This window comes from Hirundo rustica, chromosome 7 (assembly GCF_015227805.2).
Source record: "Hirundo rustica isolate bHirRus1 chromosome 7, bHirRus1.pri.v3, whole genome shotgun sequence".
Taxonomy (NCBI): domain Eukaryota; kingdom Metazoa; phylum Chordata; class Aves; order Passeriformes; family Hirundinidae; genus Hirundo; species Hirundo rustica.
In genome coordinates, this window is record NC_053456.1 from 8,284,016 (window position 1) to 8,355,523 (window position 71,508).

A 71,508-nucleotide genomic window follows, 5' to 3' on the forward strand; every position below is an offset into this window, starting at 1 on the left:
TTGATCTCTGTTTTAGTTGTTGTTTTGTGTCCAAATTGGGTTGCAAATGATTATTAACATTTTTACAGAAAACACTATGTTGTGATAGTGGTTAGGATTTTAGGGGTGGGGATTGAAATAAACATGGTTTATTTATATATAAAATAGAAATAAACATGGTTTAAAAATTAAATCCCATAATACAGCTACACCTCTTTGTCAGTAGCAATATATTTGAATTAGAATTTAATTGGAAGATTTACCCAGCAAAGTTTGCAGTTAGAGATTTTACGGACTCGCTGTTTGCAATATTTTCCAGAGCGCCGACAGACGATGCTTTTCTCTGCCACACAAACCAGAAAGGTCGAAGATCTGGCAAAGATCTCTCTGAAGAAAGAGCCACTGTATGTTGGGGTTGATGATAACAAGGAGACAGCAACAGTAGATGGTCTGGAACAGGTAAGACATATTAGTGCGGGGGCTGAGATCTCTGAACACACCAAGCCCTGTGCTTTTTTTTTTTACTTGGGATGCTTCAGGTGTATTTCACTGTTTAACTATTTGGTGAGGTTTTTTTCACAAAGTAACCCTTCCCTGATGTAATTGTGTTACTAAAACACAAGTATGTTCCCTACTGCTTTTATTTAACAATGTTTAAAATTTTTGCAGGGTTATGTGGTGTGTCCATCTGAAAAAAGATTTCTTTTGCTCTTCACGTTCCTCAAGAAGAACCGGAAGAAGAAACTGATGGTATTTTTTTCTTCATGTATGTCAGTGAAGTACCACTATGAATTACTCAACTACATTGATCTGCCTGTTTTGGCCATTCATGTAAGTATTTTATTCCTTGATTTATTTTGAATTATTCTGATAACACTTGTAAGCTGTTACTGGTTTTACATTTGTCTGGTTTGTTTCAGTCCAGTTTCTAATAAACAGACAGCCTGCTCACAGAACTGATGATGGTCTTGATTGGTCTGTAGAGGAGGGAGATAAAGCAGAGATTATATAATAACACTTCAGTAATCAGACTTGCTGTTTTGTAAACCAACGCTGAACACTGATATTAATTTATGCTTTCTGTGTAGCAACCTTTCTGTTTTCTTCCAAAAAGTTACCTTTCACCAGCACTAAAATTTAATATGTGGAGCAAATTTCTTGTCACAGAAATCCAGAATCTGATGTCTTAAGTGTTGGATGATTTCCTAAGGCCAGGGTGATGTTTGGATTTATTGTGCCAATTCTTACCATCTGGATGAGTATTGCAAATTTTTTGTCAAAACCACAAAATACACAGTTTAGAACAAAGAATTGACTGAAACAGTTACAACAAACCACAAATGTCCTTTTTTATTTTATTTTGGGGGAAATTACTTGCTATTCTTCAATAGAACTGTGACAAGTATCGATTTAGTTTGGTTGGTTGTTTTTTAACCTGTAATCTGTCTAACATATTGCTAGACTTACACATGTCCTTTTTTCTGAACTTGAAACATGCATGTTGTGCTCCTGAGAAGAATGTTTGTGCAATTTTTAATGTTTTAGGAGATACATTGTAACTCTGAGAGATGCCGCTTTCTTGTAACCCTGTGCCATTTCTTTTTTTCTTTGTTTCTTTACTGCAAAATGGTCCTGCTTGGTCTGTACAAGAGCACAATTTGAAAAAATGTCTCAAATTATTTTTTTAGTTCATATTTCATTCCCAGTGTGTCTGTTTCCTTTCAGGGCAAACAGAAACAGACCAAACGTACCACAACATTTTTCCAGTTCTGTAATGCAGAGTCTGGAATACTGTTGTGCACTGATGTGGCTGCCAGAGGATTGGACATTCCTGAGGTTGACTGGATTGTCCAGTATGACCCTCCAGATGATCCAAAGGTAAGTTAAGGAAGTAGACAAGTGTCACAGCAAGAAATCAAATTCTGACTACAAACTTAGTCACAGAGAAGAGCTGAAACTGCTGCTTGACAGAGGGCATGATTCAGCCGTGGTCATATCCAGCTGCTGGTTTCTTTCACTGCCCTTCACCAGCTCCCAGGAAGTGCTGCTCCTAGCCGAGACCTTTGTTACCTTCTCAAGAATTGCATTTTAAAATATGGTTTATGCTGTGGAATTAAAATCTAGTAAGCTAAACTACCAAATACTTCCCAAGAGGAATGTGAGTTTACATAGGCATCCCTGAGCTTTTCCAGTTGAAATTTGCTTTTTTGTTTAAAGATAACATTCTTACTTGAATAAAAGTCTGTAAACAAGGGAAATTCAAAAACCTCCAAAATCAAGATTTAATTTTCAGTTACTGCAGACTAAGATTTTTTTTTTCAGTAAAAGATAGAATGCTTTAGTTAAGGGCTCTGTCTCAGCCTGATGTTGCTTTGCACCTTCAGCACGTTTTCCCTTATCCATGTGCTAATGCCAAGAAAAAGTCTTACTAAATAGTGAATGATGCATCACATTATATTGAGGTTAACTTTGGTGTATTTTTTTGTTGATTTTTAAGACTGCCTGACCTTGTTGCTTGTTATTTTTTTCCAAAAGGAATATATCCATCGTGTTGGTAGGACTGCCAGAGGAATAAATGGTAGAGGACATGCTCTGCTCATTTTACGACCAGAAGAACTGGGCTTCCTTCGTTATCTGAAACAAGCCAGGGTAAACTTCTGTCTACATTTATTTTATTTTTTACTGTACATCCAGTTTTTAAAGGCAAAACCTGTTGGTTTGTTTTGTTTTTGATTTTTCAAAGATCAGTTTCATTTTGTTTAATTCCTAAGGAAGCACAGTCTTCTTCTAAAGGTAATCATTTTAATAGAACTGCACAGAGTTTCTCGGTTGCTCTCCTTATGAACTTGTTTTATGACTTTTAACTAAAGTGACTCAACTTCTAAAGCAAAACTGGTAAAAAATGGTGTCATAGTGAGTGTCTCTATTACTCTGGCTTAAAGGAAGTGATAATACTGTCATGCTGATCTAAAGGCACTTTACAGACACAGCTGTGGTATTAAAAAAATCTGTTATCTAGCAGGTCATTTTCTATTTGTCCTTGGTCTTAAACACATTCACTATATTTACACAGTGTAAATAATTTTGATACTTCATTTCTTCTTTTGATTTTAAGGTACCTCTAAGTGAATTTGAATTTTCTTGGTCAAAAATCTCTGACATCCAGTCTCAGGTATGACATGTTTTTATACTTCAGCTACTTTGAATATCTTTAGTATAATTTGCATGGAGAATGTTGCAGTCTATAATGACTGCAACTCAAAAATGTGTGTGCTTGTTTAGGGATGTTAGTATTTAAGCCCATCTGTATTTTTAATTAGCTAGTGTTAATAAAACTCAGCATCAGCTAAAATTCTTCTGTGCTCCTGTGCTACAAAATTAACCGAGGAACACTGAGTGGAATAGCATAGATATTCTGAAGATGTGAATTTCTATTGTTGATTACTTCTGTGAATTGTTGTTTTTATAAGAGTTCTGTAAAGTTTCTTTGCAGTAACTTGGATTTAAAATAGCAAGTACAGGAAGCAGTGAAGACAGTCCTTACAGAGAAAGGTTCCTAATTAAGCATAATCAGGAAGAAATTACGCCTAATGTAGCTTATTTATAGAATGCTGAATTAATGTACATTAAACATCAAATGAGACACTGGGATCTAATGAGTATTGGGAACTTGGCCCACATGAAATAAAATGTCTTAGTCTGCCCTGGTGTATCTGCATTTTTTGTTTAGAATTAATACTGCTGATTTCACAATGCATTGGCACCATAATGGATCAGACTGCACGGGATTGCATGGAACCACACAGTTCAGATGTCAGGCTGGCAGTTCTCAAACACATGGTTTGGTTTCATGGCTGCAGGTGTATTGTCTTTGGTTAACTTGTTTGGGACAACCCAGCTTAATATTTCTGTAAATGTTCATATTGCTGAGGCTTTGTACTTTAACTCAGCTTCAGGTTTTTTGTCCCTCTGCTTGTTTATAAAAGCATTTTTACACCTCTGTGTGCACTTTGATGTCACAGGGCGGTTTTGCTGAAGTGAGGAGTGAATGTCATTGCCACTCACACAGTAAAAAATGTCTGAATACAATGTATAAACTTTGAACAACTATAAATGTTTATGTCTCTTTTGGTTTTCTTTTCCTCTCACCAGCTGGAAAAACTGATAGAGAAGAACTACTTCCTTCACAAGTCAGCCCAGGAGGCTTACAAAGCTTACATCAGAGCTTACGACTCCCATTCTCTGAAGCAGATCTATGATGTCAATAATCTGGATCTTCCCAAAGTCAGCCTTTCATTTGGTTTTAAAGTTCCTCCATTTGTTGACCTCAGTATCCTTTTACTGCAGTGTTTCAGAGCTGAATTTCTGCATTATAAATGTTCAGTGCAACTTGCTGAATTCCTCTGGTACCTCAAGGTCTGTTTTGCCTTTGGGGTTGGAGTTTTTCTGCTAATAATCATAAAAATGGATCATTATCCAACAGTGCTTTATCAAAGAAATGTAAATATTGCAAATAATACGACTGCAAAAATGCCTACAAACATCTCTTTTAGCACATGGTCATTCTGTACAGGTTTTCAGTTGCTGTCAGGCAGATTCTGGAATGCACCCATGTTCCAAAGTATTGTTCCCCTCCACGTAAAATTATTTTCATTGAAATGTACTTGCTTATGTTTCATAGTCATGGAATGTTGACATAGAGGGGCAAGAGCAGGAACTAGTGCAGAAACTAGTATCTAGATTACTGTCAAACCTGACAGTGGATGGAATTGGACAGCTGGAGGAGTATTTAGAACCACAGGCACAAAGTTCTGCCTTTCTCAGTAATTAGGCAGCTCAGCCTTTTATGTAATTATTTTTTTTCTCACATCAATATCCCTTAGTAAACCCAAAATACAGTATTTCAAATTATTCCTTTTAAGTTCTTTAACCAATGAAATTTCAGATGTGAACAGCAACCATGGCAGAAGACTACAGAAAAGAGGTGGAGGTGGGGGATTTGGCTACCAGAAATCAAAGAACGTCCACAAGGCAAAAATCTTCAAGCACATCAGCAAGAAATCTGACAATCGGCAGTTTTCTCGTTAATTACGGTCATTAAAATGCCTTGGGGCCTTGGAGTAACCCACCTTGATCATCTGGCAGTTACTTCCAATTTAAACAGCTCCTTTCTCATTTTTAGGTCCCTTTAAGGATTTTTTTCTTTTCTGGGAACATCTTTTTATTTTTCACTTCAGGAAGACTCTTCAGAACTGAGGCTAAAGGAGAATTATGGCCAGTGAATTTTGCCATATTGGTTGTAAGGAAGAAGATAATTTAAATTACCTTAAGTCAATACTACAGAGATTTTTATTAAAGAAAGGAAGAATACTTTTAGGTTTTATAGAAGAATTTACATTTACCCTTCTTTCTGTGCATATCTCTAAAAATTATGAGATTGAACAATGTATGGACATTGAGATAAAAAGGTTTTGCTCACGTGAATAATTGCAAGGGATTTTAATGCTACAGAACTCTGCTTTGGCCATCAAATATGCTGAAGAATATAGGAAGATTCCTTTAGAACTGAACCATGGATGAATAGTTAAGGCTGTATGAGCTTGTGAAAAATTTCAGACATGGTATCTGTATAACAAGTACAGTGTCCAAAATAAAACAAATCTCTTACATCCGTTCTGGGACATGATTAATACTGGTTTAATGTGATATAATGGTAACACTATAGTGAAAGATTTGGTTTTCCTTCATGTTCAGTTTAAATCTGAATTTATTAATACGGTGATATCTAGTGTACTCTGCAAAGAATTAAGGAAAGCAGATGACATAAATTAAAGCACTCAGTCCAGGTAGTGTTTTTTAAGATGCCTCATAACCTTGATGCAGTGAGAAGTTCTGCAGTTGTAAATTACAAAAGTGAATTGCTTTCAAGTCTTTGTACGTCAGAGCAGCGATGAGCAAAGTCACAGATAGCCACAGGACTGGGGGATGGAGAGACTCAATAAGTGAAAAAATGAAACGGGGTATAAATATACTAGAAGGGTACTTTGAAGGAAGAATATAAACTGAAATAGAAGAGGGTGGAGTACACATTGCAGACAGGAAAAAATGTGGAGACTTCAGTACAAGAAGAATACACAAGCTGGGTAAAAGTAATTGTATTACATATATTATTTCATATAATATATAATTGTACACATATTTTACTCCCTTTCTCTGTTGTTGTAGCAGTAGGTAAGTGCTCTTATGAGGCTGCAGTGGTGATGGGAAGTGTTTAAAAAGTGTTCATGGGTCAAGGAAAGACTAAAATGTCACAAAATCCAGAAATGTGGGCTATGCATGATTACAGTAAAATAGCTTTTAATTTACATTTAAAATGTAACCCAGGAGTAGTTACAAAAGCATAAGCAGTTACTCCAACATAAATTGAACTGCTATTTCTTAGGTTTTCTGAGGTAGCATGTCAGAGTTAAAACTGATTCATGCATTAAAGTATTTTTTAAAAAATCAGTGGACTTTCTTTTCATCCTTGGGGAAAGCAGATGGGGAGAAAGAGTAGGACCATTCTGTTTCTAGTGCTTCCACCATTCAGAACTTAGCATTGTCTGGTTTTCCCTCTTGTGAAATGGCTGACTTTAGACCCTAATTTAGTATTTTTAATATCAAAATAATTTTGTTACTAGAGTTTGAATGTCTTGTGCTTCTAAGCCTGCAATGAAATAGCAAAATCTGAAACATAAGCAGTGCTAAATATGATGCCTGTCTCATTGAGTTCTAATCTTTGATTCTGAGTTTTCTTATGAATTTATAAATAATAAAAAAGTAGTTTTCATGTCTTTATTAATAGCACATCTAAGGAGTTCTCTCTGATATCTACATCATCATACAGTTTATTCTGTTTATACCTGCCAGCTGTGCAGTTACTGTATGGGAATTAACTTTGATTAAAGCAAAAGAAATGCTGAGGGACTCATTAGATGAACTGCAAAATTAATTACTGGGAAAGAGATGTAAGCAAAGCTGCAGTAAAGCACTGTGAAGATCAGATTGTGGTTATGGGGGACAAGCAGTGGCTGCAGTAGTGTGAAGTATTTGTTTGGAACAGGAAAAGCATTGGGATATGGAGTCAGTGACCTCCTGTCTGACCCCGTGCTCATGGCCTGAACTGGTTGGGCTTAAACATGCACCAAAAATCCTGCCACTTCTAAAGTCTGGTACATGGAAAACCGACAAAGAGCCTGCACAACTCCTCCCTGTGATACCTGGGTTGTATTTTCCTGATTGTCTAATACAAAGAAAGCTTTGAAACAAACTTCTGTAGGAGATGGAAGGACTGGATGGTATTGCTCTAGAGTCATAGTAGGTTACACTGCAGAAAAAAGAAGTTAAAGCACGGTTACATAAACGTAGATGTGTAATGGCTCCACCTGCCAGTAGCAGCTACAAAGTCAGCTCTAATTTCCTGATTAAGAAGAGAAATTCATGAGCTGAGAGAGTGGGAATTAAAAGTTTGCTGTCTTGTGCAGATGCAATTACCTTTTACATTGTTCATGAAATCGTAAATGACAAATAGTTTCTGATGAAATATCTGTCTATTGGGCAGCATCTATTCCACCATGGTCTTGCAAGAAATGCAAAAGATTGTCAAACTGGAAATCTGAGGTTTCGTTTGCAGCTTCCCGTGTTATCAATCTTGTGAGCAGTTAATAGAACTCAGCCATCAGGCTCTCAAGGCTTGTCTCATAACAGTGACCAATCGCTTGGGCACTAATATCTTGTGCCTTGAGAAATTGCTTTCTTCCTCTGAGAACCTTGACAAAGAAATTGGACTCTTTAAACCACTTAAGGGGGTGATCAAAACTGTCCTGCTGAAACTGGAAGATGTTTTTGACAGTTCTTGGAACAGGCCCATAAAGGAGCACTCTGCCACCGAGTTACTGCTCATAATCGTGAAAAATCTTGTCATGATCTGAGTTTCCTGTGCCATAAAGCTGCCGAGTTATAGACAAGCACAGAGGTGGTCAGAAAGTGTTGCCATCAAATTTTTCAGGGTGAATGTCACAAGTAGAAGGCACCTTTTGACACTGTAGAGCAAGAATAGTTGAGAACCGGGCAAGATATTATCTACTGAGGCCTGCTGTAAATAAGAAGTATGTTTATATTTTGGCAGTAATCAGCCTTTCTGTTTGATGTATGACTCGACGACTCAATTTAAGCTACAAAAGCCCTGATGATTTGATTTCAAGCCAGTGACTTGAGGCTCTGGGAAAGCAACTCACAAGAAGGGTGAAAAGGGCTATGTGATTTTAAAAAATGGTATTTTAGTAGAGGTCCCACTGCGAAGGAAGACATGGTGCTGACAGGATACTGCACAGGTCTGTGACTATTGGTTTTATTTCTACCACTGCCCTGTGCTCAGGAGATCATTGTTCAGTCATTTCAAGTGCCCAAAACTTGGAAGGGGTTTTACAGAGCCCTGAAAACAGCCAGAAAAGAGCCAGTTATTAACCCTTGAAAGGCGGGTTGGTTGTTGGGTTTGGTTTTTTTTTCAAATTAATGCTGAAAGAAGCCTATAATCGAGGCGCTAAGCATACAGAATAAAGTCTATCACTGCTCCTGGCTTTTGCTCTATTAGCTTGATTTTCTTGGGATTTTGGCTGACAGGAGAATTCATGCAGCACTTACTGAGGCTTTTGTTTGTCCAATACTTTTAGATTTATAGAAGATGTTGAGCCCTGACAATAAGAATCCAGCCTCTTGAACTGGAATGCTCTCAGCTGCTAAAAAATCTGCTGGCTTGCATCAAAGTCATAAATACCGTGATGTTGCTTCTGTCAAATCTGTTTATTGCACAGCCACGTGGGGAAGAGATTACATTCCTTTTCTCCTCTTAGCCACCACAATAAACTTTCGATATGGCGTTGTGAGGAGAGGTAGAGGAAAGATGCCATTAGAAGAAGACAAATGGAAAATCGGGGTTCTGTCTAGAAACATTCACTTTGCTATATTGGTGTCATCCAGCTTAAGAACTGCATTCACTTTTCAAAAAAAGAAACAAAACCCAAAACCTTAGCATACTCTTCAACAGCAATCCATCTTCCCAGGTACTTTTGAAAGCTGCAACTGAAAAACATAACCATCTACTGCTTTCTCCAAGTTGGTCAAAATTTAAAGGAAAAAAAAAAATTGTAGGCTCTGCAAAATCTTGTATAACAAATCTTGTATAACAAATCTTGTATAACAGTTACAAAACTTCTGAACTCCTCTCTATTCTGACTGTCGACTTAAGATGTTGAGACACCCAGGGCCTTCTGAGCAGTTGAGTGGCTGCAATTGCCTATGAATATTTTTATTATTAATTAAATCAGTACTAGCTGGCATCTATGTGACATCTAGAGTCTCCATCATATTTTCAATCGTAAAAGTATGGCACCAGCTGTCAAAGGGCTTTGGAAGGTTTGGTTTTTTGTCTTGAGCTGAAATTTTCTATATATTTCTCAAATTAATTGCAGGTTTATATAACTGACTTTTCTAAAAAGTGCTTTAGGAAGGAAAACTATTTTCTATTAAAGTAGATGGAATAAAACTGCATCTGCTAGAACCTTTTGTAGCACTTCTGAATCTAAAACAAAAAATGGAAAATAAGTAATGAGTCAAGTTCAGTTATAATGGTCTAAAAATAATCTGCCTCTAACGGATAAAAACAAACTTCTGGAAAATGTAACATTAAATTTTATATATATGCTATAAAAATACAGCATCACTTCACAAAATGGGTTGGAATGTTGTTATATCTGGATGAATCATCACCCTCCAGAGCTGTTTCTAAGCTGTGTGCTCTCCTTGGAAGTGCTTGCAAGTGGCGCTGTAACGAATCTGGCCTGGGCAGCTGCTCCCTGGGGAGGACAGGCACCTCCTCAGCACAGCTGAGCAAAGGGGAGCTTGGACATGGATTACAAGGATGCAGGGAGGGTTAAGGCAAGTTAAGAACTTTGAGACTGACAGAAATATTATGACAAGACTGAGTCTGGAAAGATTCAGTTAAAGAGAGTCCTGAAGTGATGTTTGGTAAAGTGATGAGGACTAGGAAATATGTTTTGCAATTCCTCACCTCTGTCACAAGTCCTTTCCTCATCAATTCTCAGGTCAGCAGGGAAAAGTGAGAACAGAGGCAAAGTAAAGTATTTAGACTTACAAGAGATTGCTATTTTCCATCCTTTGTGTTTGGCATCCCTCAGATTTCTCAAAGCAACACAAAGCACCAAACATCCGGATGGAAGGATGACATTCTCTTGTATTCGCTGTTAATTCTATTGTCTGTCTCCAAGCCCTTGGTCACCTATTTGATTGTTTATTTTAAGAGCAATGAAATGGTTGGTGGGAGCACTGAGGGAACATGGCAGGACGGGGCTGTGGATGAAGAGGGTGCCCCTGTAGACTCACGGGGTCCATGGGGAGAACGGGGTGTCTCGTCACCACCTGGGTCTGTGGGGACACAGACTATTGCTGACTACTTGGTCCTGGTGAGGCCACGTTGAGCACTGTGTCCAAATCTGGGCTCCTCTGTACAAGAAAGGCTACTGGAGAGGGTCCAGCAGAGGCCACAGAGGTGATGAGGTGTCTGGAGCATCTCTCTTGTGAGGACAGACTGCGGGAGCTGGGCCTGTTCAATCTGGGAAAGACAAGACTGAGAGGGAATCTCATTAATGCACATTAAGATCTCAAAGTCAGATGCCAAGAGAATGGTGCCAGACTCTTTTCAATGGTGCCCAGCGACAGGACAAGGAGTAATAGCCACAAACTAAAACACAAGAAGTTTAACTTCAACGTGAGGAAGAACTACTTTACACCGAGGGTGGTGGCTCACTAAAAGCTGCCCATGGCGAGCGTGGAGTCTCCCTCTCCGGAGACATTCCGAACCCACCTGGACGTGTTCACACCTACCGGGGTGGCCGTCTCTGGACGGGGCGATAGGACGGGTCCCTTCCAGCCCCGGCAGTTCAGAATTCCGTGAGCAGCGGGCGCCGCTCCCCTCCGGGGGCCGCGGGCAGCAGCCGGGGAGGCGGCGCCTCCCGCCGCCCCACACGGACCGGCCGCGCCGCCGCCCCCGAGGCGGCCGCTGGGGCGGAGCGGCAGCGGCGGTGCCGCCCTCCCGCCCTCGCTGCCCGTGCCGGAGCCTCGCCGCGGTCCAGCGGCGCCTGCCTCCCTTCTCCAGCCGCCCGGGATGGGCGTGCGGAGCGGCGGGCGGGAGCCGCGGGCAGCGCCGGGGCGGCGGCACATGGCGGGCGGCCGCTGAGCGGAGGCGCGTCCCGGTGTGGGGCTGCCGCTCGCCGGCAGCGGGGCTGGGGACGGTGCCGGCGGCCTGGGAAGACGCGGCTGTGAGGGGTCGAGCCCTGGCCCCGGCCATGGCGGAGACCCTGAGCCCCTGCTCCCCACGGGGCCAGTGCCAGCCCAGCATGGGCGCCAACGCCTCGTCCGCCAACATGGACACCAACGCCTCCGCCTCGATGGTGGGCGGCAGCGCGTGGAGGGGCCGGGAGCCCTTCTCCGTCTTCACCGTCCTCATCCTGACCCTGCTGGTGCTTCTGACCGTGGCCACCTTCCTGTGGAACCTGCTGGTGCTGGCCACCATCCTGCGGGTGAAGGCCTTCCACCGGGTGCCCCACAACCTGGTGGCCTCCACGGCGGTGTCGGACGTGCTGGTGGCGGCCCTGGTGATGCCGCTGAGCCTGGTGAAGGAGCTGTCGGCCGGGCGGCGGTGGCGGCTGGGCCGGGAGCTGTGCCTCGTGTGGGTGTGCTTCGACGTGCTGTGCTGCACGGCCAGCATCTGGAACGTGACGGCCATCGCCCTGGACCGCTACTGGTCCCTCACCCGGCAGCTGCAGTACACGCTGCTCGCCCGCCGCCGCATCTCCAACGTCATGATCGCTCTCACCTGGCTGCTCTCCGCCGCCATCTCCCTCGCCCCGCTCCTGGGCTGGGGGGAGACCTACAGCCCCGAGCAGGAGCGCTGCCAGCTCAGCCAGGACCCGTCCTACACCATCGTCTCCACGGGCGGGGCGTTCTACCTGCCCCTCTGCGTGGTGCTCTTCGTCTACTGGAAGATCTACAAGGCGTCCAAGTTCCACATGTGGGGCCGCAGGAGGAACGCCGTGGTGCCCCTGCCCGAGGCTGCCCAGGTAAGGCTGGGCGAGGGCAGGGAGCCGCTGCTGCTCCCCCGGCACTGCCGGCCTGCTGCTCGTCGGGTCCTCACCCCTGCCGTGGTGGGTTCGGCTCAGCGGGAGGGCTGAGAGGTGCCCTGGGGCTCCTGTGTGAGTTTAACTTTGGACTTGGGCAGTAATTAGGCAGTCAAAAGACGCAGCTCCTGGAGAAGAGCTGTATTCTCGTTTTTCCCTTGTGTGTTGTAAGAGTAGGAGGCAGGTGCATTCACTGCCGGTCGTGAGAGACTTGAAAATTGTCTTTATGTTCTGAATTTGGCGTTCCTTGGGGTGTTTTTCCCTCTTTATGTTTTTTATAGCGTTGATGGGGTAAAAAAAGACAGATCCCGAGGTTCTGTACCAAGATAAATGCACATTTATGTACCAGCACAGACTTTGTGTGTCTGAATAGATTCTGATAAGTAAATTATGCACTATATACAATATATATATAGAGAGAGAGAGAGAGAGATAGATAGATGTGCTTGGCGTATGTTACCTTGAATACTGCTCACTGCATAGTGTTGAAGCAATGAGCAATCCTTTCTGGTTTAAAATTACCTGCTGGCTTCAAAACCATGTTCTCCTTATCCCAAAGATTGTAATCCTGCAGTGCCCTAGCCGTGTGGGAGGTCTCATTCATTTTGGGGATGACAGGAAAGCGGTGTCCCTTCAGAAGGGTTGGGGTTGTGCTCCATAAATCAGGCTCTCTGCATCTCACCCATGCTGCTGTCACCCGTCCCATGCCTCCACCGTGCTTGGCTGTGCTCTCTGTAAACTTTCCCTGCTTTCTGTCACATATCCTTACTCTCACTCCTACAAGTCTCTATGTTTTTGTGATTGTGTGTTGCACTTCCTAAGCCCAGTCCCTTGCCAGTAGCCAAAGATGAGCTGTGTGGGTGTTAGAGATGCCTACAGAGAACATTTCTGTTCCATTGGGGCTAATCTGGCAGAGCCTCATTCCCCTGCAAAATCCTATCTTTGATTTGAAGTCAAGGAAGCTCATTTTTATGGTCACAAGTAAAAGTCTTGTCGGTTTGTCCCCAGATCTGCAAGAGATAACAGCACTGGCAATTACGTGTGGTGAGACTCAGAGATTTGGGTCATAATGTCTTGAAGAGGCTTTTAATATATATTCATTTATGAAAGTGTCTTCTATGAAAAAGAAAAAAAAAATGGTAAGAAAAGTTGAGAATTGTCTCCTCTAGTGGCATTTTTTCCCCTGTGATCTTCAGCCCCTAGTCTGCACCAAATTTCTTTGAAATTGTTTTAAGTATGATGTAAGTATTGCTTGGAGTTCGTGTCTGATCTCTTCAAGCACAAAAGCCAGCTGATTCTTTGTGGTGGTTTTGCACTCTTACCTTTTACATGCACACATACCCATACAGGACTAGTTGTTTGGAATCTGAAATTCCTGGAAGCAGAATGAGCTGAGGCATTGCTGCTCATGCCAGTGGAGACACACATCACATGACAGTCTTAGCAAGACAGAGTCTGGCTGCAGATTGTCACAGTTCTGTCTGCAGGAGGCCCTGCGTGGGCCAGCATAGCTGCCAGGTTAAGTGCTGTTTGCTGATGCAGCCTCCGGGGGCTGCTTTAGGCTGCTCTGACAAAAGGGCTCAGCCAGAGTGAGCTGAACACCTGTTCTGGAGGGGTTATTGCAATAGCAGCAAATGCTCAAGCCTTTGCTTGATTAGGTCTTCTTTCTTATATTGGTGTGCTTGACATATTAACTGCTCCTAACAGGGATTCTTGAATCTGCATTTGGTGTGTAGTAGCAGCTTCCTCCATTGTCCCAACAGCTCCTTTTGCTGACTTAAATTAAAAGACTTCTGTGATTCAGATGCAAACTTTACTCCTCAGCTGAAGGAAGAGCTGATGCTGCACACTTGTGCATTAAATGAACTCATGGATGAAGCGAGCTGGCATTCAGGATGCATTTCTTGTTTTCTTTCTAAATTAAGATACTGAGATTTACTCACCAAGTGTTATCGTGATCCTTTTTAAGCTTGTGATAGTAGGATCCATCACATCCACAGGAAGAGTAGTAGTTCCCCAGTGAATGCTGGAGGGGAATCTTCACACACATCACTACTGTTCTTTGGCAAAACCCTGTTGTTTTCTTTAACATGCAAACATGAAGGTAACATTGCCAAGCTTTGCTTCTCCACACGCTGGGCTGATCAGGCTGTCAGCATCAGCTCTGTCCTCTCTGATGGGGCAAATTCTGTTCTGCTTCTCGTGGTTTGCACATCAGCTCATTCTAATTTTCCCTTTCTCTCTCCCTTAATGTCTCTCCTCCCTCTACTTTCTTCCATCTCTTCCTTCTCAGAAATGCTCGCCTCTCATGCTCACCCTGGCAACATTTTCCTTCTGTCACTGTGACTCTGGATGTGAATTCCCCTCTGCCTCTGTGTCAGTTCTCACTCCAGGTGACCTGCACCAGCGGATCTGAGAAATCTTAGCGAGGCTTTCTTGGCAAACGATGCCAAAGGCTAGCAGTGCTCCCCAGTCTGGAGGTGAGCAATAACAGCAGTGATCCCTGCTGGGAGAAATGTCTGTGTTGCACTCAGGAATGAGCTGTCAGGTAGGGCTGGATTAGAGCAGCACGGCAGGGCTGCAGCTCACAGCCTGAGGTACAACCAGCTGGTTAATTCTGGCAAGTGTAAAGACAGGAAAAGTTCATAGCACTCAGATGCCAGTAGGGGTGCCTTGGAAAAACCAACGCACAAAGTAGAGCAGTGAGGGTGGTACCTTGATGTTTGTCAGCCAACAGAGTCAGGAGCCAAAGTGCAGGTTGCCCCTGTGTGTATATATATATATATATATATATATATTAAAAAAAAAAATATGCTCTGGGTTTCTTTTTTCACAGAGAACAGACATTTCTTTGAAACTGGGCATACATACCTTATGTTCCTACACTCTAAGAGAGAGCTGCAGAACAGAATAGTTTCAGAATAACTATTTTGAGTCATTCTTTGGTTAAAATTTTGTGGGTTTGAAAAATACTTTTCAAAGCCTTTGAAAAAATTTGGGTGAGGGAGATGGACATGAAACAGCTGAGATGCTTCAGGTTTTAATGAGAGCTTGGGGTTTTTTTGCTTTCCTTTGAAATAATTGCCGAATTTGGATGCTAAATTAAGCTGGTACTTTTATAATTGTTTGTTTGCCAGTATGAAACTCCCTAAAAAGTGAATGCTGCAGGCAACACTGACGTGGGTGACCCTCATTAAAAATCTAGTGACATACCATCACTGACAGAGAGCTATGCTCTGTCACACCTTCTTGACAGCAGGCAATAATTCTCTCTCTAAAGAGTCCAATTGAAATAAATGAGACTGCTTGAAAAACAGCAGATACTGTTGGATAGTGCCCTTTTAAATCAATGAAATCCCTTGTAGCATAGGGATCGCCCAGCAAAACCAAGGGTGTCATGATCTGAACATTTGCGTTACTTACATGGAGAAATTGCAAAATCGGGTTTAAATTTCCATATGAGGAGCTAAAAATCAATTTCTGTTGATGATTGGTGGAGGATTTGTTGATTTTTGTTTGTTTTTTTTTTCTTTCCTCCTTCTTAAAGTACTTACATAGTATATAAAAACATTAGGCATGATCCAAAACTTAGAGATTTGTGAGAGTCCTTCCCACTTCGGATAACATCAGGCCCCAGAGCTCCAGAGGTGCTCTGTTGTTCTGCAGCTTGGCCTATTCAGCTTCTCCAACTCACTTAACCAGTCAGGACAATGTGGGAGAAAAAACAGATTCTTCTTTTCTGATGGGGTCATGGGCCTTTTATTTCCTATTTCTGCCTCTGTACAAGTAGAAGAGATGGGTCAGGGAACAAAGTTCAACCAGAGTTGCCAGAAATGTCCGGAAAGGAGTGAGGCAGGAAGCAAAATGGAGTGGGTAGTGATTTCTTGGGAGAAATACAGAGTTAGTCCTGTTTACAGCAGAAGAAAATCCTGTGAGAGAAGGTGGGTGTTCTTGTCAAATGAACCGTTTGTCATACCGGTGGAGTATCCAAGGGAGTGTAGACATTTCTGTGTTTTGATCCTCTGTTGTGCATTTAGTTTCTTGTGTTCTAGTTCAAAGAACAAAAAGTGTGCCAGGGCTGCACTGAGACAGCAATGACCTCTGCCGAACCACACTGTGATAGGCAAAGCTCTGAATTTGTGGTACCAAGCCAGATTTGATTGATGTTCATCATCTTTACTGTTGTTTTGTGATTGCAGACCCTGCAGGTGCAGGACAAACACACACACAGCACCTGCCACGAAGGAGCAGTAATAACAATTGTTAAAGCTGTAAGGAACATTTTAAATCAAGGGATTTTGTCAGAAGCTCCTTGGTGGCACGTTTTCTATGATGTTCTAGGAACACAGGAAGTGGGAACATACAGCTCTGGGAACATGTAGCCGTTTAGGAGCAGTAATTTACTGGGGATAGACGAACAAGAGAAGGGGCATTGAACTGTAATTGCTGATCAAAGTACAGAAGAATAAATTCTGGAACTAAAACCAAACTCCTTTGTGACTGTAGAAGGATTTGTACTTGAGCTCATTTCCTTCATTTACTCTATTATTCTCACAGAAGGGCACTCATCTCTGAACTTCTCACTGCCCGTTGTCCTGGAAATAGCAGTTTTCATGAGTTCAGAACCAAATTCTGGCCTCAGAGTAGCAGTCCTTTCATACCAGCTATTTCCCCAGTGCTCCTGATTTGCAGCTCCTGGAGCAATACGTGGGCAGATGGAAGGAAATCTGTGCCCGAGGCAGAGTGTGCTGCTGGACACTGAGTGAGAACAGTGTGCAACGCTGCAGAGATGGCTCCAGCATAACCCAAGGCATCTCCATGGACTGCTCTAATTTACAGTCTGTGACCATCTTCTGTCACAGCCTGCTCGCTAGTGCTCATCAGTAAGCCCAGAATGGGGGCAAAGGTTCCATACTTGTCCTTTTTTCTGTGTGGTACATGGATAAAAGTCAGCTGTTGTGACTTATATTGGAAACTGGAGTCATGCAAAACCTCTGGGACTGGCACTGGGAACTGCAGATTTGGTATAGTTAGAGCTGCATCTAGTTCTAGCAAGTAATTTACAAAATGTACCATGATCTATTTTCACTTGCTGTTTTGTATTCAGAGGCCTGACCTAACAACCAGTGGAATTTGTAAAAACTCCTCTGACTTCAGCAAGAGCTTGACCAGGCTGTAAATGCAGGCTTCACTGTGGAAAACACCTGAAGGAAGATACCTGAGGACTGAGCTATCTTCTAGCAAAGGAAATGAAATAACTTTTTCTTACAATATGTAATTAAGTGATAAAAGGGTCACTGCTAATAAATCCTGCAGTCAGAAGTAGTGAGAAGGCTGTGATTTGATGGTGGCACACAGCAAGCTCCATCTTTTGAGCAAGAGCTGAAGGTTGAATGCAGTACCAAACTGTGCCTGATGCTTATGACAATGTCCTTTGTATGGCTGTTCCCAAGAGGCACTTACGTAACTGTTCCTCTGGGCTAAGACATCATCTTTCATGGCTGCTTGTCACAGATTTGTCCTTGTGTCATGCATTCATCCCTTTTTGCAGAGTATGATTAAGGATGCGCAGAGCGAGTCCTTCTGCTGACAAATGGTGTGATCCTTGCTACCTGAGGGGTGTCCCATTTTAATTGTCAGAACAGATGTGATTTCCGTTTTCCTCCATTATCTGCCTGCACCCATAATCTGCTGCTCTTGTGTTCTGCAGCCCTGTCTCGTGTCTGAGGGTGCAGACAGGGATATCCATCCTGAAGAGTGATTGTTCAGCCACTGCCAGTGCTTCATTGTCTGAATTGCTGTGCTCATCCTGAGTAGAGGCCCTCCATCTATTACAGAGGTAGCACATGCATGTGGAATATGTAGCTAATTTAACAATGACCCATATTTGGAGTGCTGTCAAAGGCTTGCAGTGCCTGTGAATTATCACAACTTTATGGCCTTAAACTGTTGATTTTATTGCACTCTCTCTATAACTGTAGCGCCTAGAAGAACTTTAATATCACAGACTCTTCAATCTTCAGATTAAAATCACTAGGGAGTGTCTTCATCTGGTCTGACTCAAAGCACACAAATAATTTCTGCCCAGAAGCTGTTTGCCCCAGAGCACTGTGCTGTACTCAGTGCAGAGATGAATTTCTTGCCCTTAGTGAGAGGAGACAAGAAGCACTGTCCACAGCCTGAAGCAGTTGATTTTTTTTCCTCTCTTGTATAACTTCTGCTGAAGCCAGAGTTTGAACTGAAGGCCAGTTGAAATTGTGTTTTTTCTGGCAATGGAGTACTTTTTGAGAAAGTACAGAATCACAGAATGGTTAGACTTGGAAGGAACCTCTGGAGATCATCTAGTCCAAGATGAAGCTGCTGAAGCAGTTCACTCAGAGCAGGTCTAAAGGCCATATAGCAGCATGAGTCTGGTGCAGGGATAGGCAGCAGACACAGGCCTTTTTTAGCCTGCCTTAACAACCTGATTTCCCCCTAGGTATGAAGACTTCCAATAAAATAAACTGGAAAAGAATCTCACAATACACATGGCACCAGGTACTCTTTATTTAGTTCTGTTTGTCAGTTACACTTGGCAGTTTTTCCAGTGTAATGAGAAGCCGGGTAACTTTGGCACTCTGGGGCTTTTTTTTTAGCATGGAAGGGATGGAGTTCAGGCGTTCTGTGGTAGGTGCACAGATGTTGTGCTGTCATTTAAAAGTAATACTTCACTCAAATAAACTGTCTTGGTAAGAAACTGTGTTTGCTTTTGTTTGAGGTGAAGGAAGCTTCGCAGGAACCACAGATGGTGTTTACAGCTCGTCGTGCAGCTATCACTTTCCAGACAGATGGAGAAACATGGAGAGAACAGAAAGAGAAAAAGGCAGCTCTGATGGTTGGCATCTTAATAGGAGTTTTTGTACTGTGCTGGATCCCTTTCTTCATCACCGAATTAATAAGTCCCCTCTGTTCCTGCAACATCCCACCCATCTGGAAAAGCATCTTTCTGTGGCTTGGCTACTCAAATTCTTTCTTTAATCCTCTCATATACACAGCATTTAACAAAAATTACAACAATGCCTTCAAGAACCTTTTTGTAAAGCAAAGATAAAAGGGGACGCAGAGGAGAAAATTATTATTGCATAATTGAGAGATTTCTTGAGGGAAACATGCCTGTGATACGTACAGTTTTCATGCACAAGAGCTACTTGACGGGACTTGGGAGCAGTGCAAAAGAAGATGGAAGATGTCTGGATCTAAACCTACTGAGAGTTTACAGTTCCCCCTTAGAAATACATCTGTGCTATGCCAGGGTTTGGCAAAGAAGGTGGAAGCAGGGAATGCCTCCTGTCCTCTCTTCAAATCCTCACAGGCTGAGGTCTGCCAGCGAAGCTCTGCGCGTGTCCGGTGCCACGGCTGTCACACCCCACGGGCCGATCCCACCCAACCGGGGCTGTGCTGGAGCTCTCCTCATTAGCAAAGGCACCCCTGGGAGCTGCTAACTGAGCAATACTGACATGTTTGTGATCTGGGCAGCATGCTGGCTTCGGGTTTGGGATTTATCTGGAAGGGAATAAGCTTGCTGCAGTCAATCAGTCTTTGAGTTGATATGAGATAGTGTTGAGGGGCTGTGTGCTCTGCAAGCAGCAGGCCTTCATGGGCAGACTTGGTCAAACAGGGCTCAGCTGTGTCACCTAGGGTTAAGTGAAACTTAAGAGGCAAGTACAGAATTATTCAGAGCCCCTGAGAATGTGTCCTCACTGCTTCCACAGGAGGATCCATTGAGGATTTTTCACTTGTGTTGTCCTGTCACTCTGCCAGGCTCAGACTCTCCCTGTCTTATGAAACCCAGGTGAGCTCAAGATAGACGCCAACACTTCCAAGCAAATGGAGACTGTGTGCATGTACCATAAACCTGAGCAGGCATCTGTGTTACAGACACCAAACAGGATGTTCAGTCACACCAGGTGTGCTGGCTGCAACGTGTGGCTGCGTGGCAGTTGTAGATGAGTGCCTGCACTATGTCTGGGACCCTTGCACCATTAATGTGCTCATCACCCAGCCTGGCTGAAGTCCACGATTTGTCAGCTGGCATCAACTTCCTCCTACTGTAACAAAGGTGTTGACGCCATCAACAGGTCTAAGTGACTCCCCAAAACTCAAAGGGGTTCAAACTCAAGCCTTACGTAGTTTTCCCAAGATCTGACAAAAACCCCTGACCTGAATATATATAATATATATACATAAATAATCTATTTCCTCACATACTGCCAGTCCATCTTGCTCCATATTTGTTTCTCTGGTGGGTTTTATTTCCTCCCCTGCTCTGAGTGGGAGAGCTGACAGCATCCCTGAGTATTTCTAGCATGGCAGCTTTTACTGACACAGTCCCAGAAGGCTTAAGGGAGCTTGGCTGCATGTCAGGAGCACAGTGTATGGTGAGGTCAGGCACTGCTGAACCTCACACCTGCAGTGCTGTGACAGTCCAGTGTGACCTGCTGTGCCTGCAGCCACAGCCACCTGTGAGTCTTGCATTCCTGCAGAGGATGCTTCTCTCAATTTCAGTGGGAATTCAGAAGGTTTAATAACCTAGAATTTCAAAGAGTTGTTAGATAGTGACTCAGACTTAAATGCCAATTTAAATAACGTTCCCTTGTGACTCCCAACTTGCCTGCATATGGAATCACTACCATTCAAACCAGGCGTAATTAAACCAGAAGGAAGGCACATATGTAAGAGACTGAATGTTACTAAAACCTTCAGCCTCATTCAGAACCACTGACAAATTTTTCAAGTCAATCAAATATTTTCATGTCACTGCTCTAAAACCTGAGCTGCTGTTGAAAAGCCTATAAATCTTCTGCATGTAGAACTCCTGAAGTTTCTAATAATCATGTTTTGGACAAATTTTACTGCCTGTATTCCCTCAGCCTGGCAAGCCAAGTCATTGCTATGACACAAATCCAATGCCAACCCTGGGGCCCTGGCCCATCCCAGTCTGGCTGCAGGAGCTGCAGTGACATCCAGCTGCACATTCCAACTGACTGGAGCAGCAACTGGCTCCAGTTCCAGAACCCTTCCCTGAAGCAACACAGGCTGTGAAGGCACCTTCTGCCATGGCTTGGCCTCTGGAACTTGGGAGACCACCACAGAGCTGCAAGGCCCCTGTGCAGTTCCTGCAGTTGCACAGGTGCAGGGCATTGCTGCAGATGCTGACCCACAGCAGAGTGCCTTCAGCAAGCGGGAGAGCTTGCAGGGCACTGACACAGTTCTCCTCCTCCTCAAGGATGAATTTAGCTCCCTCAGGAGGCGAGGCTGGGCCTCTGGGATTTTGCTGTGAGAAGTTCTGAAGATAAGCAGCCAGTGCTCTGCCCACCCGAGTGTCTGTGCCAGCAGCGAGTGTCACAGCGACAGGCTCACACCAGCCTCCCTACGTACCCAGAGGCGAGAGGCAGGCACAGCTTTCATTTCATCACAGCAGCTTTAGAAAGCCCTTAAAATCGACTTCCCACACTGGCTCTAAATGCAGACTGCATTTAGAAGAGCAGCAGCTCAAATTCGGGATTTAAAATTCTGTTTTTCAATCACAGCTTACTGTGGGGCAAAGAAAATACATTATTGATGGTTGTTGCCTAACCTGCTGGATGCTCCCATATGAACTAAGCTAAATGACACAATATCCTGACTATCCAAACAGAAAAAAAAACCAACAAAATCAGGTATTCTAAAGGCACATCATTTGGCACAGCTTAGATGTTGGGTCATTTATTTCCCCAACAGAAGCTGCCGGTTTGGAATACACCAATCACCTCTGCTTGTAAACAGTGGACTACTAGTTTTAAACTTTATTTCCTGACACTGAAGTTGCTCTTAGAAAAACTTACTAAAGCCTATTGCTCAGCAGAAGGGCAGTGTTGCATCCTGCAGCAGCTGGGCTGGGGGAGCCCAGAATGTGCGAAATGAAAGGGCTTTGGAAGATGAGTGTGAGCAGACAATGCTAATAATCCTAATAAAAAAATTAAGTTTTGCTGCAAGTCCTGTAAATGTTACTTTACAAGCCTGGTGACACCAAATGAAGTCAGGACAAGACCTTTCTCTTTCAACAAGGAAACGCAGCAATACTGAGGAAAAATTCTATGTCTAAGTTCCTCACTTGCAACCAGCTGAGATGGAGAATTGAAGCAGATTCTCCTTGCTGTTGTTTCCTCCCCAGGAATGAGGAGAAATGGCACCCAACACATTGAGCCTGTGCCAGAAACAAGGAACAGCTGATGGAACTGCTTTCACACCCCTCACCAACCTTTCTTCTTTTCACATGGGCCTCACACCAAAGGTAGTGGCCACCTGCCCTGGGCTCCATCTACTGCAGACAGTCACTTACCTTATGGACTATGATTTATCCTTTGTGAGCAACAACTGCATCTTCACAAGCATCAAATTTATATCTTAATCAAAATCACAAGCTCCTAGACAGGGCATTGATCTCACATTTTTATATTCCTTGTGGAATTTTCCAGGTTACTGTGTCTGTAGCAGGTAAGCATAAATTTCAACATTATACTGAACAAATAATCACATTATTTATTCTACATCCAAGTTCATTATTTACCCTACCTAGAAAATTTTGCTTGATGCTAAAAAGCAATTGTGATTAAAATGATAAATGCCAAATTGAAATGCCCATTCAGGTGAGTTATTTAGAGTTGCAAGGTACACAAACACATCACAGCTGGAATTCCCAAGCAGGTCCCCTTGGTGCCAAAGCTGAGCTACTCAATTTACAAACTAGAAAGAGCCTTACAGTTTTTACAGAGGGCAAAGTTTGTAGACAGAAATAATTCCTCCTAATACGAAGGCTGACTACAGAAAGTCTGCAAGCACCACTCAGTGCAGGTTTCCTTCTTTGAAGGAATGCTGAATGTAAATTTTTCCTTCTTTGAAGGGACTTGGAATCTGATTTTGCCTTTGTTACTTTGGGCAGACTGACTTTTTGAAGAGATACAAGAGGAGCAGCCCAGATCCATTCCCTCATTAACCAGTGTGGGGGAGCAAGGTTCCAGCAGTTTTCTTTCTGTTTGTGCTGAAGGAACAGGATATCACAAAAACAGTGACTCATTTGACTATGGACACGACTCACCTTTTAATGCACTTGTAATTCAAGAGCCTGGGAAAGCTTCTAAGACAAGTTCCACCTTAAAAACACGATAGCAGAATGTCACTGGGTTCCAAACATTCTTTATTTTATAGTCGCTGCCATAGAAAGTAATCGAACAGCACTGTCATCAGTGTCAGTGGGAAAAAGGAACATGGGTTTTCTTCTCCTGAAGATGTCACGTACATTAAGAAGTCAGTCCAAAATCCTGGTGTTAAGTACAAAAAGCAACTGTTTGAATTATAAAAGACTGTATATACAGATATAAAAATGTTTCAGAAAGTGTCCCACAAAGTTTCTGAACTTTCAAGAGCAAATCTTCAGCAGGGTAAGTAGTTTGTTGTCTTCAAAGGTGAGCATCAATTCATTAGAGCAGAATGTTTCAGTCTTTATCTTCCTATATTACAGGTGACAGACTTTGATTTTCATCCCAGCCAGGGATAACATGGTGATCCTAGTATTAAGGTGTTTTTTTCCTGGAGCTATTAATTTAACAAGCACACTCTCTATATATAAAAATGAAATTTCAAAGAAATTTATACAACAGCTAGAATTTATAAAAATATAGATCTATAATTTTACACCAGGAATTATCCAAGGTAAGTTTTCCTTTTCTTAGCCATTAGAAATTAATTGTTATCCTTTGGAATCCTATCTATGGCTAGAGTGTAAACTAAAATAACGTGAAGTTATTGGCTGGTAAAGCGAGTTTGAAGAATCTCATTATGTGGGGGTTTTTTGGGCCAAAATTAACAAACTACTGCATTCTGCAGTGCTCATCCTGTGTGGTGGTGGACATACTACACAGTACATGTAAAACTTATTCCAGAATGTTCACCTAATTCAGTGTTAAAACCCAAATAAAAAACATTCCCACTTTCCTTACTGTAGGAAAAAACCCCAAACCCAAATAAATAAAATTAGACAGTATTTCTATTTTGCTGTACTGTGTTAACTCTTTGCTGTGTAGTGGAGGCAATAACGAATAATACAGCCATGTGATGAATGTAAACTGAACACATACTGGAAAAACCAGACTTTTGCGGCTGTGTATATATATATATTTTATATATATCTATATATATACATCTACATTGCAGTTATAACTGTCACCTTACAAAAGAGATTCAATGGACTGAACAATCTTCTATAAATCTCCCCAGCTGGAGTTGTTCAGGAAGAGCTGGCTTTCAGCTTGGACAGAAGTATTTCATTCTTACGGCATTCCTGTTAACAGAGCAAACACGTAAGGAGGAATTGTTCTCAGCTCTGCTACCTGTGTCTCCACAGCAACAGAACCAAACCCTTTCTTTCATTTTGAAACATCTCCATAATCCAAAGTAGCCTGGAGTGAGTGATGGGTTGAAGATAATTCTGATTCATCCACAATGTTATTCCATTGGCAGTATTCATTAAACTTCATGACATGCATGCCAGAAAGAATGCTGCTTGACCACCCATCTAAAGTTGTTACAGGGAGCTAAAGCAAATTCAGCTTTTTACTTATAAATAGAACAAATCTGAAATGGAGATGACTTTTAGGTGATCTGGAACTTCGCAGGACAGTTTGCAAGAGAGTCAGTGCTCAGGGAAGAACTGTTGGTCAGGAAATGTATTTGCATTAAGTATACCTGTGTTCAGTACCACAACCGTGACTTTTTATTTTTAGGGGTAGCAGAGTTGAGCAGAAATTCCCTCACATGGCAATGGAAGAAAAATAGGTAAAAAAACCTAAAAATAAATCTACCTAAATTCTGCAAGTAGGATGTAAAATTCTGTATGTCAGAAAAGTAGCTGAACAGCCCCTGTCATTCTGCCAGAGTACACTGTCTGAAACAGGAAGGAACTGTCTCAGAACAAAGCAGGAAAAATTGCACAAAGATGTTTTTCCTCGAACATATGAAGCCAAATGACAATTTTGCCTGCAGCATTCCTTTTCATTCATTCATTCTCATGGAGACAGCAAGTAACAAAAGCCCACGATGATTAAAAGCTTGGGAAAGGCTAAGTCAATGAAGTGTTAAACAGTGCTTTCACAGTCATTAGGCAACAAGGCTGGTTCCTGGAGATCAACGACCAAGACCCTGCATTTTCTCCTTATTCACACACATTTCCATACTCCTCTTTGCTCCAATATCTAACTGCTCACAGATCTTCAAGAGATTCCACCTGAAAACCTAAATGCACTGCTTTCTTGGTAACCTCTCCCTGTGACATGGAGAGGTGCCAATCTAGCAGAGAAAAACTCCCAGAATCAAATTCAGAGTCCAAGATTCACATGGAGAAAATGACCAAGAAACATCATGAACATGGTGTGATAAGCCTCATCAGGAAATCTTGTGCAGTTATTAATGCACAAGTCACGTACACAACAGTTGAACATAGCAAAAGTGTTCTTACCTCTTTAAATTCTTTCACTGTTTTGAAGTAAAGCCTCTGTTTCTCTAGAAGCTCTAAGTATTCATCGTTCAACTGGTCTCTTCTCATTTTGTTTTCTTGCTTCTTCTTTTCCATCTGTTGGTATGCAGGAAGGGTAAGAGATCATATGTATGGGATACACATGGACATACTGCATAAGGAACTACAACACACAAGGGGAGACAGATACTTCATAAATGATACCCGTGTCTCGTGCTTGAAATGCAATGAACGTTTAGATCAGCTCGTAAAAATTAAAAGCCTTATGCTGAAGTCTCAGTGGCAGTGGCACTGTAGGTGCAACTGGGATAAGGGCACATGATGGTTGGGAGGTGCTGCTGACCTCTCTTCAGCAGCAGAAAGCTTCAGTCAGCTCCCAGAGTCTGCAAAACTGTGCCTGAGGTGCAGGTCTGACTGCACCCACACAGTCCAAATTGGAAGAGTTCTCACTGATTTCAGTGGCATTCAGCTGTCTCAGGCATTTAAATCACTACACTGCCAGTAATGAAGTTGAGGGGTATAAGATTCCTGTCAGGACAGAGGTGTTCTAACACCTCTGTCATACTCTTCATTTACATTTAGTAGTGAGAAGCTTCTGAGGGATGTGAAAAGAAATAAAACATGTTACTTGCTTGCCTAATTTGCACCTCATGTAATGGATCTTTCTATGCACAATTATTATCCAAGAGGTTTTGCTGAGATCATTCTGCGGTTCTAGCAAGGAAAGCGAGAGGAGCCAGACCTTCATTCGGTTCTGTTTGATGCCTTCTACAATCTGCTCCATCTGCCGCAGAAACTGCTCCCGAGACCCGGACGATGCCATGGCTCTGGAAAGAGAACGGAACACCTGGCAGGGATGTGGGACACCGTGTCTCAGCTGCAGCTGTCTTGCACATCTGCCCATGTCCAAAGTTCTCACTGCTTAGTGCTCTGGGTAAAAATTCATCCTTTTAATCGCTGGTACCACTGACAGTGCAGCTCTGCAGCTGGTGTGAGCTACCAAAGAGCCTGTCCGAAGTGTTCTCCCTGAGAGCTCAAGACTGTTCCTTGCTCTCATGTGCTCTACAGAAATCAGCTGCTAATAACTAAACAAAAACATAATTCAAGAAAAGCTGTTGTGAATAGTAAGAAGGTGAATAGAGGTCTAGGAGAACAGCAAATGTACAAAATAATTTCACGCTGTAATAGGGAAAGCCTAGAAGTCATTTTAGGCCTTAAAATTGTTAGAGAAAAATAAACACTGGGTGATTCACAGATTGATATTTGACCATGAACTTCCAAAGCAACCACAATTTTACCTAGGCTCCACACTCCATACAGAGATAATTTATAATAAACATATCTGAAATATGTCCCAGTCTAATGTTTTGTACATAATGTAATAACCACAACTCCACAAAAAGGAGGAAAAGATTTAAATTAATTCCAGGAAAATTATGACTGAATTTCCACATCTAAAGCGTTAGATATCAAAAACATATGTTTGCTATAAAAGTTACTTAATTCCAAGTCTGTGATTCCCCAAACTGGCTTAAACAGAGTTAATAAACTATTCTGTATATTCTATATATTCTGTATATTCTATATATTCTATATAATAAACTATTCTGTAAATCAGTTTATGACTGTAAAATCTTCTAAGAAATTTTTTATCTCTATAACTGATGCCCACTCCCATTTGTCCAACCAACTCTACCACTCTTTGCAACTATTAAGAGATAAAGAACCATAACTTACTGGTGGAAGTTGTCATGGATAGAATTCAGTAAGTTAACCTATGAGTTGGAAAAAAAAATACATATTTATCTTTTCTGGTATGAGTTTTCAAAGACAGTAAGATGAATATTAGTTTTAAAAAGTTACTATATAGATAATGCCCTCAAAAGCAGAAAGAAATCACCAAGTTTTCTGCCAGAAGATAAACCACAATCCTTTTGATTCAGTAAAATCTATCCCACTGGTGGAATGACAGAAACATAAGTGTTGGACCACAGCTGAGATTTTTAATTTTACTGGCACTCGGATATTCCACTTATGAGTTTTCCAGCACAATGCCTTCCCAAACTAAAGCAATAGAGTAAAATGGCCTGTACATGTGTCCATCATGTGTTGAAATTTGACATAAAAGCACCCTGCAGATGTTGGTCCAGTGTTCAACAGTGACTGTACACAAGCACATCACAAACAAACAGGAAAAAACACTTCAGCCTTTGAGATGGGAACCACTCGACAGATTCCGAAGAACTATTTCCACACAAGGCTCTGAAGACTCTCCCAGCAGTGCAGGAGCAGCAGGTGAATTCCTGCACTGCTTTCATTGTGCAGATGAGGTTTACAGGTTTCCTACCAACCACGCATCATTACTCACTTTGCTTATGTGTATTTTACTGGATGCTAAAAGGTGAACTCGTAAGAAGTACAGAATGGCATTTCAGAGGTGTGGCTGCTCTTACAAGACAGTAACATTGCACTGAATGAAGACAAAAATAAACATTTATAACAGCATCCCAGGAATATTTTGCTGCTTCTATAAATTCCCCCAACTAATGAAACTACATGGAATACATCCTATGTGACTGCCTTTGGTTGTTTTTTTTTTGTTTGTTTGTTTTTTACATATTGCTGAGTGCATTAAAGTTCAACAACTGGCAATTATTGTGATCCTTTCTCTCAGCTTTGAACACAACTTGCAAGTCTCCAAGCAGTTTCTCCTTTTGATGAGTATTTGAAGAGTTCTGCACTAAGCAAACCCGAGGGCTGCAAACAGAATCACCTGCCCCACTGCCACAGAAAGCTGAACTCATCTCTTCTAAATCTAAATTCTTCCACCTGAATGAGATAGCAATAAGCAGGCATGGCAGAATCTGCAGGTGTTCCTGACCCTCCCTTGGAAAATTCAAACAAATTCTGAACAGACTCCCAAGTAGCCAAGGGGCTAAAGAATTCCTGTTATTTACTGTAGTGAAATTATTGCTTTACTCATCAGTATTTGCCATGTTCACATCCCTGCCTCAAGATAGTTCCACTAAGCCTGTGCTTGAGATCATAATTACAGTTTACACTACAACACATTCATGCCAGGAAAAGTAACCCTGCACAGCAGTGCTGCACTGCACAGGATGAGTGTGCATGTGTTAGACTACAGTGAAATCACCATACACACCCCAAAATTGAAAGACATTATGAAAAAAATTACTTTTAAAGCCTTTAAAAAAATGCATCTTTCTCAAAATAGGGTTAAATATGAACCAGGATCACAGGGACCTTTCATGTCAGAACTAAAACCCTCATAGCCAAAATTCAACTGTACAACAATTCTTACTAATGTTGTTTAAAAGGAATCATGATGCTCACTGTCTTTTTCAAAAGGGCTGGTTTGGGGAGGAAAAAGGGGAAAAAAATCTCCCCCAAACCCAGGAACAAGACAAAATGCAAGTATATTCCAGAAATCTTTGTGAGGCACAGATGCCAAAGACATTTCTTGTACACTATTAGACAATATCTACCTGCTGAAACCTTGGTTCTAATATTAAATATATCTTAAGGAAATCTCAATGATTTTACACATTTAACTAAGTTAAGATGGCACCAGGAGACATTGAGAATTCCCCCTGTGAACCCTCAAAAGGCATTGAATTATTTTGGCAAGAGTACTTCCAGTTTATACAACAGTGAAATAAATCTCCTCTAGATACTGTTTCTTTATTCTCTATAATCAGCTTTTTATGTCCCCATTTCAAAACCAATCTCTCTATAACTTTTAAATTTTCAGGTTTGCCCTCAAAAAAAAAAAAAAAACAAACAAACCAAAAATAAAACAAAAACCCCAAACAAATAAATCTGTATTAAATGCTAATGTACAGGAGAAGTTAAAGTAATGTTAATTAATACAGATTGTACTTCATGCATTTTTTAAAATATGATATATGACTTTTCTGAATGGAAGAAATGAAAACTACCTAATGTGGATCAGAGTCAGCTGCTTAAGGGAGGGAAATGGTTGCTCATCATCTCCAAAACAGGATGTGAAAGGACACTAGGAAGTGTTTTTACAGAGTCAGAAATTTGACCACTGCTTGTCTCACAAACTAAAGAAATATATCTAAATACTGCAAAACTCACTAATCTGTTCTTCTTTTTTTTTTTAAACAAACAAAGAAACCTGAGGTATCAAAACATTTTTATTTTAAAGGTTGTAATTTTTTTCTCCTCTTGTTTCCTCCTATTTCTCCATCTTTACTCAAATCAGACACTCGTCATTGGAAAAAAAAAAAAAAAAAAAAAACTGAAATCACTGTTATGCCCAGGAAATAAGCAAACTCTACACAGACGGCAAAGAGGAAGGGAAAAGAACATTCTAAAGAACATTCTTTTCATGAAAACTACTCTTCTGATCCAGTAAAATCATCAGCAAATTAAGTGTAGGCAGCTCAGACCCTGAGAACTAAATCTGATGTTGCTGACATCAGCTTAAATTTGTTCTCCAAAGTTACTGACTGTGGTCTGAGTTCATAGCAAAAGGTATTGACTAAAAAGAGAAAAAAGGGTAATTTGGTGCTATGATAGCAAGACAGGGATATTTGCTGACCAAATGTTACACATGTTTTGAGAGCACAGTGAGTGGTTTAAGCACGCTGTACTAACAGCTATTCTTTTACAGCACAAACTAACAGCTATTCTTTTACAGCACAAACCATTTCCCCTCCAAGATTACAAATAGTTCATGAATCATTTGTTCCATTTTTGTTTACAAAGACCAGTAACTCTGCTCTGACAGGACTGAATATGATGAAAGCCAAGCAAAAACTTTTTATTTCCTTCCCCAAAGACTGAAAACTTAGAAAATAGTAATAACATTTTCTTACCTCCTTTTCCAAATATACTTTCTTATCATCCAGTGTATTATAAAGAGTAAAAAACTGCTTCGTTTCTTTGTGAGTTGCTGAGACTGCAAAAAGGAAAAACAAAAAAAAAAAGGAGTAGAATAATAAAAGAATGTGAGGTAAAATGGAATCTGTAAAAATACTCCCTAGGCTTTATAGAACATATTTTCCAGTATCAATAATGGAACACGCTCACTAATGTACATGCAGAGGGAACATCCTTCCAGAGTTTCTCTCAGCAGGGTTTCCAGCTATCATCTCTTACAAGAACAACACAGCTCAGTGTCTAAATTAAGCCCCAACTGCTGACAGCCCTTTCTGCCAACACATGTTGGCACCATCAGCTGCCTGGTTGTGCTTCCTTCCCAAGCTTTACCCTGACACCACGCAGGCAGCTCTGGGTGAGCTCTGCTCACAGAGGCTTTGCCTGTGCTGTTGGAGGGGCACAGGCTCAGCAGGGACAGGGAAGAGCAGATAATCTTGGCAGTACTGTGTGGAAAAAATTAGACTATAAATGTCAAGCTACCCATGTGCAAGATGCCCAACAAAGCTTTTGCTGTTTTTAAAGTCTTTTTATCTTCTTATAATCTACGTGTGGTGATAGAATTAAATAATAATACTTTCTGGTTTAGGTGGTTTGAGCAGATGTTGGTCAGAGCTCAGCTTTGAAGGCAAGGCTCAGACATGCCTTCCCTTGGGCCTGCAAGATGATACTCAAATCTGCTGTGTGTCCCTCTAGTTCTTCAATGCCTAAGGAAATCCAATATATTTGTGACTCCCAAGGAAAGAGTTCAACAGGCAGCAAAAGTCATTCTAGCTAGAAAACAGAACCTGGAAAAGATGTATGAATTAAAAATGATAAACCTCAGTGAAATCATGCTCATTAGTCTGGGATTTGCAGAACTGCTGCCAAACGAAAGAGGCCTTTCCCAAACCATTTCCTTCATGCCACTCCTTCTGTTCTTCCAGCAGCTCTGGTACTATAAGTCTTTCATGAGTGGATTCCACATAACAACTTGGAAAACCTTTCAAGATTTCACCTGTGTTGGAAAGTTGTGCCAATTTATGGAGCCTTACGGGCACACACCAGAACCCATAGAGGGTAAAACAGACACAGGGAGAAGAGCAAGAAGGAACCAATTGGCTCATTGATACTCTTAAACATTTTCAGTGAAAGAGGTTCAGTTAGGTCAAAACCAAAGCACTGAATATTGTAACCAAAAAGGACTCTGGTACCAAAAAAAAAAAAAAAAAAAAAAAAAAAAGTCACAAAAATCACTAAGGTTTGAAGTTAGTGCTGAAGACTGTCTTGTCTAACACCCTCTGAAGCAAAGTTCTAAAAAAACCACCTTTTGGCAAGTGAACGTTCACCTGAAACTGGCTAAATGAAAAGCCTGTAAGTACCTCTAAAAATACCACAATTCACAGAAAAACTACCTAGAGATTTCCAGCTCATTTCTCCAGAAGTTTAACCTGCACCAACAGGTTTTTCCACCCATGACTGAGCAGTGTGTTACCCTGAGATACTACTCACACTTTGTACTTTAGAAAACAAAGTACCATAAAATTCAAAGCATCTTAAATCTACACCCAAAGCTGCACAAGTCTCTTTGATGCTAGTCTCTCTGTACTTCAGATATAAAGGAAGAGCCATCTTTTGAGCAGGTAGCTCTGAACACACTTTGAATTAGACATGTCAGAGAATGTGCAGAAAATTTAAGGAAAAACAACAAAGTTCTTTATATTTGGACTTGATTAATAAACTGCAAGGCACAGCAAAGAGGGGGGAAGAAGTACTGGACTTGTACTCACATCTATTCCATCTGTTGAGTCAGACAACACAGCACAGGACTGTGCCACTGGAGATGCCTCACCAGGGCAAGGGATTTGGATCACACTCAGTTTGGAACTGCTCACCCTTCCAGGGCTTGGTTCACACATATTTAATAAATGCAGAATACCTCTGAATCATTAGCTAGGTTTTCTTATGCTAACACACAAGCTAGTTAAATATATCACCAGTAAGCATACTGGTCTGTTATCAGTTTAATGGAAGAACTTCGTAATTTTATTCCATTTGCACCTTTTCCAATTTTATAATTTCTGACCATAAAAGCTAAAAACAATTTGTATTCTGCTCCTACCAAGATATTGCAGGATTGTGTTAATAAAAAAATGAAAGAAACCAATCCCCTCAAGACACTGTTTTTACTTTGTAGTTCTTGACATAGTTTGGTTCACAACCAGTTATGTCGTGTCAGTGGAAACAATAAAAGCAATCTGATGGTAAGGCAAATGAATTAAACACGATTCAAACTTACAGCAACCTCATTTGTAAAAGGTGAATTAAGGATTTTCAGAACATACTGGTCATTAACCTAAATGACAGAACCTGCTGCAGACAAAATTTAGTCCAGAGATCTTGTGCATTGAGTTTCACCCTCAGGAAAATTCTTAAAGCCCAGCTTATAAAACCTCAAAAATATGATGTGTAACGTGAATTAACAAAAACCTTTAAAATACCACCAAACCAGTAGGTGCTGTTGGTTACATGCCATAAGCTTAAAATGCAACTGCCCTCCTTCCAGGGCTTTAGCCTTCAGCAGGATGGTCCTGTTTGACATACATACCCTGACTGTAAAGTTCAATAAATCTCTTCTGATACTGTGTGAGCTCAGCTCGGCTGGGTACTTCATCAATCTTGCGTTGTAAAATGGCTATTTCTCTGTTTCTTCGCGCCTGAATAGAAAGTTAGGAGGGAGAAAACAAAGCCTCTTCTTGTTCTCTTCTTAAAATGGAAGCCCCCCCAGCAATACTTTGTTATTAAATAACTGATTTTAAAAACAAAAAGCATTGGCTGAGGATCAATTTATTTGTTTTGCAATTGATTTGTGACAGAAACACTTGTTAAAATTAGAACAACAAAACGAAGTATTAGAAGTTACAAGACAAGACAAACATTATCAATTTTGTACGGGTAAGAACACAAAGAGTAACTCACCAGTAGCAGGCGGAGCTTTTGAAGTTTCTCTTTCTCAGCTTTGTACTGCTGTTCTATAATCTTATTTGGCTCCTGGAAGTTGAGAACCCAAAACAATTGTGTATTACAGTAGCATATGAGAGCTGCAGTACAAAAATGGCAGATTTGGTTGCCTTTCCTGTTTTGCCTATCTTTGGCTCCCACAGTAACACCACCATTTGTTATTTGGGTTTAAAATAATAATTCATTATCTGTATTAGAAGCCTGACATCATTTACTCCAAACAAGGGCACTTAGATAGCTTTTAACTTTCAATATTTTAGTTTTTAAGAGTTATCAATAGTTTTTGCACTGCTTTACAAGAGTCACACTTTAAATGAAGATACAAATCCAAAGATTGTCTGCACCCATTGTCTGAGTGTTTATGCTTTGATTCAGTGGTGGGGTTAAGAATAACAAGGCACCTGAACAGAACATAAACCCTTGACGTATGTTCTAGACTTCCTGCAGTGTAGACTTCAAGGTAACTTTTTCTTGCTAAAAAATTTAAGATTTCTATATGCACTTTAATTTTTTCATGCTGTGCTGAGGAGGACAGCAGCATCATGGAAGTTGTAATCTGCCTTGTTCCAGAGGCATGAAGGCATTGAATGCTTACCCACTGAAAATCAAGTCATTGAAGCTTTTCCTTTTCTGTTCATTTCATTATTCATTGCCATCAGTCTGGATGCACTTGTGTTAAAACCTAACTTCTGACAGCTGCTCACTGCATGCAGTGCACCGAGCCACTGAAAGCTCATGCTTTCATTCTTCAGATAACCCCACTTCTAAGACAAATCCAACCAAACAGACCTTCTTTCTGAGGAAGACCTGTTTCTGTCAGAGATATGCACAGCTCTTAGCACAACACACAGAGATTCCTCTCTAGTACTACAAAGAAAGAAATAAAAGGAACAAAAGCATCTGTGAGCAGAGCCCCACGGATTCTGTGAAAATAACAGATAATGCTGCTGCTGTTTTCAGACTCCTGTATTTCTAGGATTATTAGCCTGAACTGTGGCTTTACAGAGCTTTTTAGATATTCCAGCAGATACTTTAATGCCTACAAGAATGTACCAAAAGTCAGAAAGACTTGAACAAACATTTCAAAATGCAAATTGAAAATAAGAACTTAGACTTTTGCTATTACCTGTTCCTCCCCATTTTCCACTGCTTCAGCTTTCAAATTCTCAATATTTTGTTGTAGCCTCTCCATTTCTTCCTTTAAAAAAACAAAAGTTGGGTTTTTTTTAACTGAGACCTCTTCCTTTAAATAGGGGAGAGAAGGATCTTGACAACACACACTTCTAATGAAATATCTGAGGTGACCACACATATATTTAAATTTGGAAGATTAAACAGCATTCCCTGCTTAAAGGTAAGGCATCCATTAACATTCATTACATTAAACTGTAATGTAACAAACATAGGAACAGATTTATTTCTTACTTGCAAATGTACCAGATCCACCTAAGACAACTAATGAGTGACACGGAAAATGAAACAGAAGCAGCAAAGCAACATTACAACAGTGTGACATGGGAAAGCGATGTACGGCATTTGGAGAAATGAATGAACCTAAAGTTCCTTGCTAGGAAGCTTCCAGAACCATCCTTGAGAACCTTCCCAAGGAGTACATACAGGAAAACAAGGTTTTATACTCAGTCTAGACCACAGAACACTATTTACTTCTTTTCATTCTATTAAATTCCATCCTCTATTGTTTGAACAGATGAAAACACTTCTCCTGATCCAATCTCTGGGCAGTCCATCCACACAGGACAGCAGGACACCGAACACAGCACTTAAGCAGTACAACTCAAACACTCTCTGAAAACTGCCATGGCTCCATATCATTATTGTCTCTTTTGGTGGCTTGCTCCAAAGCAGGGGCCTTGCTGAGCCCTCCTCTTTGGCAGCCCTCAGGTCACTGCTGGCTGCATCACCCGGGGAGAGATGACCCACGGGAGGCTGTGACAGCACAGGTGGGTGTCCTGCACAGCCCAACCCCGCAGTGACATTTTACAGAAGGGGAATGGGAGGGAGAGGAGCCACAAGAGGCACAGCTCTGACCAGCACAAGGCAGGTGTGGTGTCTAGGACCTGCCCTGCATTAAGGAAGGCTTTTTCCTCACTCCTCCCTGCTCCAGGGGTGCTAATATTCAATATAAACCTGGAGTTAGCGGTACCTGGAGGCTGGGGGTGTGGGACAGACCACAGACAGGGACACACAGCACAACACACCAGTAAAGTGCTTCTTTACCAAGTTTGAAATGAATCCTTCAAGGAGACACTGGAACTTACCCTACAATGTGCTTTGAACTCCTGCTCCTGGCTTTTTAGGTTTTCATTCATGGCCACCAGTGCTCGCAGACTCTGTAATATGCTAAATTTGAAGATCCGGTAAACTATGTTAGATTTTTAGTTTCTAATTTAAACAGATGGAGAATTAACACATATTAAAACAAGCTTAGTTCTAAATAAATTTACAATAAAACCTGGGTAAATTAAAACCCCAAATATCAGCACTGATACACCAAGGTCAGAATAAAGTGTTACACTGAATATTCTGGTGGCTTTGCTATGTTTTAACGTCATTACTGTGAAAGTTTTGAGAGACTTCTTTTTAATTTATGTGAGATGAAGGCTTCAAGTATGGACAAAATAAATCAAGAAGGCCTCATTTTTTTTTAATTAATTGTTTAGGTTGACAAAGCAAGAAACATCGAATGAATAATTTAAAAACCATTATTTTTTAGAATTTCAAAGGTAACAAAGGAAGAAACTTACCTTGAATCTGCTTGGGATTCTATTGTTTCTAAGGCTGCCAATTCCTTGTCCAGCTTTTCACTGTAACTCTTAACCTAAGGGTTACAATTAATAATAAATTGACAATTAATTGAATAATAATAAATTGACTTTCCCACATGATGATGATAGTGCGTTAAGCTGACAAAAACCTTCACTGTTTAATACATCCCTTCACACACAGAATTTCTCAAAAAAGTTTCAGCTACAAATAGCACAGAAAAAAACCCCAAGGATTACCTCTATTAATGTCTTTTTTGCTTCAGTACATTTTGCCTGCAGATCAGCACATTTAGCTTGCAACTGTTACGAAAGAGAAAAAAAAAAAAGAGTTGGATTCTATAGTCACACTAATTACACCTGTAATGGAGAACAGAGAATATTTGAGCTGTTCATAATGGCTGTCTGTCAAGCAGCAGGCCAAGCATAACAAACACTGTCTTTTCTTGTCAGCTCCTCCTGCATCTGATTGCAAGAATTCTGATTGAATATTTAATTACTAACGGCAAACATTTACCACCTGACCTTTTAGCTGTATAAAGTCCCGGAATAAACAACAGCTTTTACAAAATAGAGGCCAACAGAATGGTGACTTATTGGACAGAATCTCTGCTAAACTGCTCAAACTTTTCTAGCCTGGTTGTACTGGCTTAGTTTCACACCATGAGTCCCATTTTATACTTCTCCAAATAAGTCAGGGCAATTCAAGACTTGTACAGAAACACCATGGCACCAAAATACAGACATTTCCACACCAAATAACCAAGATGCTTTATGGTTTGCTTTTGTATAACTATGGAAAGTCTAATAAGGCAGTTAGCAACATTTGAATTATAATAAAACATTAAGTATTTCACTTGTCAATTCACAGAGGCTAATTTTAGAAGAATATCCTTCTTTAAACTGCTTATGATTTAAGATAACATTGTAAATAGTAATAACAAAAATAGGATGTGGCTTAAAAAGTGAGCAAACAGAAAATGCACATGTAGCTCAGTCCCACTTCCTTTCATGCTGTTTTAGTTTGCTGTTCACAATACAGAGCTGACTTAATGCTCCACTCTTCCCTTCCCAAAGCCAAATTTATAAAAAAAAATTTTTTGTTTTTCATAATTTTTCACCAATAAACTCTATGCTAACTAACTGAAAAAAATTTAAGTCTGCAGTCCACATCTCATGAAAACTGACCTGAATTGTTAGTTTTGAGAAATCTTCCAAAACTTACTGCAGTACTGAAGCCAGAACACCATAAATAATTTTTAAAAGGCGGGGTTCTTAATTGTCACTGATTTCAAAAGCTGCTTTTGGCAAGTGGTAAATGAAATTCAGCCAGGAAATTTTTACTTTAGTAAAGTGATAAAGGGATTATATTTGGCTTACAGCTGTCAGTACATTTTTTCCCCATATAAAAACAGCACTGAGATTGTTATGGACTGAAAACAAGCTGCACAGAATTAAAGGGCCCTCAACTCTTAAAATGGCAAAAGCATGGTCCTCCCCAGAATTAAGGCTGAGCTAACTGCCCCCAAAAACACCACCTGTTCTCACAGTCCAAGGGCAATGCAAGCAAGACGTTGAGAGAAACCAGTGCTCAGCACGACAAATTGCTGGTGCAGAAGAAAGCTTGCAGGTATTTTCTGGACGGCAAAAACTCTGTGATCAACCACTTTTACCAGTGTTTTCTTCTCTACTACACACACAATGCTTACCTCTTCCAGGAGTTTGGTTTTTTGCAAAATCTGCTTGTTGAGAGATACCACCTTCCTCCTGTGTTGCTGGGCAGCTCCAAGCCTTTCTGGTCGCTCCTCGGCAGAAAGCTCAGATTGCTGAAAAAAACAGTAACAGCTTTTTGGGTCTCACAACATTGCTTTCTGCTTCTTCAGAGGCTCAGGAAATACCAAAGTGGGACCCACCTACAATATTCCTTATCAAGAACTGTGTCCCACTGTCCAAAAGAATGACTTACTGATTTATCTCACACCGAAATAAGGAAGCAGCTGAATTATATTCCAATATTTACAAATAAAGTTAGCTAAAAAAGTCAGGTGCCCTGGGACAGGCAGAAAATACTACAGTGTACTAGAAGACACTTTTTTTTTTTTGCATCAGCATTACGATTTAACCTGGTAGAGTTCTTCAATGGAAAAAATACAAATGTACTAAAAAAAACACCTTAAGCCATGGTATTCAGTGAACTTGTTGCATCAGAGATGTTCCACATCCCAACAAGTAGCTCCAGAATTTTCAGAAGCCTTGAACAACAGTGCATTCTGAAATAGAGGCTTGGATGCATCTTCATGCTGAATGACAATGACATCCTCAGTGTGGTAGATGCATAGGGTTTTTTTGGGTTTTTTTGTGTGTGCACGTGTATTGCTGACACCAGCCTTTGAGAACTACTCAATCCAGCATGCATTGCCAAGAGTGTCTCAAAAATGCATAACAGAGACAGCAATCTGGATCCAGTCTCATCTTCTCTCTGAATTGTGAAAGCAAAGCTGACAGAAACATTCTTTATCAAAAAATAACATTTATAATAGAAATCGTATATTTGCAGTAGACAAAGGAATCATTAAAAACCAGTGATATCTTGATCTCTAAGGGATTATTTGCCTAAAAATTATTTGTACCTTTTGAAATTCTTCCCTTTAATACTTAAATCCATCTATTTTGGTAATTTGTTTCATGCACTCAGACTTCTTTTTTTCACTTAATCCATTTTCCAATATTTCACTAGAAAACCAGTTAATTTTCAAGTACCTCAAGTGCTAATTTACAGCCTGTCAAAGACTTCAATACTAAGTGCTTTTTGAATAATTACCAAATGTTGACAACTGCTACAATGCATAATCAGCTAAAATGCTACAAGAAGTGTGATATACTCGTCACTCATATTTGCTCCTGGCTCCACTCTAGACAGATGGGGAAGCAGCTTAATTTTAAATGAAAATAAGAGGCAAAACCTGTCTTCCTCCTCTTCATTTTCTATATTATTCATATTGAAGAGCAGCTTAATGATCTGTTATGTTTTTACATCCACAGCAAGAAAAGACCAATTCTTAACCCAGTAATTCACAGGCTTTCTTTGCTTTTGTTGTCAGGAAAGGAAGAATTGCTTCTAAGCAACACCTGTGACCTTCAACAAACAGACACTCAGTCTTACTTATTCCTCTCATTATTTAGTCAAATCACATTCCTTCATCATGTTATGCATTCCAAAAACCTGATCCCTCTCACCACACATTTAGCCTCTTACATGCATAAGATACAAATGGAGAAAAATGGAAATGCAAAAGAAACATAAGCTATACCAGTTTGCAAAAATTTGCAAAAAATCCATGTAGTACAGCTTTGGCATTAAAAAAAAAGCAGATCATATTTCAAGAAGTGAACTTTACAGCTTGCTTTTTGAAAATGGGCAAGAACCATCACTAATGTTTCTGACTGTTTAAAGATGATCAATTTGCTTCTTGTTATTAATTTTCTGCCAGTGTTTTTAGAAGGTGAGGAACGACACTGCAATCCTTCCAGCAGTTCACTCAGCAGGTTAACATGGCAGCAGAATGGAGGGGCAAATGCAGAAAATCATTAGCATTGATCTTAATCAAAATGCTTCCTGCAAGAACGGTTGTGGCCCCTGGCAACATCAGACCTAGAATTTGGCTTCTTCACTGGGCTTGTGGATTCTATTAAGACTCTGGTAAATAAATAAGCATTGCTGTCTTTCTCAGGCTGTGTACAGTTACCAGGAGCTAAGACTATTAGAATTATATCCAAACATTGCTGATGATTTGATAAACTCTTTGATAACATCCTTAATTCTTTTCCTGGTGCATGCATACGTGCACAGAAATTCTATTTTTTTTTCATCTCATCCCACAGATTTGAAAAGTGATCTATTTTTGGTTTGACTTGAATCAGTTCTTACTTTTCAGAGTATTAATCACTGTTCTACTATAATAGTCAAGGTCCTGCTCCCTTCTCTCAGAACAGAAGAAATGTAACGTTGAAATATGACCCTTGGGCTTCTCTTCTTCCAATCTTTTATAATAAAGAAAGGCCAAGAATTTGCTGTTGAGCTATAGGGTTTATCTCCAAAATGGGAAAGCTCCATACCTCAAATGTGTCAACAAAAAGGAAGAACTATAAGAAGACTATTGGACAAGCAAGAGCGACCTATAACTCATATCTGGCAGTGATGTATTGTATGCATTAATTGCTTGAAGAGCCAGATTTTCTTTTCACATTACTGCAAAAAACAATCACAGCTGAGCACAGTAACTGGAGCAAACACACACATTTAATTGCTTTGACTTCTCAAAGCAACAAAGGTTTGGGTTTGATGAGTTAAGGTTCAAAACTTGAGATCCAGGGCATGACTGAGAACTGGCCTGCAGTGCAAACACCTGGAAATCTGAGTGGAGGAGGCCTAGAGTTTGCACTGAGCAAGCTCACAGAACTGTATCTCTGTGCTTAACACTGAACACTTTAAAGCTTATCAAGAATTTAGGCCTCTAGTTTGAATAGCTATAACTCAGGCCCCTCTTCATTCATGAAGGCATTCAGGCAGGTGCTGAAACCCAAATTAATCATGAATGCAATTTATAAAGGGACATGTACTATCACACCAAAAGCCTGGGAATGTTTAAGTCTCTTTAAAGTACTTTGCTGAACTCTGGCTGTGCTGCTGCCCACAGCACACTTAAAAAGTGTGTTTCAAAAGAATCATGGCAATGAAGTTGGCAGCTTAAAGCCTAAATTAACAAGCTATCAAACACCACATGGTTAAACCCACACAGGTAACACACTCACCTTCTCAGCATATTCAGACACAATTTGCTTGATCTCATCTGATTGGAGTCCAACAATCTGGCCAACTGTGCTTGCTGTCAGTTTGCCCTGCAAATGTATCAAGAAAATGCTTCGAGTTTTGGAACTGCCTGTACTTTTACATGACAATTTCCAGTAAGTTCTAATTTTAAAAAGAAATTTGCACAATGAGTAAAAATCTCTTATCGTATGAAAAGTCCAGGAAACATTCCACCCCCCAAATCTAATTTTGCTGATAGAAATTTCTCACTTAAATCCTTTTAGCAAATTTCTATTCATATTCCAGAAACGTAATTTTTATTCTTTATACTGAATTTTGCATTTGCTTAATAAACCTTCAAGCATGCAGGAACGTTCAAGAATTCACCTTTAAACTGCATGCATGCATAAAACCAGTTTTCAAACAGAACTGAATTCTACAATGGATTTCAGTAGAAAGCATGTAAATTAACTCAGAGACTAGACTAATTATTACCTTTTCTTTCATGACTCCGGCATAAAGAGAAACAATATTTAACAACTGAATTGATTCCCAGTCCTTTCACCCAGAAATCAAAGAACAGACTACAAGTTCCATTATATCATTTAATGCTACAAATTTAAAAAAGAAGATACAGATCCAGTATTTTCTGTGTCTTAGACTAATGTTGCTGTTTATTTAAAAGTGCTTTGAAAAGAACCTTTAACAGCAAAGAGTTTTGCAGCACTCTCCCCAGTAATCCTCTGAATAACTTCACAAGATGAATAAAGTAAGATAGTGCATCTTGGGTAGCTGCAGAGTGATGCCTTTCCCCTGAAATTCTTGTAGAATCCATTTAAAAGAGCCATTTATTTATACTGTTGTTATCATTTCAGGGCAAATGATGAACCAATTAGCCTTCTAAAATTTACTATCTTCCTAATTCAAACATTTTTTATGCACACTCCTTATGAAAATTTAAGCACAGTCATTCCAAGACTTCAAACATGAAGCAGCAGTCTGATTTTTAAGAACAATTACCACTATCAACCATAATTTAAACAAAGCTGTACCAGTTTTTAATGCTACTGACCTCTTCTTTTGCCATCGCAGCCATTCCAGTCATCAGAGTTTTAATGCGAAGCTAAGAGCAAAATATGAAGAATTATACAAAACAATTTAACTTCTATTGTTTAGCTTTTTTCTGCCAGGGACACATACATATAATTAGTATCATCTAATGTGTATTGTAAAGCATGTAATGGGGCACTAAGTCTGTGAAAAAAAGAGGCGGCTGAAGTTATCAAATTTAAGGGAAATTTCTTGTAACAGTAAACATTCACTCAGATTATTCAGCTCCCACTGTCAACCAAAAATCAACCTTTCAAAAAAATGCACAGATTCAGGGAAAAAAGAAAAAAAGTGATTTGGGGTATTAAGCTTCAACAAGCATTAATTTAGTGCATCGATTTCAGGCTGATATTCTCCTGTGGGAAGCAGTTCTCACTTCAACTAACCATGGAAATTTTCCTTCTTTTGGAGAACGACTGAACAGCAAAAATTGCTGCTCCCCCCAAGTTAGCACCTCCCATGACCACTGTGTCTGGGGCTCACCTCTTCAGCAGCCTGAAGGTCATCTTCATCACAAGGCTCAGCCTTCCCTGCTGCTGCAAGCCCTGGAGGTAGCACTGCTTTTTTATCTTCAGCCTTTTAAAGAAAAGTTAAGACATTATTATTCCTAGTTCCAATATGCTAAAGTGTTAAGAAAGACATCAAGGAGAAAACTGGAATGTAGCAGTTCTGTTTATAGGAATACATTTCAGCTACTGCAACATCCTCATGCTCCAAATCATGCCAGCTGAAATGTAAGCCTTCTTGATTTCTCACAAGTGTTCCAACTGTGTCTCTGGCTTCCTATGGATTTATCTGGCTCAAATATTCCTTATTCCACAGCCTTCTGAGAGCTGCCAACCTCAGGAGACACCTCAAAAGATGATGCCTACTACACAGCCCAAGACTAATTTTTTTTTTTTCTTTTTTTTTTTTTTACATAAATTGTTTTGGCAACTTAATATTGGTGCAATAAACATGCAGCATAAAAAGTGCAAACATGCCTGGTTCAGGTAGGAGAATTTGTACCATGAAGTAAAGAGAATTAGGGACAGCCAGACAATTTCTAGGTCACTCTACTGCACCACTGCCCTATTTCTCTGTCCACTTCTGCCTTGCTGGGACTCAGCTTCCACAACAGTCATGATGAACATCCAATATACAATCTCACAAAGGCAACAGAATTTTTGAACCAAATGAACTCTATAAACATGAGTAGTGGTTACTCTGAGGGGAAAAAAGGCAGGCCTAGATTGAGAAATATCTCCATTTCTAAAAAATTAAATGTGTCATTTGTATGTGGAATACTGAGATAATAAAGAAGAGCAACTTTAATCTACTCAATGTATTGTTGGGTCTGTGACATTTTTAATGCATTATCTTCATCATCTCTGTCTGTAATAAAAACTTGTAGCCAAATTAATATCTGCACTGAAATAACAAAACTGCTGGTACCCTGTATTTTATGAACATATTAAGATTGCATAATCATCAAAAGCACAGCAAGGATGCTAATTTTCAAGAAGGTATCAGCTTCCTCTATCACGGTAAACAAAGTGTTTTGTAATAAATGTCTACAATATTTCTTACCAAGCTGAACGTTCTTTAAAAAGAAAAACCCTTTAATAATCACATTATAGAACGCTCAATTAAAAGATAATAAACAGACAAGATATGATATTACCTAACAGTAAAAGTCAAACCAAAACAAATACAATGCCCAAACCCTCTTTCTTCCAAACAAAAAACCCAAAAAAGTTTACCAAATGTGATATGTGAGCAGAGATAAAGGAAATCCTTTAAAAAGGGTAACCTATTCTACCTTTCATGGCATGCAGATTTTTAGCTCCAGTTAGCCATTTTAAGATCTGTTAATAACAGATGTTATAGCTGTTTATACTGCTGTATTCTTTTAAGATTAAACAGTAAACAACACTTCAACAATGCAGTTCTTCCCACAATTTGAGGATTTTACATTAGTGTATTTTTTACCTGTTCTGTTTTTCCTGCTTGTCTGCTAAATCCGTATCTCCTAAAAGAACAATAGTAACATGAAGGAAAAATACTGTTGTTTATGACTTTCACAAATACTTTTAAGTTTTTATCAATTTTCAACATAAGATATGCACCATGAACCAGGATCAAATTCGTTTTAAAAATTTTCAGGTAAACTAAATAAGCAGGTACTGGAGTATATTTACTGAATGGTTTCAGATCCATCTATTCCTTCCATCGAGACCTGCAAATCTTGACTTTCCATAAAATACTGTCATGTAAAGCTCAAGAAAGGAAAAAGCAATGCCCTCTTCCCATTTCAAAGTTAATCCTGAGTTATTACACTACAGTCCCTATTACTGTGAAAAGGAAAGTACTCAAAACAGTGAGTTTTGAGAAATCAAAAAATCTACGTCTTTGGGGGGGAAAGAAGCCCCAGAAGACAGAAAATGGAAATTCAGATGTCATCTGCACTCGTTAAGTATTAAGAGCTCAGACACCAGACAGGATGTCCTTACCACTAAACTATGAAAAGAAAACTGGAAATAGAAACCAAAAACAGAAGTTCTCTGAGTTCATTTTTATGTGTTTGGAGAGCTCTCAGTAAACCAGAGGGGCTTTCAGACATAATGGAAAAGTGAAAGCCTTGGTAACTTTGTCTCTGAATGAAAGTTTGCAGGAAAGTGAAAAGACAAAACATTCAACCATGATTCAGCCTCCTGATGCAAGAACCACGTGAGAACTAGAAAAAGAAGCAACAGCAACCACAAATCCTTTTTTACCAAATTTTCAGTGGATTGCTTGCAAAAAACCAATATTGATTGGCACACACTACCTGAAAAGATGATGTATTTAAGCCATTTTTATAAGAAACAAGTATGTTAAAAAAACACCCTAGAGGGAGCACACAACCTGGTTTCCCATTGTACAAATTATGGTTCACAGATATGAGGATTGTCCAGTCCCCAGAGACTTTATAGGGTAAGGAAACAAAATCTGAAACCAAACAGGAGCAAATCTGAAGCAGTTCAATTTTGAGGCATAGGAAAAATCCTACCACAATCCAAATTTTATCTGTACTGCTTGTAATACACACTATAAAACCCAGAGAGAGTTAAATGAAGCCTTTCACCTGCCATATTCCAGAAGTGTAGCATGAACCTTTGATTCCTCATCCAGCAGTTCCTCAGCTCCTGTCTGACGTTTGTATTTTCTCTGGGGTTTGTAAACCTCCTGCAAGACAGTGAATGAGTTCAGAGCTTGCAAAAGGGTTTTCTAAAATAAGTGAGGAATTGTTATCTAAAGTGATATCCACACTGTTTGCTTTCCAACTCAATATACTTTCCCAAATAAACATCCTTCACTTTCTCTTTTTGGAATTACATTATAAAATCTTACTGAATCAATTTCTAAGCAATTTGCTATAGAAATTGTCTAAGTTTAAAAAAAATACAGATTAGTATTTAACATGAAACAACATCTCAACCATCTCCTTTATCATGTCTGAAAGAAGAATAAAACATAACACACTGAACATCTATTAAAATGATTTGGCTAATGCCACGTCTAGAAATGTTAACTCCTTTGTGAATTAATTCTATTTTTAAACTCTGATTAGATAATTAAATGCAATTATTATTTACTCAGTGATCACAGGTAACAATTGAATTAAAGCAGATTTTATTACAATTTAAGGAACAAAAATGTCTCAAGAAGTTTGTTAGCAAAATGACTTTCACCTCCTGCTATCACAGGGTAATCCAATAACTGGACAACAGCCTAGCAAATAAAATGAGGATTCAAAAGTACTGAACAGAGCTGCTTCCAATTTAAAAACAAAAGGGAGAACGTTAATTTTTTGATCTTGCTTTCTGTACCACACAAACTATTATTTTCAACAAACAATTCCTGTACCATAACACTGCTGAAATGGCTTTCCATCTTTTTCAAAGATGTAATCCCAAAGCGGCAATTCTGAACAAATGAAAATTGACAATATTCCTTGGCAAGTTTCTCCTGAATATGTTTGTTGCCCTTTACAATTTCTAATTTTAATTTCTGTCCTCTTTGCTTGCAGCTATTCAATCTTGCTACATTTTTGACTGTCACATGAAAAAGCTTTTTATGACCAAGGGTCTCCCACTAAATGTACTTTCACATCTACAATAAGCCAATGTAAGTCATGAAAATAGTATCAGCTTTTATGATGACATTTTATTTTATACCTGTGCTATAGGAAGTGTAGGCATCACACCATAAACACTAGTCTTGGCATCAGGTAATTAAGCAGTTGAACAAAACAAAACCACTGCAAGATAACCTCAGTTCCCCAGCCAGTCAGCTTTCAGTAGCAGTAGTCATTATCCCAATGACCATCACTGATATTTAACATTCCCTTTCCCAACTTTTAGATCATGACCATGGATCTCTGTGTACGGTCTCCTTGAGGAAAAAGGGTATGTCCTTAGATCAGTTATAATAATGAATTCACACAACTGACTAATCTTTCACACTTGCTGATCCTCTTTTAGGAGAGTGGATTTCTCTTCCAATTCCAAAGCACAATGATTTAAAGGTGACCTGCAAAAGAACTTTCATCTTAATGGCCACCTCCTCCTCCTCCCAGTTCCTACAGACACATGGAAAAGTTTGTGCACATTTTGCCTTGAAAAATCATTCTGTCTATTCTAGATTGCACTCATGCCTAAATGCCTTAACAGATCTCATGAACTAATCTTTTGTTAAGAAGATCAGGTGCCACCCGTAGAAGACATGATCCTGACAGAGCTCATCTGTTTAAGGAAAATCGGTGTTTGGCTAACAAAGCAATGGACACTCTAAGCAATGATGAACAAATGTAAAAATTTCATGTACCATGAAGATACAAACTAGAGATCTGTGAGACACTATAGAAGACAGAGTACAAATTAATAGAATAGAAACACTAAGCCCTGCAAGTACTTCTCATTCTCAGTAACCAAAGGCAACCCTTTATCACTGTTAATCAAATATACTCTTTATTTTTTATAAATTACAGTGAAAATTTTAGGTACCCCATAACAGTATTTTGATTATTTTGTTTCTGCCTCTTCAGTGACAAAGTCAAGATCAGCCACTTAGAATAGAACGTTTAGTGCTAAAGACAGTGCAGGTTAAAGGGCACCCTTGAAAAATCAAGACAATTATTCTGAAAATTGGAAATAAGCAGAAACCTAATGAGTTTCAAGTGCTACTTGATAAAACATACATTTGGAATTTGCTTTCTCACACAGATTTGCATTATGTCTCAGTACAAAGGGCTATACAGGTACATAAATTGTGTAATGATACCTATGTAGAGGGTGAGCTAACTTGTAAAACAGAATACAAATCTCACTGGAAAGGCTAGTGTTTCTAGCTGGAGTAAAAGGACTCATTGTAAGTCTGCTAATAATTAAAAAACCCAATCAAATCATGGGGAGCAACACTTTAGAGACTGTAATTGAGATTTGTATAGAAAGGTCAATTATTCAAATAGATTAACAAAGGAGTTACATTGGTCATCGCCTGGAGACTTTCATTGCAATGTTATTCTACAAACACGTGCTGTAATTCAACCACATATATTAGGCTCAGCAGCACTCAGGTCATTTGCACAGAAAAACAACTACCTCCTCCAAAACCTGAGAGTAGGGTGATTTGTGTGGCCCATTACACAACCTCTGGTTGTGGCTCCTTACACCAGCACTGAGCACCTCCATCTATAGATGAAGAGCTCAGGGTGCCTGGTTAGAGCTGTCTGAAAAAACAGTCATTTTCTATTGAATAGCCTTGGGAACATCCCATCCAAAGCAAACCCAGATTGCTCCCCTCTTGTCAAACGCTGGTCTGAAATTTATCAAGATGGTCCAAAAAAATCCCCAAACGAGTAGCGAACTACTTTGAGTCAGAAATGGTGAATTGATGGTCCCAAACAAAGAGGGAAATTAGAAATAAGGACAGAAATTCCAGTTGCCAGCCAGACAGCTGAATTCAGGTACGAGAGTAAGAGAGCCTCAGTGTTTTATGTGCCACTCTCTGCAGCATTCATGAACAAGCTTTCAAAATATACATACAGCTCATCCAAGAAGTTAGAGGATTTGCATGTGAACAAGGAGAACACAGGTGAGACCACCTTTCCCAACCACCATCTGCTACTTAAAAAAAACCATTTCGCAAGTAGGGTGTGTACTTTCACTGCTAATTACAAGAAGTAAAAAAGTCAAGTTCTGGAATGCAGATGATTGACATCATCACCATATTAACTAATTTCAAGACAAATAGCACAACTGCTGATAGCTTCAAACATACATTCAAGTCTGCTAAGGGTTTAATAGTTTGTAAGCTACCCTGTGACTTCTGTTTGACAGTGTGGGATTCCACACACCCCGTGCAGGCAGTGGACATGGTTTATCTCCTCATACAATGCACACCTAGCAATCTGATATATTGGCATTTGAGACCTGTCTCAAGAATGAAGATCAACATGTAACTTAACTGGGATCTTCTCATGAGAAAACCCAGGACTGGCTGCATAAAATAGAATTAACCACCTCCATTTCATTACTAAAACCACTCACTTGGCCGTAAAAAATGAAATTGAACATACTTACAAAGATATCAGTAACCGTTTTGAGCGCCTTCTCTTTTCTTTGCATGAATTCATCATCCTGAAAGACATTAGTGGAGGTAATTAAATCTACCAGGAATGGAGACTAAGTATCAAACTTTCCAATTATTCTGTGAAACAAAGCAGTCAAACAGTTTCTGAGTTGCTCAATGATTTGGTGAAATGTCAGTGATTTGCTTTAACACAGAAAAGTACTTGCTTCTGCCTTCAGATGGGAGATAGGTCATAAAACTGTGTCCAGATCATCAGCCTAGCTGCTCCCTGCATAGGCAGTACCTGACACAAAAGCAATCCAGCCCACTATTGGGATCTCCAATCTTTATTACACTACTAAGAAATGAGGCTGGGATAGGCTTGATGTGGAAAAAAGAAGTTTCTGCTACTCTTATTTTAGTTTCTAAGCATTAAAGATAATAATTAAAAAAAAAAAAAAAATCAAAACCACCCCAAGTTAATAAAATCTGTCTATCCCAATACTAGGGACATCATCTTTAATCCTGCTACTAAAGGACAGAAGTTGGTTAAAAATGGAATTGCCTTGTGATATGTATGAACAGAACTGATGGCTTTGCACTACAGGCACATATCCAAGCACTTTCAATCTCTCCTCTTTTACCAAGGAAACTTTGTATCATTGCTGAAGAACAGTTCCATTTTTGAATGGATTTTTTTACAAATCTAGTTTTCAAGAACAAATTCTGGGATTTGGATACAGGAAGACAAGAGCTGCCTTTCAGCACTCTGAAAGAAACCCCAAATTATAGAGTATTAACAGCATATTAATTCTCAATTAGCCACATTAGCTTCTCCACAGCATGCTGGGTGTTTCTGAACAGCTAGCATGACACAAAAATACCAAATACTGCAGAAAAACTAAGGCAATCATTAGGCGAAAGTTAACCAGAATCTACAAAATTTCTGTCACAATAATGCTTCAGTTTTTTCACAGATAAATTTGTAGGGGATTCCTTTAGGACTCATTCATAAAACGACGGCAAAAGCAACTCTGGTAAAGTGCGTGGATTTCAGAGCTGTGGGGCTGGTACTGCAACTGAACATCTGATTTATTATAAGAGAAACAAGAACTGCTTTGATCTTACCTCTGGCAGTCTGTGAGTTTTCTGAAATTGTGATATAGAGTAAGAGCGGACATAATCTCCCATTTCTTCCCTTGTTTCTATTGCACGCTTCACCAGCCACTGAAAAAAAAAAATGTATCAGCTGAAAACAAAAGGATAATCACCAAACTACTGCCTAATTTTTAAATGCATAATAAAAGCTAAAAGTTTATTTTTAAACATGGAAACTCTTTGGTCTAATCCTAACATAGTGTGTCAGCATTTGCTACTTTATAAACTTATAAAAACATCTGCTACTTTACAAACATTTCTTCTTCTGTGCATATGTTTCTTCTATGAAATTCTCCTACTATAGATCACTCACTGGTTTAAAAGACTACAGCTCCACCATAAAAAGATGTATCTTCAAGCCTATGAAGTGTTCATGAAGAACCACATGCCTGTGCAAGAAAAAAGACTTCTTCTGACATTTATAAGACCACACAAAAAGCCACAAAATATTGAAGTACATTTCAAACAACGTTGGAGAAGATAAATCTTGCAGGCTGTTGACAGCCTGTGCAGGAGGTCACAGAAGAGATGAGATCAGTTGTGGGATCCAAGTTTGAACCAGCAACTGTTTCCTGTGCTATAACCATGAACCCCTGGAAAGTGAGGGGAACATGATGACAACAAGAGATGAAAATGAAGACCATTAATTACCAAGCACATCTCAACACAAGACTGTGTACATACTTTTGCCTGTGATCATATGCAGAATTTATTAGGAAGAACAACAACATTTCTGCCCAATGGAGTATTTGTTAGACTTTTATAAATTTTTTTTTAAGTTCTGCTAAAGTCTGTGGCAATGAGCCAACTCAGCCTAATTTCTTCCTGTAGGGAAGGATCCATCTAAATTCTTGCACAGTGCAAGAACTAATGGGACATGATGCCAGGCTTAAGAGCAAGCTTTTTGTATTATTTGGAAATTGATTTGAGATTTACAGATAGCAAGTGGAATCTTGAGTTTAACAGCGCCTTGAATAAAGTGCCATTATCAAATATATAATTCCTACATGGTGTAGTCAGCGTTTTATATTTTGCATGGTCTTTTTCAGAACACAGTATTCTGGTGACACCAACAAGTTTTCTTGAAAGTTTGTCTTGGCTGGAATGCAATGAGGACCGGAGCAGGCAGAACTTCACAGGGACCTGACAAAAAGCCACAGTTTTTAAACAAAGATCCTCTACATACCAAAAACTAAGCCCATCAAAAAAGACTTCATCACCAAGCATGGGTCAGCTCTACCACCTACTGGCCGGCTACAAATACTGAGAGTCACTGCTCTCACAGAAACCCAGAAGCAGATTTCCTCCCTGTTTAGAGTTAAAATTTCTCCTTTCCAGAAGTAATATCCCAAACCAGGATTTGGGAGAAAACAGATGAGAGAGAAGAATGCCCAGTGCTATTGTTTTTACAGGAGAAGGATTATATTTCCTAAGAAAGAAGCCTAGTGTTTGATAAATGTAACCATTCATTGCCATCGAGTGACCAGGGCAAGAAACTCACCTGGGTTGAATTTTATTTTATTTTTTTTTTTCTGTGTAGGAAATAAAGGTTCAGAAGCAAAACCTCAAGATATCAAGTTTTATCAAGATACAAACTTTCCACCTTAAGCAGCATCATTACAGCCTGAAAGCTGGGTAAGAGTAGCACACACCACAGAATGTTTTGTGTGGTGTGGTTTAAGCGTGGTTTTTCTCAGGAGCCTCCAACTACAAGGTAATAGGAAAGAGCACCAGAAGTTTTTCCCACTTCTTACAGACGGAAATTTAGATTCAATTCTTACTTGCTAAATTCCTTCACAGGCATGAGGTAAGGAGATATTTAACAGAAAAGAAGCTTAGTTAACTTTGACCTATCTGTCAAAGATACCTTTCTGTGTGTAGATGAAAGGAAAACCAAAGAAATGATAACAGCATGCCAAGGATTCTCAAAATACCACACGTAACTGGAACACATCAAGTGTTAGCTTAAATCTTACCAAACTTGAGAACGATGCACATGATGAGTTAGTGGTGCTCAACAAATACACAGTAAGAGGATCACTTGTCAGAGCACAGTTTGTAAGTGATAGGAAATAAGGATGAATTATGCTTAAAGAAATGACCCCAGTGGCTTTTGCCTTATCCACATCCTTCTGATTTAAGGTCTATCTGCATAACTTACTCCATAAGCTTAAACACAGACTGTAAGGTATTTGTTCTATTTCCTAGCCTGCCAAAGCAGACTATCAGATTCCACAACAAGATTAAACTCTGGTTTCTTTAAGCAGGTGTTTCACAACAGGCACAATCTGACTCCATTGCAAAGAATGCAGAGTTTGTTTTGTTTACTGTCTAAAAGTGGATCAAACAATACTTAAAAATTCCATCATCCATAACATCCCTTCATTCTTTGAAAGCATTAATTCAAACTACTTCTCTGTGCTTATTTATTCTGAAGTTAAATAAAGAGCCGAACAAAAATTCAAAGCTTTGTTCTATTTTTTATACAAGTTTTATGGCCTATTTCAGCAAAGTATCAAGACACCATGAAATTATTACCTGTACAACGGGAAATATGTGAATGAAATCCAGTCCCTGGATCTGATGTGGTTCCAAACGATGTGGACACTTCATTTTTGGTAATACTGACACGATTTTTTCAGTTAAGGCACTATTATAAAAACAACAAAAAGACAGAGGTATGCTACAATTTTCTTTTGTAAATTACAGGTTATTTTTGCAAACACAGTAGTTCAAAGAACCCCTCTAGTGACTTCCACTATATATAATGAAAAGCAATCAAACTCATTTACAAAACAGCTTTTACAGGCACTATTTATATCATCAGTCTGTGAAGAGGTGAATAAGCTCCACTTACAGGCTCCTACCTTGGAAGTTAATTTAACTATAACAGAAAATTTCAAGATCTGCACATCTGGACAGATAAAATACCCATATAAGATACACCTACAAATATCTTTGCATGTTATAATGTATACTCAACATGAAGAGACAGTAGCTTTAAGAACAGTTACATTAAGTAAGAGATGTGCACTCCAAGGAAGACCAGAATCAAATGTAAGGACTTAAAACTTTATTTGGCAGAACTCTCAAAATCTATCTTGATGTTACTCCTGAAACTTTATGAATTTAAATACATACTGGACACAAAAGCTAAATATACAGTACACTTCACATACTTTAAGTGACTACAACTGAATTTGCTGGCAGCAATCTCATTCTAGAGCTCAATAAGAGCTGGTTAAGCGAAAGGATTACCCTGCCACAAGGGATCCATCTGCAAGAAAATCAGCCTGCTTCCACTGAATACCTAATTTTAGGGCAAGAATTTTTTTTTGCTGTAGATGTTGGCAAGTACATCTTTAAAGCAGGTGTAACCACTAAGGATGAAAGCTTTACTTGGAAAACCGAAGCTATTTCCCCATGAAAGAAAAAAAATTAACTGGTCCAACACTGACCTCAATGATATTTAGTACTGTCCAAATGGACAACTAAAATCCTGGAAGAACAAAAGGGGATCAAGAGATATGAGACAGTGATCAAAATCTGGGAATAGAGCCTGAAATGTTTCACTTCCTAAAGGGAAGTGAAGCACAATCAAAGCAAATATAATTAAAACAAAAGTTATTTATCCAATAGATGCAAGATCCTCTCCTAATGTACGTTTCCATGTTTATTTCAGCGCAGCAATTAAATAACAAGACAGGATCACAATGGTGTAACGCCATCACTTTGGAATAATACTGCGAAAACACAGTTTAACCTTTCTTTATCTTGAAAACACCAGAGAAGCCCTGAGTCTCTACCAACACAAACATTACATGGACATCAAAACAGCCTATGCTCCTATGATTCTGAACACTTTAGATTTATAAATAAATCATTGCTGCTGTTGTGGGAGAGGAGCCTGGTTTTTGTTTTGCCAGTTTTGTATCCAGTCAGCTGGAAAAAGAACATCTTGAGAACAACTTAACTATTTCCTACCCTGTTGTTCTTAAGGATAACGAAGATAAAAAACTGTCACCACCATTTTCATTCCTAGTTTCTACTTAATTCTTTGCACTCAGTAGTGTTTTATGTAGTTGTCTATGATGATTTGAGTGTCTCCAAATGCAATTGCAATAGCTACAAATATTTATTTTGAAGAGCCTTGGCAATGTTCTTTGACTTTCATGAAAACACAGAAAGATGTTCTTTTTAACTACACTGAGTAAATAAGTATCTTCATACCACTGTATCTTGTCAGGCTTATCTTATTTCCCACAAATTTTAATTACGGCTCTTTTATCACAGATACACACAAAGAAATTATGGAGTTTAGAATGTGCTCCCTTCCCCAGCATAAACAATGTCTATAACCTCCCTGGTACAAGAATTAGCTGGCTTATGAGCGAATTCCACGCATAAGAAATGAACCAAAACAAAATGTTTTCACTGGGTCACCCTGAGGAAGGAAATCCTCCTCCTCAGTATGGGGCAGGTAACTATTTTGGTAACAATGACATGCTTTAAATTCTGTTTGCTGATGCCTACAATTCCACCCCAGAACCATAAAAGGGAGTCAGAGGTTATTTACACAGCAGAACTGCAGACACAGGGAACTCAGGGAAGGTCTTCTAATGTTGCACTCCAGCTTCCAGCAGCGTGGTCTCCCTCTGCCCTTTGCTTTGGCCTCTGCATCATCCCCTTGTGCCAGCACAAGCATCTGTGCAGCTGCACAGAGAACTGGATCCAGGAATTCATTCATGTTAAAACTATTTTCTTTTTTTTTTTTTTTTTTCCTTTTGGGGTTGTTTTGGTTTTGGGGGTTTTTTTGGTAGGTTTTAATTTGGATCCATTCCCAATTCAGTTCAGTGTGGAGACACATAATTGCTTTCAGTACATAGTAGGGATATAAGAACATGGCAGCCTAAAGGGAATAGCCCTGTCATTTTTAAAATAAGCTTCTTTCTGAATTAAGAATTTGTGGAACTACAGTCTGAGAAACCCAGAAACCTGTGCAATGTTCTGTAAATAGGCAGTCCTCAAAAGCAGGAAATTTGAACTAAAACTCTTTCTTAGAAATATAGCAGGTAACTTTCCCCTCTCCACCCACTTTTTATTTTCTAAGAAGAAGAAGAATCCCCCACTTCCATTTAATCAACTTACATTTTTTGACCAATAGTAGAATTTTCCTGAAATAATAAATCCACGTCGATATCGAAGCTGCAGGTAGTGATACACCACGTCATGCCTCCCACCACCTGGCAAAGGAGCAACAGCATGGTCAGGGCCATTTGAAACTGAAGAGGTAAACGCAAATACATCTTCAAGGCTTTATTTATTTTAGAAAATACATCTCAGTAATCTCATTATCCTCTCTGCTCTAAGACAGACTCAGATAACATAACCATACCAACTTCATACAATACTGCACACAATGAACATGCACAAGAAGACAGAAACCAACCCAGCACTTATGGACAACCTAAATTCCTCTCTTAGCTTTATATATTAGTTTTTGAAACAGCTCTCAGATTAATAAAAGAAAATCAAACAAAAAATGGAAAAAACTCAACAGTATCTTAAATGTCATTACCTCTAAAAAATGACCACACAAAAATTTCATCAAGGATCATAATTAGTGCAGTTTTACCTTTTTATATACATCTTTGCTATTACTTCTTGCTTGCTGACACATGCAACTGCAAAGTAGTTGCTAGACACAGTATGAGCACAGCAATGGAAGTCCCCAGCTCTGCAGAAATCTCTATTTCAGACCCTATTCTGACACAGGCATATCTAAACTCCTGAGCCATTTCATCAACTTTACATAAATATTTAAAGACATCCTTGCATAAACATGTGGAAGATAACCTAAATGCATGTAAAGGCAAAGAAGAGAAAAGGGGATTAAAATGTGGAGTAACTTGCCAACATCATGCAGCAAATTGGGAACCTTGGTTTTTAACAAGGTTTCTGTCACATCACTCCTCTCACACTCCCCTCTGGAACTGATAACCCACATGAACCCTTTTGCATTAGCAGTGTGATCATTTTCAGTAGCAAAGCTCATTTTGGGGAGTTTGGGCCCTGACATGAAATGGTAACTTTGCAATTGCATTTAAGCAACTATAAGTGATTTCTACATATAAATGCAACAATGTTACATCCTGAGGCAATCTCCTTGAAACTACTCTGTGAGCACAAACTCCAGAGCAGTGACTGTTAGCAATACCAAGGAGTTTGAATAAAATAAAATTACATGGCAAAGTGAAGCTGTGCTATGATCAAAGATAAGAGCAGGAAACATAAGAATCCATTTCAAGGCTGCTGTAGTTCTGTGTTTTCAAACTTTGGTTCAGGAATTTCTCACAGAGTCAGCATTAAAGCAATTCAGAAATCTCTCTTCAACCTGAACTTTGCTCACTGTCAGTATCACCCACTTCCTGTCTAGGACAATGAAAGGTTAACAAATATGACATTCTAAAGATATGTAAAAACAGCCCCAAAACAATCTCACCAGGCTAACTGTTCCATTCTTACACAGACACTTCCTCATTTCTCATCAATGTTATTTTTAAAATTGCCACGCTATCTCCAGGTATCCAAAGACTCCAAGTATCTAAAGACTAGCTATTCTAACTGCTGTTGGGAGAGGGAGGAAAATTCCCTGTACACAACCCTAGCACAGGCCATAGCAGGCACAAAAAAGCAGACAGCAGCTAGTCTGCATCCAGTTGTCTCCTCTAAAACAGGCCTGGCTGCACAAAATTGTCTTTCAAGACTGAGGAGGTCCTGTCTGTCTGAAACTAGGTCATTTGCAGAATTATTCCCACAGGGAAGCCTCAGACATTGCAACTGTGTTTTATAAAGTCACCTAGAATTGCTAGGCAAACTGGCAAAACATATAAGCCTCTTATACTTAGAAGAGGGGTTTAAAAATATTGTACTGGCCTCACCTTGTCAAAGGGTGATAACCCCTTGATTCTTGCACGAAAATACCCAGCAGCCACCAACAGTTCCAAGATTTCAGTCAACTTGATGTTTTGTTCCTCATCTTCTCTTGTTTCAACCTGATAAACAAACAACAAAACACTAATTCAGCCTTTCTCATTCATTTGAGGAATGAGTGTTCTCCGAACCTAACCTTGGCACAGACCGTATATCAGGGAAAACGTGCCTTCCATTAGCAACTTGATTGTTAGTTTGAAAGACATTGAAGAAACAGGTAACACATTTCTACATGGATTTAACATCATATATTTTCACCCAGTCAAATACTTTAATCCACTTTTGATGACCAAACTCCTGGCCCCCTGCTTGCCTCCAGCTACTGAGATTGTCCTATTGCCATGAGTCAGTTAATTTATTCTCCATTTCACACATTTCTTTCAATTTCAGGGTTCATAAAATCACACACCTCAATTTAACCTCTATCCCAGCAAAAACCAGGACACGCTTCTATAATCCTTCTACAAAAACAGGAGGAGAGGCTCACGCGGAATTCCGCTTTTTGGGCAATGCAATGTCAAAGCACGACAGTAACAAAAGTAAACTGTGACGGGCAGAGCGGACAGCCCCAGCGCTCCGAAACCTCACCAGCACAGCCAGCCCGTCCCAGGGCTTTTGTCACCACTTTACAGGATGAAACCCCACGGCTCCGGGGATACACGTGATTTCCTAGAGCCACAGAGCTCCCGAACACCTCGACCCTAGGCCGGAGAGACGGGAACAGGGCTCCAGGTCTGTCCCGAGGGGCTGCAGGGACCCACCTGCACACCCTTCCCACCTCCAGCCCTTCGGGCAGCCTCCTCCTCTCCGCTCCCTCCCAGGGGAACCCGGCCAGCCGGGCTCGCACGGGGGACACGGGAAGGCGATGTTGCACCGAAGGTGACCCGCACAGCGCTGCCGGCAGCCCCGCAGGCCTCCCCGCGCCCCCCGCGCCCAACCCGCTGCGCGGCACCGACCCCCGCGCTCCCGGCGAGGGCCGAGAACCAGGGGAAGGAGCAGGCGGGGATCCCGGGGACGCCGGTGCAGCGGGGCCGGAGGAACAGCGGCCGCGCCTCGGCAGCGCCCGGGGGACGGGGGGCTGGGAGAGACGCGGCTCCGGTACCTCCTGCGGGGCCTGGCGCTCCTGTCCCCGCGGGACCCCCATCGCCCTCCGCCGCCGGCCGCGCCGCTGTCACGTCCGCTCCCCGCCGCCGCAGCGCCCCGGCGAAGGGGTGTTCCCGGCCGGCGGCTGCCGGGTTCCCCCGCCCCCGCTCAATGGTTCGCCCGCACCCTCCTTGCGTACAAGCGCATCCGGGCCGTGCCATTCGCGGCCGAGGGGTGCCGGGGAAGGAGGGCGGCGGCTCATGTGACTGACGGGCTGCGCGGAGCGCAACGGCCGCGGCCCCGCCCGCGGGTTGCGCCCTTGGGGGCGGCCCCGGGTGCCCCCGTGCCCGCGGCCCCTCAGAGCTCCGCTCCTCCCCGCGGGCGCCGCGCGTTTCCCCTGCGCCGCGCTGCCCTTCGCACGGCGCTGTCTTCTCCTTTTTTTTTTTTTTTTTTTTTTTTTTTTTTTTTTTTTTTTTTTTTTTTTTTACAAGGGGTCCTGAGGCCTCCCGCCAGCATGGAGGACAAGTCACTGAGCGCTCTGACTGCGAGGCGCTTCACGGCCGCTCATGCCTGGCTGGGCGCTGACACTTCTCATTGCCAGCCGTGTTTTCCTTTGGTGACCTAACAGCTGAAGTGGGGTTTAATTCTGGTTTTTTTCCTCTCCTGCACACAGGTCACAGAATCACTGAATCAATTAGGTTGGAAAAGACCCCTGAGATCAGTGGGTCTAACATCAAACACCACCATGTCAACTGCACCATGGGACTAAGGGCCATTTGCAGGGTTTCGCCAAGAGACTTCCAAGGTGGCTCCTCCACTTTCCTTAGCAGTTCATTCCAATGTACAATCACATTTTCTGTGAAGAAATTTTTGCTAACACCCAACGTAAACCACCCCTGGCACAGATTAAGACTATGTCCTCCCATCCTGCCGCTGGCTGCCTGGGAGAAGAGCCTGACTCCCGCCTGACTGCACCCTCATCAGGGAGTTGTAGAGAGTGAAAAGGTCACCCCTGAGCCTCCTCCAGGCTAAACACCCCCACTCCCTCAGCTGCTGCTCATCAGATTTGTACTCCTGTCCCACGGCAAAAAAAACCCCACAATCTGCGCTGCCTCTGGCTCGTGGCACATCATGGGGTTGTGTCCGAGCATCCCCTGGCAGGAAGGTGGATGTGCTGGAGCCTGGCCTCCCGTGCCAGGCTGGGCAGCAGCGGGCAGACCCTGCAGAGTGATGGGTGTGCTGGGTCTGGATGCTGGGCCCAGGCTGGTTGCCAACACACGTTGGATTAGTGAATAAAATCACAGCAATGCACAGGGATTTGATGGGCTGAACAGCCAGACAGCAAACCATGGCAGCATTGCACGGGTACATTCTTGTTGGCGATGGCTTCGGAAATACCTGACAGGGGTGTCTTTTCAAGTCTATCACAGGTGTTCTGTTTCCAGACTATGCCACACCCAGAATATTAAATAAGTAACCTTGCACTCAGCTGTGGCTGGAAACATCTCAATAAGGTGAAGGAACAGGAGTGTAGCATTCCCATCCTTTTAAGGGCAGCAGAGCGTACAGGAGCCAACCCATTCTGACTGCAGCCCGGACAGAGTGATCAAAGCAGTAATAATAATAATAATAATAATAATAATAATAATAATAATAATAATAATAATAGCAAAAATAGGCCAGACCAGCTCAGGCCAGGTACTGGTGTAGCCACAGGCCGCATATTAATTAGAGTTGCAGAATGCTGTTTCACAGCCCCAGAGGCTAATGCGGTCACCACAGCAATATGGGCTGTCTGTGTTTTGTCTGCCTTCTCGCAGAGAGCTGCATGGCTCTAATTTGATTGCCATGCAGAGGAAGACTGAAGCCCACAAAAAGCAGGGAAAAAGAGAAGGGTTGAAACAGGAGAGTGTTCGGAAAGGATGTAGATGACCTTCAGATGCAGCAGCAAGTGCATGTTGTAAGGTAACTGCTGAGAAGAAACATCAGCTAAAAAAAAAATAAATCTTTCTGAGTCATGGTATGGTCATAAAATTCCTTTGCAAAGAAACAGAATAAAGAAAAATTATAAATAAAGAGCCGAAGGTAGTACGAACTAGGGGCTTAAGTAGTAGTTGAGTATCAGACAAGGGAGAGAACCAACCTACCCTGGGAAATTGAACTCTTTCTTTGGCTTTTTAAAGCACAGTAAGGCAAAGGAGGGAGACAGGGCTAATTAACTCCAATGAACTTTTCAAAACTCATGCAGCAGGCTCCCAAAAATCACAAAGCTGGCTTGAAATGATGTACTTACAGAAATTTGCTCTATGTCTATGAGATCACAAGGACTGGAAACATTTTTCTCCTTTATAGGCTGGAATTTTCCTTCATCTGGTATGTAGTTAGGAAAGAAAAGGGAAAGGCATAAAAATACAAAAATCTGTGGTCAAAACAACTCATCTTGGATCACTCGAACCTCAATAAAATACTTTGCAAAAGTACTGCTTCCGAACACCTAATTGTGATGCAAATTCACTCAGCTACCCAGACAGAGCTGTTGTCCCCTATGACATTTGGATAATCAATCTTCTAAATACCAATTAGTTTTAAAACAAGCCCCAAGAGAGGTATCATCTAAAAAAGAAAAAACCTCCTTTCCTTCAGATTTTTAGATTTTATAGTTGTAAATTTCTAGCAGATTCAACTTAGGCTTAGTTTTCCCATTCCCTACTTTATTTTGATCTGTGAAGGTAAGTGAGCTCTGGTTCTTGGAGAAGCTGCTTTTAACAATCCTGTCTTGATTTTTCTATTTCGTTAATCTTGATCCCACAAAGCTGAGCTAAAAAGATTCCTCATTTTTTATATAGCCATGTGATTCATTTTGCTGCTCAGCCTGGACTTGTGACAACGTTAAACTCAGTCACCACTGAAAATGTAGCAGTAGGTCTCACTGTATCCTTCAGCACATATTTCTTTTTTCTTGTAATAAGAATGAAAAAACGTGTGATCGAGTTGTAGCTGCAACAGCAAGGGCTCCACTGTTTGTGGAGCAGACATAGATAAAGTAACTTAAGTACCTTTCCTATGCTCTCTATTCCAAGAAGGTCTAAAAGAGATTTATTTCCATTTTGCATGATAGATAAAATAAAATACATACAATTTCTTGTGCAATGGTTCTTTGTACAGCATCTTCTTGTTAGGGTGCAACGTTCTTTTAAGGAAAGATAATAAAACAAAGTGTCATGGACAGATCTCGGAGTAAATGGAAAGGATCTCAGTGTTTTCATCAGGCCATGGACCTTGGTACTGCCATCTTCCCAGATGGATTCCTACTTACTGGAGAAGCTGAAGCCGTTTGAGGTAACTAAGCCCAAGCCTTCCAAACTCAGTATCAGATTTTGCATTGTGGCTCATATTTTGGGTGGGCTCTTTTTGTAACTGATTTTGTTGCCTGGCAGCCCCAGCACAGAGATCATTTCCATCCTGATCCCTAATGAAATGATTCCTGTGATGGAAGTTTTCATGCAGATTTCTGGAATCAGCTGTACTGTTGGCTACAGCACAAGTATCTTCCTCTGCATGCATTTACTCTTTTATTTTGGTGTCTTGGTTGTATCCCATCTCCTTACAGGTATTATTCAGCTCCCTTTCACCTCTTTCTGATGTAGGAGGCACAGAGAACCATTCAGTGGGCAATTGCAAATTCCCAATTATTGTCAGTGGAAGTGAGGCTGTGCACTGTGAAATGAAAAAGTCACAGACCTGTTACAGTAGCCATAGTGTTAGGGGCTGCAGCAGACCATTACATCCCATCAGACTGGCCAATATTCTTTGCAAGGTATTGTGCTCTATCAGCATTCACCTATAACAGGAAATATTGACACTTTAACCATGCTCACTGTTGTACCCATGGGTGATGTTTAGAAGGTCCAGTCCAGTCAAGGTCCTGTTCAGTCTGTTCTCTGAACAATTCCTATTTTCAGCACTTGATAGTTTAAAACATATAGGCAGATAAGAAGACTTTTTTTTCTTGAGAATTATGTTTGTGTCATTTTTAATATTGTTTTGTAAGACTGGTAACATGAACGTGAACATTTTTAGCTCACTTACTTATGAGAGGAAAGACTTTATGGCCTGTAGAATTTGTAGAGGAAAAGATAATCTGATAGTGGAAATACTGAGATTCTAGTAAGGAAAAAATCACAACACCCTCATGGTCTGCATGACAGAAATTAACAGAATTGGTCACTGGTCCTCTGTATAATTTCATCTGTGCCAGGTCTAGAAGTCTTCCTGGAGCACAATGAGAATATTATAACTAAGCATGTGACGAATATAAAGTTTTTACCAGACTTCTCTTTCTGCAGTGTCATGATTTTGATCACATGACTCAAAGACTGTAGTCATGATATGCAAGTAGCCAATCCTTTTGGGTATTTCAGTTTTTGAGAGGCTGGATTTTCACAGAGTGATACTGTGCCCTCTTTGAAAATCAGGCTGCTGAGGAGTTTCTCTAGTTTCTGTGTGGGTGCACATTGCAAGGTCCAGGCAAGGACAGGCACAGCACGCCTTGACACAGAGTAGTCACCCACAGAGAGGTTTGTTTGGGACACTGCCCTTGCACATCTTCTCTTCTGACAGTCTCAGGTCATCTGTAGCTGTTATGCTCAAAAGAAATTAATCTCCAGGAGGATGAAGTGAGTCTTTCTAACTCACTTATCATTCATGGAACAACTAATTAAATCTGATTCACTGAGCCTTGACCTGAGAAGGAACAAACAAAATGAGAACCTTTGCACTGTAAGTACATCGCAGACTCCTTGTTTTGGGCCAGGATATTAAATTTCAGATCATAGCTCTGTGATGCTCACACAGTGAAGAATTGTTTTCCTTCATTTTTATATTTAGACTGAGCAAATCTGATGCGAAATTGTTGGAAAGCAAAATGCCCAGGAACTTATATTTGTGAAAGGCAAAACTTCTCCAAACAGAATCACTTGTAAGATTTACTGGATGTTCAAAGAATAAGGAATAGGTTGTTGGATTACTGATTTACAAATCCTTACAAAGGGGCTGAGAGGTGTATATTTTCACTGTGGAATTGTTAGGGAAAATATATGGATTTAGACTTTACCTTCTACATGCCATAATACTATGACACATCCTTCACTTAAAAGAGTTGTAAGAATGAACAGTTAATTTCCCAATAGAGTGAGAGAGTCTGAAACAGTAAAAGACTTCTCACAGGTATGCCTCACTCCCAAGAGAATGATGATCTAAGATGGAGGAGTTTTTTGGCTTTTCTTCTTCCACGTTGATTTTTTGAAAGAGAATTGAAAAGACAGACAAGTGGTAAGAGAAACAAGATAAAATATCAGTGATGTAGAGGTGAAAAAAAAGACAGAACTGTAGAGATTCAAGGTGAGCATTGGAAGTGTAACCCTGGACAGAGCTAAACAAAAAGGAAAATAGCCTGCAGAAAAAAATGGCTGTGTACTGTCTGGATAGACATCTGGTTTAACTTCAATAATTTATACATGTGTGCATTTTGAAACGAAACAGCCCCACCAAACAATATTTTTTTAGTAATTTTAGCCTGACTGCAACTTAACCCTAACTGAAAAGCAAACTTTGCTGCCATTCACCACTACTCCCTCCATCTTCAGAGTGCTTCCAAGCAGGGGATTCTGGCGTAATCCAAAAGTGCCAGTAAAAATCTTTTTAACGAACAGATCTTGCTTCCACTCGGGCACACACTTTGACAAATGGTGGAAGAGCACCCTCTGGTGACACCAGGCACAGCGCTGTGTCCTGCTGCCAGGAGGAAATGCATTCCCGGAGCGCAGGCTGTGCTCTGGAAAGCCGCCTCCATGTGGCTTAGTAGGTTTTCATTCATTATTCGGTTATACGTAAGGACTACAGGAGTGAACGTCCTGAAAACAAATTAGAGATGACAATGACCTTGCTTCTGTCCCTTAAATCACTGAGTTCTTGTAATTTGAATCAAACATTTTCTGAATTGTTCTGAGACATTTTTTAGGAGGCTTTGGAGCAGGTTTTATGGGCATCATGAAATGCAGTCCCAAGTTTTATTGCGCTGGACAGTTCAAGGCTTTTCAGAGTGTGATCCAAGTGTTTTTTTACAGCATTGAAGAAACTTGGCTGAGCTGTCTTTTCAAAGACTTTCTTTTTCCACAGAAGCAATTATTAAGAAAAATGAATTACCTTTTGCTGTTCCAGCTATTCAGAGGTAAGCAAAAAGGATGAATCTTAACCCAAGTATTATTTTCAAATCATATCTCATTTCAGCACAAACAGAACCCAAATATACTAACAAATAAAATACATGATGTTTCTGAATGGGTTTTTCTTCACAATCCTCACGGCACCCATTTCATGTGAGCTTTGTTAGGAGGAAATAAAAGCAGTTAGTGTTTATAATAACTTTAGAAAATACTTTCTGGAATTTTACTCTGAAAAGAACTAGTCTTCTAAGGCTGGGGTTTGTGCAGACTGATTCCCTCACAATTCAAAAGCTGTGCAAAGCCCCTAAATGCCAGAGAACCTTGCCAAAAACTAGGTAAAGGTGAAAAATGTTGAAACCATGTAAGCTCTTAATTGTAATTAACTCAAATATGTAATTCATGAAAAAAAAGGTCATGTAATTACCAATTTTTTTAAAATTTATCAAATTAATCAGTCCACATAACACTCATTTAACCTTTTATTTAGTAAGATAGTACAGCATTACATCTCCAAAGTGTAAAGATAATCAACAGAATGGTATCTAGCATAAAACTGAGTGGCATGTCTGAATAAGTCAGCACAGAGCATCTCATGATTACCATGAAAGTGGTATGCTGTGCTTCCTCCCAGCGTCTCATGACAGTGGGCTGAAAAATCTTCTGAAGAAAATCATTGTTTCTTAATTAAAACGGAGACTTTCACCTAATCCCTTGATTCTGGGATCTGGGCTATAAACAAACATCAAACATTGCAAGGCTCATAATAAAAATAACAATTGTCAATGCCTTATTACGCAACTTCACATCCTTTATGCAGGGCCACTCAAGAGAAATATTTACCTCTAAGATTGTCAGCATTTTTCTTATCAGTCACCTCAAAAGCAGCAGCATGGCTGACTCTAGTGACTGTGTTGGCTTTTTTTTTTTTTACAGTTCAAGGCTAATGAAGTCTTTTGTTGTAGAATTCTCCTAGCAATTTCTCCACTGTCTCCAGTTGTTCATATCCTTGTGATTTTGAAATGCTGGAAGTAATGTTTGGAGTTACACTGCTTATCTCCAAAGCAAGCCCTCTTATCAAGAACTATGCCTTATAGAAACAAGGTGGAAAAGGATGCCTTATAACTTCCATGACTTTTGAAATTAGGAGGAAAGTTCCTACAGGTACACAAAAACCTGGGTTATGCCATTTGCTGTCCAGCATAGCTTGTTTGGAATGGCTGTTAAAGCCACAGCTCATTCACAGAACAAGTGTGGAAAACTCCAGCAAGCTCTGCTGCCCATTGCTGCTGCCTTCTTTCTTGGGATCTGTGTTAGTTTTACTCACTGTAAGAAACAGACATGCAGCTACATCCTGTTTCCTAAATCTGTCTCTGTGAGGGAATATAACCTCTTCCAGCTTCCCATCTCTTGGCCTTGCTCTGACAACTTACCATACTCCAGGCTGTGATGTCCTGAGCTTGTAGAGATGAGTTGCTTCTCTTATTCAGTTTTTGTAAACTAAAAAGCCATGTCAAACTCTTCATTTCCAACAGATGGACTCAGCAGAAATCACTTCCTTCCACTTTGGGAAGCCTGGGGCTGGTGGGAAGCTGAGCAGTGAGCATGGAGCAGTGCCATAACCGGAGCCATGGGGAGCAGAAATGACTGAAACCAGGAACTGCTTCTAGTGGGGAGATGAAGTTGCTCCCATTAATTCCGGGACTATAACTTTCACCAAAGGAGTAATTACCCTTTTACCTTGCCTACTGTTCTACTGAGCTTAAAGCCATTTCTCTGTCTTCATCTCTTCTGCTGAAACTGTCTCCCAGTTCCCTTTCTACTGCATATTTAAAGAAAAACCTGACAGTGCATTTTCTTTTTTGTCAGCCTTTGCTTCCCTAACCGGCTGTCATCTAGTCAATCCATTGACTCTTCCCTTTGTGTAGCCAAAAAAAATCCTGCCATTTTTTGATCTAGGAAGTGGGATGAATTGAGTGCATTTGCTCTATCAGAACATCACATCAGGATTCGCCTGCCTTTATTTCTGGAAGTGTGTATGAAGTGAAGCAGCATGTTTCACAGTGGCTCAGAGAAAACAGATCTGTGCTGGTTTGTGAGAGAGAGAGCAGCCAAGCCTGCTTGCAGGAAGTGAACTGAGAGTTCCAAAGTGAGAAGGACAGCAGTGGCTCTTGTGCCATGCAGGAAGTCAGAGCTACCAAATTCCAGTAATTTTCCATGAACTTGCCAACACACAGAATTTCAAATGTTGAGCCAGTTCTGAAGAGTTTTTAGTTCATGAAGTCTGCCTCCACATATGGAGGTTGTGCAGAAGAGTGGATGTTCTCGGGAGAGCATCCATTTGTTTCATAAGAGAAACTGAGGAAACAAAGAAATGCATGGGAAAGGGTTAGAGTCAGAACAAGTATTTAAAATATTTTACGGAGAAATAAAGCATGAAGGAAAAAAAATTGCAACATCTCTGGCCTTAGACCACAAGCAACCCTAGCCCAACTTTTTTGCAGTGTTTTATGTAACTCTTTCATTTTCAGAGCCTTTGTTCCATGTCTCATGCTGAGGTTTTTCAGGAGATCTGGACGTGAGTTTGACTGTCACTAAATTCTGCCCACCAAATCATACTCCTGTGCTAACAAATGCTGGACAAGACTTTTTCACATACATCTTGTTGCCCTGAGGGAGGTTTTTCTACTAAGGAACTGGCATGTTGGTGTTCCATTCTGATGCTTCTTCACTGAATTCCATATCAAATTCACCCCAGTTATAAGGCAGAATAAAATTTTTCTAATTGCCAGGTCTGCACTTAACATGGTATCTGAAAATTGAGCTACATTTTTTCAGCCATATAGTTCATAACTTAGCTTTGATAGCGACGTATTCTGAGATCAGGACCAAAATGTAATTTTATTGTTTGGACTTAAGAGGACATAGACTATATCTTGCTTTTTCTATAGCTGTACTGATTATCAGCTCTTTTAGTAATCAAAACAAACCAAAAACACACCCAAAAAGAGAAAGGCAAGGAGATTGAAAGCATTATCATGAGGCAAGATTTAATACCAGAGTAGTAAACTGCCACTGACAAGAGCCTATTCTTGACATTGCAGAGTAAAAACACACCATATGTAATAAATGTATGTAATTGTAATATCATTTACATTTCAAGGCCATCAGATTAACTATTTAAACACAACATTTATGTTAATCTTCAAATATCACTTTATCTTCCGCTGTAATTTTGGTGGCAGTCTCAGCCAAAGCCTGCTGTGGTCAAAGGAAATTTTTGTTGCTTTGTATTGAATCAGTCCAAAGAATTAAGTCATTGAGTCAAAGCTGGAAACACGTACATAGGAAGTAATAGAAAATCTGCTTTTACAGACTTCCTATCTCTAACTGCACCCATCAGTAGCAGAATAGATGAATATATTCCATTTTTGACATCTTTTTCCATAAGCAAACTACTTTTTTTTTAGGCTATTCATACCGTAAATATACATATATATTTCGGGGGGGGGAGGGGTGCTGTTCAGTTGGTTGATTTTTTTATTTTTATTTTTATTTTTTAATTTTTTTTCCCCTGAATGCAACCCATTATCCACACTGGATGTTAATTGTTAGATGCAGTGAAATTGCCAGCATCAAGTAACTAGACTGGAAGGAACTCCCTGACATACAGAATGGGAAGAGCTGATGATCCATCTGCTCCAGCACTGTCTGCCTGATAAACTGATGGTGCTTCCATTGCACAAAATGAGAGATGTTATAATTACTGATTAATTTTCAAAGCCTTATCTTTTGTACTTTTAAGCTGTGAGGAAAAGATGTGATTTTTCAGGATCTGTTTGATGGAATGCAGGGCAATAGTGCTGTCAAAAAGAAAATGAGCAAAAGTGGGAGGAAGATGCAGAAGGAAAACATGCCCGAAGAGTGGTGGCATTATTTAGGTTAGTGTTGCTGGAGTCTTCACAAGATGTGACAGGGATAAAACACTCCCTTGGATGAGGTAAGGATGCACAGGACACAAACCTTATGAACAGCTATTTCCTTCCTGTTCTTTACAACACAGTAAAATAGTGTAAGCGTTGGAAGTGCTTTGGCAAGCCATACCTGGGCACATCCCGGCTATTTCGCAGGCCTGCAGGCCAGGTTCTCTTCCTTAACAGCAGATGGCAGTGAAGTTAAACAAATGGGTGGAAATAAATCGAGAAAATATGTTTTGACCGGTGGCTGGTGTTGCTGCAGATAGCTCAGAGAGCTCTGGGCATATTCAGGCAGTGCAAGGTTCATTTCCAATGCAGAGATCTCCTGTAGCACATTCAGGAGGCAGGAATTATTAATTCATCCATAGCTGTTTGTAGTCCAAGTCATGTTTATTTTGTTTTGGATGTCTTTGGTGACAGAAACAGTAGAAGAGATAGAATCTGTTATTATTTCTTTCTTACGTCCCTCTTTCATACATTTAAAAGCTATGCATAGCTGAATAGATGAGGATGAAGCTGAGTTTCAAGTGAGTAAAGTTTTACTCTTTATTTTGTGCCTTGTGCTTCCTCTGAGACAATGAAGATACAGCACTATGGATTGCTTTAAAACTTTTAGATTACCAATTTTTTTTCTGCCAAAAAACTGTGCGAAAGGGTTATTAAAGCCACAAGAACAGAGATTGAGAGTAAATTTTACAGTCTTGCCTTACACTTTAAATTAATCTCACTTCTGGTGGCAGGGTGGGAGAGGGGCCTGTTTGTTTTCCAGTTTCCATCAGGCAAGTGATGGAGCTGTCAGTATGGATATTTGATTGCAACTTCTAAGTTCCTTGCCTAAAGTGAAAAGGGATGACAAGATATTAGGGATATCTAGGTAATGTCATTAATAGCTTAGTTCCATGGCAGTGTCATGAAAAAAACATGCTTGTTTTTTCCAGTCCATGAAAAAACCATGCATGTGATTTCCAGTCAGATGCTAGACCATCAAATAAAGCATCTCTTTCCCTTAGGTACTGCTCAGTGCTCGATCCACCTGAGGAAAGCCAGGAGGACCCTCTGTCCCTCACACCCCCAGGTAATCACTCAGTCCTGTAGGATTATGCAAAGTGCTCAGGAGTGCCTTGAATATGTACCTTGAGGGGCCAGAACTTCATTTCAAAACCCGTTCAACACAAAGCAGGCTCTGGGTGAAGCCTCAGCTGTTCTCAGTGCTGACCTGAGTGTCACTACTTGGACAGCAGGAGGAGAGGAACCAGAGGAACCTTTCTTGCCCTGGTTTTTTGGATCACTAATGCTCTGCAGCACAGACTTGGACTCTGCAGTCCTGCTCTTAAGAGAGGTGCCAGGCCAGTGGGACTGCTCAGAGAAGAGAGGGCTGCTCCCAGGAGTTTGATGGTTTCATGCCTTACTTTGGCATCCATAACATATATTCTCTTCCCAAGCTCATATTCATACATCCTATAGTCTCAATATGCTTTTAATCTTCCTGTTGTATTAAAACTTTTAGTTAAAAAATTCACATGGCACCCCAGCAGACATATTTATAACAAGCAAGGGCACAGGTCTCAATCATTTGTGAAGAAGCAGCCCTTCATAATCTGTCAGTCAATCCATGCACAAAATGCACGGGGCATCAATTTCTTTTTAGGTTATTCACTGTGACTTATGTATCTGCCAATAAATCTCAAATACAGGTCAAAGAATATGTAGCTCAAGTAAATCCATAAATGTAGCAGAAAAGCTTCACTAACTACCTCAGATTGCCAAAGCTGAGGTCATTTCCTTGTTGTGAAAAATACTGAGTCCATAAATTATTTTTATCACCTCTGGGGCAATGCAAACGGTTTCCCACAGATGCTGAAAGCATGATACGTTTTTTATTTGATATCAGAACACCACTTTTACATGGCTCTTAAAATACAACGTCCAAGACTCTGCTTGCACTTTAAGGCCCCAGTTCAGCAACATATTAAAACAGATGCTTCAGGTCCTGACATTAAACACGTGCCAAAGTGCTTTGTTGCATAGTCACAAATTGCTGAATTGGAGCCTAAAGACTAAATCTTTTTCCCATGAAATACTGGATTTACCTTCTGCCTTCCTTCAATGAAAACAAGGCATTTGTTCAAACATAATATACAGAAACATTCAAAACCCTTCAAAAACGCTTGTCTTTCAGAGCTCACTGGGTGAGCCATAGCTCTGGAAGTAAACCTTGGACAAAAATTGATGTAGCATTCCTTACAACAGTTTAACTGGCATTTACTTAATATTTAGTTAATGTTTATTTCCACAAAGAAAATAAAAATACTTTGAACATGTGAAGGCATAAGCATGAGTGGTGAACGTCCTACAGAGAACTTTGGAGAAAACACCACTGAATTAACTTACAGTACATTTGTTAAACATGAGCAGCTCTAATAATGACATTTCATTTAACAATGCCCTTTGTCTTTTCAGTTCATCAGTTACCTATTTCAAGTAATGAACTGCAGTCATACCATTCTGATTTTCTCCTAATGTAAAGGCTGAGATCACTTCACTTGCAGTGAAGCGTGATGCTATTATTCTGTTTGTGGCTTAGGAAAAAAGCTATAGAATATATCACAATTGCAATCGGCTAACAAATATTAGTGTCTGTGATCAGTAAGGATACCAATAATTTTGTTTAGCTATTAATGGAAACAAGTAAAATTAAAAAAAAAAAAAAATAGAAATGGTTGAAAATGCTCAGGATATCTATTTCATGAGCAGAGGGGCAAGTATTCATCTGGGGAAAAAAATGAGCCACGCATTAAACGTTATTTTAATTTTTTATCAAGAATCCATGCATAGAACTTAACAGCAACATTTTCAGATAGGATGGATATTCTCAGTTGCAAAAATAAAATGGAGTTGCCTGCCCTATTTAAGAAGGATTTTCTAAAGAACTAGGAGTCAGATTAAGTGGAAAATATCCCACTTTGCACTATGTAAACACAAGAGAGATAAAAAATATCATAGGTCTACTTGATATGATCCATAAGTCTTACAAGGGGTAATGGAGCTTACTTTTACTCATTTTCCTGCCTCTTTTTTTTTGGGTTTCTTAG

The 71,508-nt window shown here is 40.3% G+C and overlaps 3 protein-coding genes across 7 annotated transcripts in view; 2 read left to right on the forward strand and 1 right to left on the reverse strand.

The window, feature by feature from the left end:
• The window catches only part of DDX18 (DEAD-box helicase 18), a 10,230-nt gene extending 3,681 nt beyond the window's left edge, over window positions 1-6,549 (forward strand). Inside the window, exons 8-14 of the mRNA XM_040070231.2 lie at window positions 299-438; window positions 649-810; window positions 1,705-1,857; window positions 2,515-2,628; window positions 3,095-3,151; window positions 4,132-4,309; window positions 4,925-6,549. Of these exons, the coding sequence (XP_039926165.1) occupies window positions 299-438; window positions 649-810; window positions 1,705-1,857; window positions 2,515-2,628; window positions 3,095-3,151; window positions 4,132-4,309; window positions 4,925-5,067 (947 nt within the window). The 3' untranslated portion in view covers window positions 5,068-6,549. The remainder of the gene's footprint in view (window positions 1-298; window positions 439-648; window positions 811-1,704; window positions 1,858-2,514; window positions 2,629-3,094; window positions 3,152-4,131; window positions 4,310-4,924) is intronic.
• A 4,831-nt stretch (window positions 6,550-11,380) lies between these two features.
• On the forward strand, window positions 11,381-27,308 carry LOC120754933 (5-hydroxytryptamine receptor 5B-like). Of its 4 annotated transcripts, none has more exons than XR_009208026.1 (3): window positions 11,381-12,155; window positions 18,970-22,727; window positions 26,449-27,308. XR_009208026.1 is itself a non-coding variant. In XM_040069236.2 (2 exons), exons 1-2 carry the CDS (start codon window positions 11,382-11,384, stop codon window positions 19,300-19,302), a joined length of 1,107 nt encoding a protein of 368 aa, XP_039925170.1. In that variant the 5' UTR covers window position 11,381; the 3' UTR covers window positions 19,303-22,795. The 4 variants fall into 4 exon arrangements, 1 of the variants encoding a protein (XP_039925170.1); XR_009208025.1 differs by lacking the exon at window positions 26,449-27,308 and adding an exon at window positions 23,173-23,416; XR_009208027.1 differs by lacking the exon at window positions 26,449-27,308 and adding an exon at window positions 23,173-23,416 and having other exon boundaries at window positions 18,976-22,727.
• Window positions 23,411-58,373, reverse strand: CCDC93 (coiled-coil domain containing 93). 2 transcript variants are annotated; one of them, XM_040069235.1, is made up of 23 exons: window positions 58,238-58,373; window positions 57,084-57,197; window positions 55,291-55,385; window positions 52,681-52,792; window positions 50,113-50,211; window positions 48,996-49,052; window positions 45,497-45,597; window positions 44,362-44,401; window positions 42,874-42,966; window positions 42,353-42,403; window positions 41,283-41,369; window positions 38,180-38,296; window positions 36,711-36,773; window positions 36,453-36,526; window positions 35,967-36,048; window positions 34,814-34,885; window positions 33,646-33,717; window positions 33,275-33,383; window positions 30,627-30,709; window positions 27,499-27,536; window positions 26,504-26,588; window positions 25,744-25,857; window positions 23,411-24,570 (listed from the first exon to the last, which is right to left on the reverse strand). In XM_040069235.1, exons 1-23 carry the CDS (start codon window positions 58,277-58,279, stop codon window positions 24,517-24,519), a joined length of 1,854 nt encoding a protein of 617 aa, XP_039925169.1. In that variant the 5' UTR covers window positions 58,280-58,373; the 3' UTR covers window positions 23,411-24,516. The 2 variants fall into 2 exon arrangements, with proteins under 2 accessions (XP_039925169.1, XP_058277278.1); XM_058421295.1 differs by lacking the exon at window positions 58,238-58,373 and adding an exon at window positions 57,545-57,564.
• Between the last annotated feature and the right edge of the window lie 13,135 nt (window positions 58,374-71,508).

Bases quoted from the DNA above. Each gene is read 5' to 3' on its own strand.
- LOC120754933 (XM_040069236.2), top strand. From the start codon at position 11,382: ATGGCGGAGACCCTGAGCCCCTGCTCCCCACGGGGCCAGTGCCAGCCC. The intron at 12,156-18,969 runs GTAAGGCTGGGC...CTTTTGTTTGAG, and splicing joins CCCTGCCCGAGGCTGCCCAG to GTGAAGGAAGCTTCGCAGGA.
- CCDC93 (XM_040069235.1), bottom strand. From the start codon at position 58,279: ATGGGGGTCCCGCGGGGACAGGAGCGCCAGGCCCCGCAGGAG. The intron at 52,793-55,290 runs GTAAGTTGATTA...TTTTTATAATAG, and splicing joins TCTACTATTGGTCAAAAAAT to TGCCTTAACTGAAAAAATCG. The intron at 44,402-45,496 runs GTGAAAGGCTTC...TTGTTCTTTTAG, and splicing joins ACACTTCTGGAATATGGCAG to GAGATACGGATTTAGCAGAC.